This window comes from Balaenoptera acutorostrata, chromosome 3, assembly GCF_949987535.1.
Source record: "Balaenoptera acutorostrata chromosome 3, mBalAcu1.1, whole genome shotgun sequence".
NCBI classification, from domain to species: Eukaryota; Metazoa; Chordata; class Mammalia; order Artiodactyla; family Balaenopteridae; genus Balaenoptera; species Balaenoptera acutorostrata.
In genome coordinates this window covers 104,449,322-104,520,561 of record NC_080066.1, presented here as the reverse complement: position 1 = coordinate 104,520,561, position 71,240 = coordinate 104,449,322, and the positions used below count along the sequence as shown (strand labels likewise).

Sequence of the window (71,240 nt, the reverse complement as noted above, 5' to 3'; positions counted from 1 at the left end):
TTTTTTTTGGTTATGGCTGCACCACACTGCTTGCGGGATGTCAGTTCCCCAGTCAGGGATTGAACAAGTTCCACCACAGTGAAAGCGCTGAATCCTAACCCCTGGATCGCCAGGGAATTCCCAATATTGTTGATTTTATTTATTTAAAAAAAAATTTTTTTTATTGAAGTAGAACTGATTTACAATGTTGTGTTAGTTTCAGGTGTACAGCAAAGTGAATCAGTTATACATATCCACTCTTTTTTAGATTCTTTTCCCATATAGGCCATTACAGAATATTGAGTAGAGTTCCCTGTGTTATACAGTAGGTCCTTATTAGTTATCTATTTTGTATAGAGTAGTGTGTATATGTCATCCCAATCTTCCAATTTATCCGTCCCCCACCTTACTCCCTGATAACCATAAGTTTGTATTCTAAGTCTGTAAGACTGTTACTGTTTTGTAAATAAGTTCTTTTTTTTTTTTGGCTGCATCATGTCTTGTTGTGACATGGGGGATCTTTCGTTGCGCCGCGCGGGCTTCTCTCTAGTTGGGGCGCACAAGCTGCAGAGAGCATGGGCTCTGTAGTTTGCCGCACACAGGCTCTCTAGTTGAGACACGTGGGTGGCCCGAGGGCTTAGTTGCCCCGTGGCATGTGGGATCTTAGTTCCCTGACCAGGGATCAAACCCGTGTTTCCTGCATTGGAAGGCGAATTCTTAACCACTGGACCACCAGGGAAGTCCCTGTACCCTTTTTTAGATTCCACATATAAGCGATATCATACGATATTTGTCTTTTGCTGTCTGACTTATTTCACTCAGTATGACAATCTCTAGGTCCATCCAACAATATTGCTAATTTTAATTTAAGGATGCAATGAGTCCTTTCAGCATTTCCAGAGGATTGTGAGTGGAAAGGACAGCTTTCCTTTGTTTTTTTGAGGGTTTTGTTTTTTTTTTTTGCTGTTGTTATTTGTTTGTTTGCTTTAATTGCCTGCAGTTTTTGAGTAAGAAGTAACGCTATAGAGAGTTCTTTTATAATGGCTACCATAAAGCTTGTGCCTCAATCACTTGATATAAAAGTTGGGATGCCCCAGGTGGAAGACACTAAATCAGCAGCTTTTTAGTGACTGTAAAGGCTGTAGCTCTTTGGCAAAGAAATGCTACAACTCATCCTGAAAGTTGATATACAGTAACTAAAACATATTTAAATTCCATGGAGGTTGGAAGCTAGGTAAGTGTCTAAAGGTATCCAAGAGGTTCTTGAGGCTTTGGTTCATGGCCATGTCCCACCTTTATAATTTTTCCAGAATTGTGTTGTTGACGCATAATAGGTGACCCTGTTAGGGCTCAGGGCAGGCCGGTGCAAAATAGGCGGAAGTGGCATACTGAGTATTTTGAATTAAATTTACTTAAGAAACAGCCAGTGCAAAAAGGACACTCTGATCCTGCCCTTTGTCTCCCTGAAAGCAGTAAATAAATCTCCCTTGTGAAAGGTACCCTCTCTGTACTAGGAGGTAGAAAGAGACACCCTTATCACCAGAGTTAAGGAAATCAGGGCCAAGAAGGCTGTATAAACTAACCTTGTTATTTCTTTACTAATTTACTACCCCAACCCCAAACTCTGTTTAGGTTCTTCACCGATTAAGCACCCAAGACTAAGTTTCTTTGCTCTGACAATTCCTCAGCAATTTATTGTTTCTTTGTCTAAAAAGTATAAAAGCTACCTGCCTTGGACACTTCTTAGGTCCCACTTCTATGAGACCTCTGTATATACAAATTAAATTTGTTTTTCCCCTCCTGTTAAGGATGTCCCCATCCCTGACATCCCTAACAGTTGGCATAGTTAGCATGATGCTGCCTGGACCCCTCTTTCCCCCAAGGCTGCTGCAGCTGAGAGATCCTGGGACATCTGATAGGCTGGCAGAAGGTGAGCTTTCTTAGCACATCAGCCTCCTGGATATCTGCCGGCAGGATTCAGTGGAAGGGAAATTTGTGAGTCCCTTTTCTCTCTTTCTAAATTTAAATTAGAAGGAAAAAGTATTTTCAGAATTAGTTTCCTGGACTTAGTGACTCTGGTATTGCTCCTTTTCCTCTCAGAGATGGTCACTGTATTTCTTTGTCTTTGTCATTTGTCATAAGGAGGAAAACCCATGGGGCAGAACAGAGGCGTAGACCCTATAAGCCTGCTGTTCAAGCTGGCCTCACAGACTGGTGAGTTAATGGTTCTCACCAGAATGGCATCTGTTTGGGCAAACTTTGCCATGGGTCCCCTATGTAAAGACAAGATGAGGTTTTTCCTTTTGTCTTATTCTATATCCTGATAGCTTGGCTTTGTAACCAACGAGAATATTCACTTTGGTCTCCGCTATCCAGAGGGTGCACTTACCCAGGTGCAACTTGGTGGCCAGTCTAATAACCAGCTCTCAGGGTAATTTGTCAGAAGGAGTCTCAGTTCCTAAGGGGCCTTTGTCATCTCAATTTTTGTTGCTTTTTCAGTGTTCAAAAAATTCCATTCCAGTAACACCTACCTGGTGTCACAGATTAGCGGGTCTGTAACTGGAGGCATCCCACGTTCTCCTGGGAAACTGGAGACACCATTTTCACTACACCATTCTTACCGCCTATAACAATGAAGGCTTTTACTTTCTTAGACTAACACTAGGTGTGAACTTTCTGGATCTTGTGAAGGCTGCATACTCTTTTTTGAGATGACTCATGTCTTTGGTAAGCCATGGAAAGACTTATTGGTTTGAGTCGCTATTTGAGATGAATATAAGATCCTATTCACTGATGGCCAGATGATGGATCCTTTGAATTGGCTATATTTAAGAGAAAAAATTTTTAGCAAACTCTTATTCTAAAACCAAATTTAAAAAGTAGATGAAGCAAACAAACAAAAAAATGTATACAGGCATATCTTGAAGATATTATGGCTTTGGTTCCAGATTACTGCAATAAAGTGAACATTGCAATAAACCCAGTCACATGAATTTTTTTTGTTTCCCAGTGCATGTAAGAGTTATGTTTACACTATACTGTAGTCTACTAAGTGTGTGAGGCATTATTTCTAAAAAATTGTATATACATTAATAAAAATACTTTATTGCTAAAAGATGCTAACCATCATTTGAGCCTTTAGCAAGTCATAATCTTCTTGCTGGTGGAGTGCCTTGCCTTGATGTTGATAGCTGATTAGGGTGGTGGTTGCTGAAGTTGGGGTGGCTGTGGCAGTTTGTTAAAATAAGACAACAGTGAAGTCTGCTGCATCAGTTAACTCGTCCTTTTACGAACAGTTTCTCTAGCATGCAATGCTGTTTGATAGCACTTTACCCACAGTAGAACTTCTTTCAAAATTGGAGTCAATCCTCTCAAACTGCTACTTTATCAACTAAGTTTATGTCATAGTCTACATCCTTTGTTGTCATTTCAATAATCTTCACAGTACCTTCACCAGGAGTAGATTCCATCTCAAGAAACCACTTCCTTTGCTCACCCATCAGAAGTAACTCCTCATTTGTTAAAGTTTTCTCATGAGACTGCAACAATTAAATTACATCTTCAGGCTCTACTTCTAATTCTGGTTCTGCTCTCAAGTGGCCTCAGCCGGCAGCAGCAAGATCTCAGTTCCCTCACCAGAGATGGAAGCCAGACCACAGCAGTGAGAGCACTGAATCCTAACCATTAGACCACGAGGGTCAGTGGCTAGTGATGAGGCCCTGGCTTGTCTGCTTTGTAGAAATGAATTTCAACAAAGAGACAGAAAGTAGTGAAACAAGTAAAGTGTTTATTAGAAGGGGAAAAAGAAATTACTAGTGAATAGACACACAGGGGCGGGCTCAGAGAGAGAGTCGTGCCCTAGTGGTAGCTTGAATCACTTATATGGGGCATTTCTTCCAGGTTCCCTCTGACCAATCATCTAGCTTTGCCTGGCTCTGAGTCTGTATTTGTTATAACTCAGAGTCTCCCCTGTGTGTGCACGCATCTCTTAGCCAAGATGGATTCCAGCGAAGAGGACTGTGGGAAGGTTGACAACACCTATTATGGGGTGGTGCCCCCTTCCTTTTTGGCCCCTGAGGAGCCTTTCTGCACATGCATAGTTGGGAAGGTCTCCTTGACCTCAAGAATGAGAAATATGTGGTCTCTTTATCTCTTATCTGGGCAGGACTCAGCTCCTCCTTGTTCCTGCCATTATCTTTATCTTGGAGTATCTGTCCACAGGGGACAGATTTCAGCTGCTTAGCCTGGGGCCCATCTATCTCCTGCCTTAGTTATTTTGCTATTTCCACCACATCTGCAGTGACTTCCTCCACTGAAGTCTTGATTCCCCTAAAGTCATCCATGAAGATTGGAATCAACTTCCAAACTCCAATTAATTTGATATTTTGACCTCTTTCCATGAATCATAAATGTTCTTAATGGCACCTAGAATGGTGACTCACTTCCAGAAGGTTTTCAATTTACTTTGCCCGGATCCATCAGAGGAATCACTATCTATGGCAGTTATAGCCTTACAAAATGTATTTCTTGAATAATGAGACTTGAAATTAAAAATTACTCCTTGATCCATAGGCTGCAGAATGGATGTTGTGTTAGCAGGCATGAAAACAACATGAGTCTCATTGTACATCTCCATTAGAGCTCTTGGGTGACCAGGTACATTGTCAAAGACCAGTAATATTTTGAAAGGAATCTTCTTTTCTGAGAAGTTGACCTCAACAGTGGACTTAAAATATTTAGTAAACCATGTTGTAAGCCAATGTGCTTACAACAGGGTTTGTTGCTCCATTTATAGAGCACAGGCAGAGTAGATTTAGCATAATTCTTAAAGGCCTTAGGATTTTCAGAATGGGAATGAGCACTGGCTTCAACTTAAAGTCACCAGCTGCATTAACCTCTTAACAAGAGTCAGCCTGTCCTTTGAAGCTTTGAAGCCAGGTATTGACTTCTCCTCTCTAGCTATGAAAGTCACCAAGCAGCTGTCTTGAGAACATCAGGGATTATTTAAGTGAAGAGTACAACCAGAATTTTTTCATTCTTCTTTTTCAAAAATCAGGGGCTAAATTTTGATATTTTATTAGAACCTTGTTGAATCCTTCCAGAGATTTATTCTTTGAGGGTTTAGATAAAATCATGATCTTGGTTAAAGCAGCTTCTTTGGCATAATGATCTGCTAGAGCAATCCTTTACCTTCCATATCATCTCTTTTAATGTGGGCCTCAATCTTTAGAATAACTACTCTCTAGGAAGTAGGAATGCATCTAAAATTTCCTTAACTTGTTGTCCATTTTGGTGCTTGTTTCTAAAGCATCCCCAAATCATATACTACTCCAAAAGCATACCTGCTATCTGTATGTTTAATCGCTGGCCTTTGGCTAGTTGACAAGCTCTATTTTGAAGAGTTTAGGTTAGTGATAGTATATACTGCTTGATAACCTCCAGTTTCAGTTTTGAGGTATGATCCATCAACAAATAAAATTAGGTCAGGGCTCTCAATAGGAGTCTATAATAAATCTGAGTGAGATACAGAAAGTTCCCTACCAACGTAAGATGATCATGAGGCTCCCCTTCTTCTGGTAGCAGCAGGAGAATGGCAGGATTCAGGGTGCTTCCGTGGTGAACAGTACGTGAGACGGAGAGAGTAATAGAATCTTACAAGGAGTCAGTGGACTGGCTGGAAAGTGTTGTGTGTTCTCTGTCAGTAGTAATGTCTTACTGCATGAGGAACCATGAATCAAGCAGGGAGCCTAGAGCTAGTTTAGCAGAAGCATCAACTTTTGCAACTGTAGCTCTTGCCCTAAGGCAAGAAGGCCAAGGGTAAGGCTATAGCAAGGATGGGTTTTTGATTGTTTCCATGAAGTTGAATTAAAACCCCAAGGGTGGGAATTCCCTGGCAGTTCAGTGGTTAGGACTTGACGCTTTCACTGCGGGGAGGCCCAGGTGTGAGCTTGGGGAACTGGGATCCCCCAAGCCACACGGCACAGCCCAAACAAACAAACAAAAACAACTCCATGGGTTTGTCCAGATTGCCATGCACAAACAGGCAAAATGACTTCTTATAGTTTGGGATGCTCTGGGGTAGGCTATTGAGGAAACTTATTTGGGTTACAGAAAACTTATTCATATTTGAACTGTGACTCTGAAATCTTCTTGTTGGACCAACTCCCTGAAATTCTTCTGGCACTGGAAAGGTGCCAAATGAATGACTGTTTTCATGCAGCCATGCCCAACACCTTGGTGGGACTCACCTGATGAATACAAACTATCCTATCAGGTACCTTTAGGGCAGGCCCTGTAACTTAATTTCTGTATTCCCACTGTTGAATGAATAAATGAACAAATTCTAAATTTGTTACTGTGGATACCGTCTCAGATCTGCAGAGTTAATATGAAGGTTGTTTTAAACTGAAGATATTTGAAACCCAGCAGATGCAGAAAGAGGCTTTTTTGGAGCTTCCCTCATCTGAATAAAGGCAGAGTCTTCTGAGAGTAAAGCTGCTATAAATCCCCTTAGGGGAGTTTTACAGCCTGGAAGAAGACACACTACTCACACTTGCAAAGACAAACATTATCACAAATTATTTTATGTCCCATTTATTCCCCCAAAAGCTCATTTATCTTTCCTTTAAAAAAACCCATTTATTTCCTTAAGAGTCCCTATTTGCCCCCCCCCCCCCAATTAAGTTGATGTATAAACCTTTATCCCTTGCTGTTCAGGGAACTACTTCTTTTGTGCTCCTCCATATGCAGATGAATAAACTTGGTCAATTCTTCTGTTAATCTGTCTTTTGTCAGTTAATTCACAGGCCTCCGGAGAAGAACATAAATGGGTAGAGGAAAATTTTTCCTTCTAACACCACTCAAGATGGTATGAGTATGATCCAAAGACTAAGAGGCAAAGAAAACCTGGGTGGTAGGTAAACTACAAAAACATGAAACTAAAAGCTCATGCCTCACCACGTTCTCCTTGACCCCACTTCCACTTCCAAATTTATACACACTAGAAAATAATGCTGACTTTACCAAAAATTTCTTGGATTTCATGTGGCAAAACAACTTTAAAACTTCCCCTTAAAGAATTCTGTTCTTCTCGTCAAGTTCCCGTCAAGTTTCCTCTCCTCTCTCTTCCCCCCTCCCTTTTGCTCCCCAGGGCTTTGAAACTGCCTGCTATTTTCAGCTCTGGATTTTAGCAAAACAAAAGTTTTGCCAGGCAGTTACTTGACTCCGCCTCCTGTGGAAAGCAAATCCGAGATCACCCAGTATTATTTAAACAGACTCCTTGTGGGAGATCTTAACCCCACCCCACGTGAACCATCATTGGCTTTCTAAGCACTGTTCTAAACCCTCTGTATCTTATTTTATTTTGTCTTAATAACAAATATAAAAGGAACATGTTATTATCATCCCCATTTTAGAGATGAGGAAACTTGCCCAGGGCTTAAGGTGCTAAACCAGAATTTGGACTGAGATAGTGTAAACCTAGAGCATGGAGAGATATTTTGATAATTCTCACTCCAAAGGGATTAAAATTGTCCTCCATTTTATCTGGCTGAATCAATTTGCTGTACACCTAAAACTAACACAATACTGCAAATCAACTATACTTTAAAAATAAATAAATAAAAATAAAATTGTCTTCCAGCAAATACACGTCTCTTTCTAGGATGAAATTTTACTGCTAAGAAATATGATGTTCTCTATTTCTTCTCTAAAGGGGATTTTGCATTTTGGCTTATCCCTAGTTCCTCTCCTCCACTCTGGCCTACGGGATGAGAGGTCACTATAGATAGGAATGGCCACACACCCTCCTTCAACAGCCCAGGAGTGTTGATGTGGCCGAAGCTGCTTTCTACTCCTCCGTGTTCAGGTACTCTGCCCCTTCTTCTCCAGATCCGGGAAGCCTTCCAGCTGGGGGCAGCTGGCCACCTCTCCTTGCTCCCCCAGCAGAGGAGCTGGTGGGAGATGTGGAATTCTGGCCAAAGCAGCTCCAGGACACCCAGGGCAAGAGAGGACCTCCCTTTCTCTCCCCTTCCCGTGATCACATGTTATGTGCATTTTGCTAACCTCCAAGGGCTATTTGGTGAAAATAGCTTGCAAAGAGATAACAAGGACTTGGTTGGGGTTCGAGCATCAGTGCTATAGTGGCTTTCTCTGCTGCTTATAGAAAGAAAGGTTCTTATAGACAAAGGTTCACTCTCCCCAGCAACCCCGAAAAAAGGGTGGCCTGGGCAATTCCCCACCCCTTCCTCACATGACTTTGTTTTCCTATGGACCGAGACCAAGATGCTCCTCCCACCCGTCTCCTCCTAGAAGCCAAGCCCCCTTTTAATCTGTATAAGGTCCACTCCCCTGGGATAGAGTGATTGCAGAAACTGCCTTTTCTCTCTCAGAGACCAAGCTAGAGACCCAGGTAAGCAGCCCAAGAGGCACACAGGAGCTGTTTTTGCTTAAGGGTTGGAGAGGGGCGAGCCAGGGTGGGTGAGGCTAGCCTGAGAATCGGGCCAGGCAGACGTGGGCAGGGGGCAGAGCTGAGGTCAGGAATGGAGCACATAGGCTGCAGAGAGCCCATGGGGCTGGAGAAGGAGCAGCCCTCAGGTTGGGGGAGGAGAGCATCTCTCTTTGGAATACAATGGCATCTCTTTATGGTGCCAGTGTAAAACACTGGGGCTGAGTTTCCCTTGTGTTGTAGGACAACAGGGCTCTGTCCGCCGTGATCCTGGATGAATACTTGGTGGTTATCTCAGGGATACAATTTGGCATATTCAAAATTTGGATTATTTATTTAATGGTTTATTCAAAAGCATCTTCTAATGAGCCATGTGAGCGCTGGGTACAGAGGTGTTTTATGTTTCAAAGGTATTTCGTATCAAAAATATTTCTGTATTCAAAGAGAGGGCTGCTAGGATTTTAGGTCATTTCTGGGGTCACCACCCAGAGGGGAGGACGGCCTCTCTGTAGGGAGTGGGAATCAAATGTTTGTGGAGAAGAGTATGTGTGATTGTCTCATTACTTGGAAAAGCTCGCAGGAAGAGGGACATCTTTCTGGTTGACCTAGAGACTGTAAGCCAGGGAGGCTACAGGTGGGAGCTGGGGTTCTCTTTCTAAGGCGATGTTATTCCTCCTCTCCCCCTTTTCTCGGGCAGGCTCCTCCAGGAAAGTGAAACCACCATGGCTCCGAAGTCCCTGGTCCTGCTGCCATGGCTGGTCTTGGTGCTGCTGGTGCTGGGGTGGGTCCAGCCTTCCCTGGGCAGGGAATCGCCGGCCATGAAGTTCCAGCGGCAGCACATGGACTCCGGCAACTCCCCAGGCAACAACCCCAACTACTGCAACCAAATGATGATGCGCCGAAAAATGACCCAGGGACGGTGCAAGCCGGTGAACACCTTTGTGCACGAGTCCCTGGAAGATGTCAAGGCCGTCTGCTCCCAGAAAAACGTCCTCTGCAAGAATGGGCGGACTAACTGCTATGAAAGCAACTCCACCATGCACATCACAGACTGCCGCCAGACGGGCAGCTCCAAGTACCCCAACTGTGCCTACAAGACCAGCCAGAAGGAGAAACACATCATCGTGGCCTGTGAGGGGGACCCGTACGTGCCAGTCCACTTTGACAATTCTGTGTAGGTCTCTACCTGAAGCCAGAGATGCCCCACTTCATCGCCTCTCCCCCTCTTGCTTCCTTGCCCTGCAGGCAAGAACTCAAGTTAGTTAGGGCTCTTACCTTCCCCCCTCCTCCACGCACACACACACACAAGCACATGCTTCCCTGGCTTGAGGGCAGTCACTCAAGTTAATTAGGACTCTTATCCAACACACACACACACACACACACACACACACACACACGTGCGCCCCTGGCCTGAGGCTTGCCCCTGCGTGGCTTGGGGGGTGAGGAGAGGGTTGTGAGATGGGGCCTATGTTAACCACTTCACTGCTTCTTTCAATAAAACACAGTTGCAACCACTTGAATTCCTGATGCTGTCCCCATCCAGGTGCTGTCTGTGTGATCGCTCTCCTGACAGGGGTGAGAACCGTGAATCTGGTTAGCTTTGGTGAGTGGCGAATGGAATCCTTAGATGCCACCTCTTCTGACTTTTGATTTTCACTGACCTGAGATAATTCCTCTCTTTGTAGGTTCCTTGATGCCCAATTAGTTTTAAAGTGTGGGCTATTTTAGATAAAAAGGAGCTACGGTCTGGGACAGTGTCACGCTGGGCGAGCTGACAGAGGGCGAAGCTCAGATACAAAAATCTCTGGCACAGAAGAAAGGACAGCGTGACCCTGGGAAGACCCTCCTCGGCCTCAGGTGGGGAGGAGGAGTGTATGAACTTATGACCCTAAATTTCCATTTTCCTTTTTTTGACGGAGCTATTGCTAAATCAGAAAGCTGGTCCTCTCTTCCTTGCAGAGTTGGAACCCTCCATTCAGGAGCTAGGAAGGACTTCAGCAATCATCAGGTGGGGGGAGGATAAGTAGATTTCAGCTTGTGGACCAACTCTAATTGGAAGTGCCTGCCTAGAACGCTGTAGAAAAATACCTAAAGAGTGAAGTGATGGAATAGTGGCCTCTACCGAAGGCTCGAGAGCGGTGAGGGTGCGTGGGCCACCCACTGGCCACCCCTGAACTAATGTAACCCCCGCCTTTTACAGAGGGGCAACCTGAATCTCAGAAAGGTTAAGTGACCTGCTCACGGCAGCTGCTAGTTGGTGTCCGACTGAGACTAGACCTTGGGTCTCCTGGCTTCCCTGTCGTTGCTCTCTCTGCTATTGGAGTCTCCTCAAGAAGGAAATTCCCCAGTCTCCCTCCTTCACTGAGTGCTGTGAAGTCATGGCTTTCTCTGCCTGAGCTTGCTGGGGGCTCCCACAGGTTCCCAGGGCACTTGGCCTATGAGTCTGCTCACTTCTTGGCAACCCTTTCTTACATCCATTGAAAAGACTAAACTTGGCTTCTGTCATCACTTAATCATTTCATATGACCCCCTGTTTACACCTGCATCAAGCTCTAGACAAGGTCATAGAACTAGAGAAAGGTCCTACTGCCAACCAGTTTGACCAGTTCTGTCATTGTCTTTGTGTACTACATTTATAAATGTTGGAAGTGATGGTGTGTTTTTTAGGTAAAGTGAATGCTTAGCTCTGGGGTCTCTGTAAGAGGAAGAAGGCCTGTGGGTCAGAGGGGTGGCCAGCTATTTTGGTTTTAGTGGGGATCTCACTCCTTACAAACAGTGAGGATGGAGGAAGGAAAAAAGGGAAACTTTAAGTTTCTAGTTCTGTTTTCTTTAGATAGAATTTTTCTTAAGTTCATCTCACTCTTGTTTCCAAACCCAAAGCTCCTCATTTTCCCTCCTGCTAGTGCTAACACTTTAGTAGATCTTTTTTGAACACTCACTTGGAGCTTTGCTGCATCTATTCTGCACAATCACCAGCTCTGGCTACTGGTTCCATGTACCTTCCCGGCCATGGGACCACTGTGAGTCTCCACCCCGGGAATCAAGTGATAGGTGCTAGTGGATGGTCCGGGTGCAGACCTGCACAGCCAGGGAAACGGGGCTGGGGTGGGGCGGAAAGTGCTCTGAATAGGAGGACTCTGGGAGGGGGAAGATCGAGTCTTGTCCTAGAGCCATCAGGCGGAGTCAAAGGGAGAAACACCAGTCATCGGGAGACAAATCAGAGGTGTCTGTTCTGTGGGGCGACTATTGCTATCCCACAGATACAGGAGTATTAACCTCTTCTAGGAGACTGACCCAGGCAGATTAATCTTAAAATTGAGGTGCTAACATGTAAAGATGGATACCTGCTTAAAGACAGAAATGACCATATCCAGTGATTCTTCTAAGAAGGATAATGTTAATTTTCAGAAGAGTCTTCAAACCAAACAAGCTTCAGGAATTCTGCATTCTCAGTGGACAGGTAAATGCATCCCAGCGTCCTCCTTACTCCTGCAATTTTACCTGTACCGACAAAATCATAGTGTCTTCTGCCACTTCTGACATGCTGATTTTCTCCTGTCTCTCTCTCTGGTAAATTCCCCTTCAATTCCAGCAGCCAATAGTCTTCCAGCCTGAAACAGATCGGTCACCCATACCTTCAATGAACAGAGTAAAGGGCCATTGCGTCAGGTTCTTTCTTTCCAAGTGCTGCCTCATCAGTATTTGCACTTTGCGCTTTCTGTCTAACTGGAAAATGAAAGGCTGCTCCCAGTCTCCACTCTTGCCTCCTTAGACTGATTCAGCCCTCACAGAGCAAGTGGGAGCACTAAAGGGCTTTGAATCTACCTGCCCGTGGCAGAAGGCGCCTCAGTATTGGTTTGGGAAATTGATCACGAATGTGGGGCAGCCCTCCATGTGCATGATTCATGATGCATGATTCATGATGCATGATGGAGGTCCTGCATAGAAGTTTCAGAATGAAAGTGTACCTCCTGAAGACTAAACCGTGGCATACCTGGAAGCATCTCAAAACTGTGTCCCAGGAGCCACTTTCTAGGGGACTAATCTCAAACATCTCTGCAAATCATTCAGTAAATTCCCATGTACTTTAGGTTTCTTTGTGGCTTGCAGCAAGTGTAGGTGGGATGGTTTCATCTCAGCTTCCTCCCTCTGCGCTTATCTCCCTTCCCACTCCCTTATTGTCTTCTTACTTAACAATAGAGAAGGAGTTGTTCATCTGAATGGACAGAGTCTCACTAGGCCTGTTTTACTAGCCAGTGTGGTGACTGTACTTTAAAGCTCATCACTACTGTATGTCATCCTCTGGTTTCTTCTTGCCACAAGTCTGAGCAGGGCCTGTATTCAGGGTCAGTTTCCTTCCTTTTCCACCTTCCCTCAGTCTGCAGTTGGGTGGATAATTGGGCCAGGGCACCTAATGTAGTCCTTGCCCTACTATCAGCTCCCTGTGCTGTGCCTCTAAGGCAACTCTGTAGCCCTCTCTGGACCACAGTTGTCTAATCTGTAAAACCCAGGGCTTGGGTTTGGTCATCTCAAAGTCCCCTTACGCTTAGGGCCTTCTACTCCCTATTTTATTTTATTTTATTTTTTTTGGCAGTTAGTTCCCCAACCAGGGATTGAACCCGCACCCCCTGCAGTGGAAGCGGGGAGTCTTAACCACTGGACCACCAGGGAAGCACTTAAGACCTTCTAGATGAACATCCACGTCTAGCAGTGAGTGCTGAGCCCTGGCATGCAGTTTCTGGCTCTTCATGGGTAGGCATCTCTAGAAGAGTCACATCATTGAGATCTGGTTTGGTTCAGAGCTCTTCTCAATGCAAAGCCATGTTCAGAGGTCTAGGTCATCCCAGAGGACTTCAAACATGCTTCTAGGGCAGATTTTCCTCTCAGGCAACTTCAGGCAGCCTCTGAGAGTCAAGGCTGGCAGCTAGCCTCTGCTAGGCCTTGTTAGGCTTCCTGGGACCTGAGAGCCCATGGAGGTTTTTAGCTTGGCTCAGGTCCGCAGATGGGAGAGAGTAATGTGGAGGCGAGAACAAGGCAACAACAAGAGAATGTGGGAGTGGGACCAGGAATTTCCTGAGCTTCTTGGAAACATTCCTCATAGAGGCTGAGAGCTGGCCCTGCTTCAGGCCAACATGTTTGGCAGCTTCTCTTCGCCACCTCCCTCAAGCTCCCCCTTCCTCTCCCATAAATACTGCCAGACAATTATTTAAGGGAAGGGCTCTGGGATAAGGAGAGCTTGGGCTGTTGTAACATACAGACAAAATCTGTTTGCATGGGACCATGAGTGTGTGTGCACATGCCTAATATGAATGTGATCATGTTTGTAGATCTGTGGAATTAAGGAACATCAGGGCAGGGAAGGTCTTTTGTAATCTGGCTCTAAAACTTTCACCTTAAAAACAAAGAGGGACTTCCCTGGTGGTCCAGTGGGTAAGACTCTATGCTTCCAATGCAGGGGGCCGGGGTTTGATCCCTGGTCAGGGAACTAGATCCCACATGCCACAACTAAAAGCCTGCATGCTACAACTAAGACCCGGTGGAGCCAAAATAAATAATAAAATAAATAAATAAATATTTTTTTAAAAAAGAGAGGGGCTTCCCTGGTGGCGCAGTGGTTGAGAATCTGCCTGCTAATGCAGGAGGCACGGGTTCGAGCCCTGGTCTGGGAAGATCCCACATGCCACGGAGCAGCTGGGCCCGTGAGCCACAGCTGCTGAGCCTGCGCGTCTGGAGCCTGTGCCCCGCAACGGGAGGGGCCGCGATAGTGAAAGGCCCGCGCACCGCGATGAAGAGCGGTCCCCGCACCGCGATGAAGAGTGGCCCCCACTTGCCGCGATGAAGAGCGGTCCCCGCACCGCGATGAAGAGTGGCCCCCACTTGCCGCAACTAGAGAAAGCCCTCGCACGAACCGAAGACCCAGCACAGCCAAAAATAAATAAATAAATAAATAATAAATAAAATTAAAAAAAAAAAAAGAGAGGGCTTCCCTGGTGGCGCAGTGGTTGAGAATCTGCCTGCCAATGCAGCGGACACGGGTTCGAGCCCTGGTCTGGGAAGATCCCACATGCCGCCGAGCAACTAGGCCCGTGAGCCACAATTACTGAGCCTGCGCGTCTCCGCAACAAGAGAGGCCACGATAGTGAGAGACCCGTGCACCACGATGAAGAGTGGCCCCCACTTGCCGCAACTAGAGAAAGCCCTCACACAGAAATGAAGACCCAACACAGCCATAAATAAATAAATAAATAAATAAATAAATAAATAAATAATTAAATAAAATTAAAAAAAAAAAAGAGAAACTGAGGCATGAAGCCAAGTATGGAATGATGAAAGCCAGGTCTGCTGACTCCCAGAGTGTGTGCTTTTATGCCTTGCTTCCACATTTTCTTTCTTTTTCTGTTTTTATTTTTTCTTTTTTAAAAAATGATCAGGGGCTTCCCTGGTGGCACAGTGGTTGAGAGTCTGCCTGCCAATGCAGGGCACGCGGGTTCGCGCCCTGGTCTGGGAGGATCCCATATGCCACGGAGCAGCTGGGCCCGTGAGCCACAACTGCTGAGCCTGCGCGTCTGGAGCCTGTGCCCCGCAACAAGAGGGGCCGCGACGGTGAGGGGCCCGCGCACCGCTATGAAGAGTAGCCCCGCTTACCGCAACTGGAGAAAGCCCTCGCACAGAAACGAAGACCCAACACAGCCAAAAATAAATAAATAAATAAAATGCTGGCTTAACTCCTAAAAAAAAAAAAAAAATGATCATATAGGAAACTTGATCTTTTTGGTATACAATTCTATGAATTTTTAACTTGTATAAATGAATTGCACACTATCAGGACACAGAACAGTTCCACCCCCCAAATACCCTTGTGCTATCTCTTTATAGTCATACACTCCCCTCACCCCAACACCTGCCAACCACTGATCTATTCTCTGTCACTATAGTTTTGTCTTTTCAAAATATCATACAGGGCTTCCCTGGTGGTGCAGTGGTTAAGAATCCGCCTGCCAATGCAGGAGACATGGGTTCAAGCCCTGGCCTGGGAAGATCCCACATGCTGCGGAGCAACTAAGCCCATGTGCCACAACTACTGAGCCTGCGCTCTAGAGCCCATGAGCCACAACTGAGCCCACATGCCACAACTACTGAAGCCCGCGCGCCTAGAGCCCGTGCTTTGCAACAAGAGAAGCCACAGCGATAAGCCCACGCACCACAACGAAGAGTAGCCCCAACTTGCCGCAACGAGAGAAAAGCCCGCGTGCAGCAACGAAGACGAAGTGCAGCCAAAAATAAATAAATTTATTTTTAAAAAAATCATACAAATAGGATTGCACAGTATGTAACCTTCCAAGACTGGCTTCTTTTGCTCACTATAATGCCTGTGAAATTTATCCAAGTTGTATGGATCAGTGGTTCGTTCCTTTTTATCGTTGAGTAGCATTTTATTGCGTGGATGGTCCATGGCTTATTTATCCATTCACCTGTTGAAGGACGCTTGCATTGTTTCCATTCTGGGTGATTATGAAGATAGCTGCTTTAAACATCTGTGTACATATTTTTGTGTGACTTGGTGGAAGAATAGACACATAGATCAACGGAGCTGCATAGAGAGCCCAGGGCATACCCACACAAATACTGTCAAATGATTTTTGACAAAAGTGCAAAGCAATTCTAGGAAGAAAGGATAATCTTTTCAACAAATTGTGATTGAACATCCACATGCAAAAACAAACAAACAAACAAACAAAAGCCCCCTAACTTCAAAACCCTAAACCTTCCTCCCTCTGCCCTCTCTTTTCCACAGAGGCAGCTCTGTATTGGTGGAGAGACCTATGATATGCTTCTAAGTCCTGGAACCACCAGCAGGATCTGTTCTCAGTTAGACCCTGGGTAGGTGGGAGCCTTGAGGTTGGGACAGAACAGGCAATGAAGAAGGCACAGGAGATTAGAAGAAGTAAGACAGAGGGATTATAAATACGGTGTCAGGAAGTAAGTATGGATGAGACTTAGAGGTAAAAAGAGATGAGAAAACAAGATCAGAAGGGATGGCATAGTTGGTTCTGTTGACTACCTGGAAGGTTATAGCTAATCAGGTCACTCAGGAGTAGGAGGAAAATCTGTTTTTCTTTTTGTTTTTTTTCTCATAGGAAATGTAGCTCTGCATTTCCAGCATTCCACCTTCTTTTCTTGGGCTTTTGGGAATGGTGTGGGCCCCCTCTATGGCAAGCCTTGCTATTTTACTTAAGCTCAGTAGTGTGATGCCCCGTCCATACTGCTTTTACAGCCTCCATGTACTCTTGCAATTCCTTCAGTCAACCAAGACAATGGGAGATATAAAAAAAAATCAGTTCTTTCCTCAGTACCTTTCTTTACAAGCTGCTGTCTGTGAAATCCCCACAACCACTGGTAGGCACCAAACAACAGTTGTCATAAGAGCAGGGAACAGCTCTTATCCTGATTGTATCCTCTCCTCGGAAAAGTTGCCAAACTACAATTAAAGACCTAAATGTAGGGATGCCTCACACCATCGCTTAGGTCCTTGGGGCTCTTATGAAACTTCTCTTTATAGTCACTGTTACAAGCTGAATTGCGTTCTCCCAAAATTTATATGTTCAAACTTTAACTTCTCAGAAATGTAAGATGTAAATCAGAATGTATTTGAAGCTAAGGCCTTTCAAGAAGTGATTAAGTTAAAATGAGGCCTTAGGTGGGCCCTAATCCAGTCTGACTGGTGTCCTTATAAGAAGAGGAAATTTGAACACAGAGAGACACCAGGGGTGCCATCACTGTCCCAGGGGGAAAGACAGGAAGTTGGGAGCTGGCTAGAAAGGGGGCTATTTGAGGATGTCTTTTTTAGAGAGCTAAAAATACTTTCCTTGAAAGTAATCATCCAAAGGGGAGATGGAACTACTTGTATGAGGTACCAGGAATTTCATTAAGCCCCTTTTATATGTATGTTTAAATCTATATTAGGTCATTCAGGTCTTGAAACCACCCTGAGAACTAACACTAATCACTCTTCGTTAAACATTCCAGTTTTCTTGGTTGTTTTTCCCACTCAGCTGAAAGCTACTAGTGACCGGGTCTTTTTCATTTTTCTGTGGCTGGTGATTTGCAGGGTGCCAGACAAAGTAGAGTTTGGTAGATTCTATAAATGAAAGTGAGTAGGTAAAATATCTTATCTTAGTAAATGAGGCAACTGATTATCTGCAAAGATAGGTAATTTGCACAAGTAGTAAATGACCGTGCTGAAATTTTTTAAAAACTTTTTATTTTGAAATAATTTCAGCTATACAGAACAGTTGCAAAAATGATACAAAGAATTCCTGTATATCATTTGTCTATATTCTCTAAACATTAACATTTTTCCTATTTGCTTTATTAGTCACATATTTATGTACAGATACATAAATTTTTTTCTGAATGTGTGAGAGTAAGTTTTGGACATGTTGCCCCTTTTCCAAAATTCTTCACTATGCATTTCCTAAAAACAAGAACATTCTTTTTACAAGGGTTTAAAATAAGTATACTTATCAAAATCAGGAAATTTGCATTGAAACTATACAGTTATCTAATCCACAGACTGTATTCAACTTTCATCAACTGCCTCACTCTAGAGCCCGCGACCCACAACTACTGAGCCCTTGTGCCACAACTACTGAAGCCCGTGCACCCTAAAGCCCATGCTCTGCAACAAGAGAAGCCACTGCAATGAGAAGCCCACGCACCGCAAAGAAGAGCAGTAGGGGCTCGCCGCAACTAGAGAAAGCTCACACGCAGCAACAAAGACTCAATGCAGCCAAAAATAAATAAATAAATAAATAAATAAATAAATAAAACATTAAAAAAAAGAAAAAGAAACCCACTAGTGTCAGGGACTTCCCCGGTGACACAGTGGTTAAGAATCTGCCTGCCAATGCAGGGGAACCGTGTTCAAGCCCTAGTCTGGTAAGATCCCACATGCTGCAGAGTAACTAAGCCCACAGGCCACAAGTATTGAGCCCGCGTGCCACAACTACTGAAGCCCGCACGCCTAGAAGCTGTGCTCTGCAACAAAAGAAGCCACCACCATGAGAAACCCGCCCACTGCAATGAAGAGTAGCCCCCGCTCGCCACAAGAGAAAACCTGCGTGCAGGAACGAAGACCCAACACAGTCATAAATAAATAAATAAAATAAAATAAAATAAAAAGAAACCCACTGGTGTCAGGCATTGTACTAGGAACCAAGGATCTAAAGATGCAAATAACATCTTTTTTTTTGCCTACATGACAATGTTGTGCTATTTCATACTCATCAGGTTGCCAAAAATGCAGGAGCATGATACTCTCATGTTTTGCCAGAGACAGGACATTGAGATGCAAAAACTCACATACCATAGTTTCTGGTGAAATTATACAATCAATGCTTCAGTTAGTCTATCTGTGTAACAAATTACCCCCAAACTTGGTGGCACAAAACAATAATTTATTATGCTCCCAGTGGGTCAGGAGTTCAGATAGGACACAGTGGGGGCAGCTTGTCTCTGTTCCAATGTCTGAGGCGGCAGCTGGAAGACTCGGAGGTTGGGAGCTGGTATCATCTGAAGGCTCATTCACCCACATGTTGAATGGTTGATGTTGGCCGATACCTTAGCTGGGCCTGTTGGCTGGAATATCTGTACAAGGCCTCTCCACGTGGCACTATCTTCCTCACAGCGTGATGATTGGGTCCAAGTGTGGGTGTCCTACAACAGAGAGGGAAAGCCAGGCAGAAGCTGTATCACCTTTTATGACTTGGCTTTGGAAGTCATACAGTGTGACTTTCACCCCATTCTATTCATTAGAAGGGAGTTTCTAAGACTAACCCATACTCAAGGAAAGGGAACATAGCCCCTTCTGATAGAGAAGAGTCAATATCACACTATAAGAAGAGCATGTAGAATGGGATATGTTGATATGGACATCTCTGAAAAATACAATCTGCTACAATCAGTTTGTGAACAAAGAAGAACAAAGAACATCACTCGTTACCCAGTTATACAAGGGTTAAGTCGCAACCCACTGCAGTCGACCACTGACAGGGCATCCTGCAGGAAACTGAGGATGAAACACAGGATGAGGTACTCTGTGCTTTGGAAAAACAGGTTCCTAGATAGTTAGATGTGTATCTCAGGAATAATTTCAAAGACCCCTGATTCTTGCACCTTCCCAAACATAAGCTCTAGTCCTCAGTAAGACCATGAATACAACTTAAACTCGCAATTCTTATGCTGTGTGTCTTTCTTTAAGTTGACATATTTCTTTGTACAGAGAAATGTACAAAGATATCATTGCAGTGCTGCTTGTGAGGGTGGAAATTTGGGAACATCCCAAATATTCAACAATAGACGACTGGTAAATAAATGACGGTTTATTAATACAAAGGAACAAACAATATACCAGTAAAAATAAAAGAACAACAAAGATACATTTTAATATCGATGAGTCTTAAAAACATTGTTGAGTGAACAAAAAAAGCAAGTTGCAGAATGATTTGTACTATATGATAGTATTTATATAAATTTCTTTTTAAATTGCACATGGAAACCCTATGTTTTGTTTATGAAGATATTATACATGAAGTATAAGTACAAAAATAAGACTGGTAACACTTTAAATGTATAATTTCATTTGAGAAAAGTTAAGAGGAATGGGAATGGAGAGAGGAATAAAATGGACACCAATGTTTTTATGTCTATATATATATTTTAGATAGTAAGTAAATGAAAAACTATTTATTTTGAGTGCTATATATTGGTTTGTATTTATCTACATTGTTTAATTTTTTAAAATATTTATTTATTTATTTATTTATTTGGTTGCACCACGTCTTAGTTGTAGTAGGTGGACTCCTTAGTTGTGGTTCCAGGGCTCCTTAGTTGCAGCTCACCAGCTCCTTACTTGCAGCATGTGGGCTCCTTAGTTGCAGCAAGCTGGCTCCTTAGTTGTGGCATGCAAACTCTTAGTTGAGGCATGCACGTGGGATCTAGTTCCCTGACCAGGGATCGAACCCGGGCCACCTGCATTGGGACAGCAGAGTCCTAGACACTGCGCCACCAGGGAAGTCCCTACATTGTTTAATTTTTGAAAAGTAATTCATCACATTAAAAATGAAATTAGCCCATGAGAGAGGGCAAGGGAAGGACTTTATAAAATCCATCAAGGGACTTCCCTGGCAGTCCAGTGGTTAAGACTCTGTGTTTCCAATGCAGGGGGTAAGTGTTTGATCCCTGGTCAGGGAACTAAGATCCCACATGCTGTGTGGTGCGGCCAAAATAAGTAAATAAATAAAATAAAATCCATCAAGAAGTGTGAAGAGGGACTTCCCTTGTGGTGCAGTGGTTAAGAATCCGGCTGCCAATGCAGGGACATGGGTTCAAGCCCTGGTCCAGGAAGATCCCACATACTGCAGAGCAACTAAGCCAGTGTGCCACAGCTACTGAGCCTGGGCTCTATAGCCTGTGAGCCACAACTACTGAAGCCCACTCACCTAGAGCCCGTGCTCTGCAACAAGAGAAGCCACTGAAATGAGAAGCCAGCGCACTGCAATGAAGAGTAGCCCCCGATCACTGCAACTAAAAAAAAAAAAAAAAAAAAAAAAAGTGTGAAGAGCTCCAGAAGAATTCCCCTCCTCATGAGCCTATGCTTCCCCCTTCCTGTGAGGCTGTTTGGCCTTGCTTTTGCCACCCCATATGTGGGCTTTCCTCTGTAGGCTTGCCTCATATGTGGACATCACGTTTTCTGTTTCTATTAGCCCTGTCTAGATAGTATGGCATTTTCAAACAAAAAAGCCAAACAGAAAAACACAAACGGAAAAGAAAGATAAGAATAATAAAAGAGAGAAAAAAAAAAAAGAAAAACACAAACTGTTATAAATTAAAAAGGTGACTTAAAGAATATTCACAGTATTGAATTTATCAATGAAACAGTTTTTGATTGTATACTATTTTACCCCAATGGAACTAGTTAAAGTATCCATCTAAGGCAGTAAGTAAAGCAGTAAGAGGGGCATAATATTTTACTGGCTCCACATCCTCTAGTCAATATAAATTGTTTTTTTAAAAAATAAATTTATTTATTTATTTATTTATTTATTTTTGACTGTGTTGGGTCTTCGTTTCTGTGTGAGGGTTTTCTCTAGTTGCGGCGAGCAGGGGCCACTTTTCATCGCGGTGCGCGGGCCTCTCACTATCGCGGCCTCTCTTGTTGCGGAGCACAGGCTCCAGACGCGCAGGCTCAGTAGTTGTGGCTCACGGGCCCAGTTGCTCCGCGGCAAGTGGGATCTTCCCAGACCAGGGCTCGAACCCTTGTCCCCTGCATTGGCAGGCGGATTCTCAGCCACTACACCACCAGGGAAGCCCTATAAATTGTTTTAAAAGTACAGTGTCCTCTGACCTGATACTCAAATTCTATTTCCACACGCTGTGAGTAAGAAATATGTATTGAATTGTCTACTTAGCTCATTTTCCCTGGGAACTTTGGCATCTCTAAGCCAGGGCTAATCCTCCTGGCACCAGGCTTGGCCCCAGGATGCCATTATAAACACGGACCCTGAAGCTCCTCAGGGCTTCCTGTGTCTTTTGAGTCTCATATCTTTGTAGGGCTCCCATATGTACATATGTAACTAAAATTGTTTTTTTCCTGTTGATCTATCTTTTTATTACAGGGGGTGTCTCAGCCAAAAACCTAGAAGGGTTTATGAAAAATTATTTTTCCTCCCCTACACATAGGACCTAAATTCTTAATCCCAGTCCTTCGATCTCTGAATCAAATACCTGTTCCAAAGCCCCAATGTTTCCGTGATATTTCACTATTTGAGTAGGGCAAGAATGTTTTTAGTTTCCCAGTGCTTTTTTTTTAACCCCCTTGATCTATGCTTTCTCTTTGTCCATTCCAATAGATAATGGGAGAATTGACTCTAAGGCTACAGTGGATTATTGTCCCTACTACTGTTTATATTTAAAACATTATCTGATTAAATATAGAGGCAAATAGTTAAGATCTAGGATGCCTCAGTTACCAGCGTTAGAATCTGTGAAAATACCATCAACATTGAGTATCAGTGCCACCTCCAAACAACCATAGACAATGGTTTCAAGGGAAATATGTAAAGCCATGAGCAGAGTTTGAAGGGATGGAGAACGTTCTTGCTCCAAAGTCCCAGAGACACAGGGGTGAGGGAAGTGGCAGAGGTCCCAGGTTGCCAAATAACCTCAAAGGTTGCCTAGGGCCAAAATCGTTCTCCTTGGAATGCTGGCAAATGCAGGCCTAGATAGCTCCAGGCTGGCAATGATGTGAAAGGGATCACACTTCCAAACACACTTATACACACACTCATTAGAATGCAGCAGAAAATGGTTTTATTTCTGTGAACACAACACAACAAAAGTTGGCCGAAGTTCTAAGGCTGAAACTATGGAGGCCTGGACCCTTCTTTGCCCTCTTCCCTACTATCTTCCTTCAAAACCTAGAGCTCCAAAGCAGAAAAGAATCCTACATATTTTTTGTCCCAACTCTTGTCTATCCTCATCACTCTAATTTTTCCAATACCCTCCTATTTCCTTCTATGGGAACCAGGAAAATCAACAAAAGGAAAGAAAAATCAGAAGAGATCGTAAGAGAATTCGTGCCAAGTGAGAGGGAAAATGATGGAAACTTTAAACAATCTTGTCTAAGTGTACAGGAACCAAATGATAGGGAGGGTCGCTCTTCTGAGGGGGGTCGCAGGCAACAATGAAGAGCTTGTATTGGGTGTCATCTCGGTAGCGGCAGTCAGGATACTTCCCCGCAGTGAAACTGCACTGAGTCAGGTTAACAGGCTTTGGACTCTGGTGGCAGTTGTGCTGCCCATTCTTACAGACGATGTGGGGCAAATCACAGACAGCAGCCACGTCCTGGAAGGAGTTGTGCAGAAAGGTGTTTTGAGGCTTACAGTGTCGAGTATAATTATTGACGCCGCTCATTGCCTTGTTGCACTGGAGAAGCCTTGGCTGTATATGCTGAATTTCAAACCAGTGAGCCTTGGTGAGATGCTTAGGCAAAGCACAAAGTGGACACACTGACCACCATAGTCCCAGCAGCAATAGGAGGAGAGGAAAGCATCCCAGAAGACCTGGCCCCATATTTTCTGTGTAAGGAGAGAGAAAATAGTGGTAGTAGTAAAAACAATAAGAGCAAAATTATCACTCATAACCATTTAGATTTTTATCCTGCCTTTTAAGATTTCATAGCTCTTTTTTGTTTGTTTGTTTTTAACCATCTTCTTTCTCACTTGAGTTTCACAATTCTAAAGAAACTAAAGCTCAGTGAAGAGGAATTTGAGGTAAAACGATCTTTTCTCTGACTGGTAGATCTCGTTCTTCTCTTTGTCCTGCACTCATGCGTTTGATGGTCCCCATGTCAGAAACCTTGTCTCTTCCCTCCTGAAATATTTACCCTCCATCTATTTGACCTGGATCTCCCAGCCATCTTCACTGGCCACTCTCCCCAGCCCTGGGGGCTTCTGCTCTTACCAGGTCTGCACGCTGGGGCTCCCGCTGAGAACTGCAGCAGTAGTTAGTCCCAGGCTCAGACGCTTTTGTCTGTTGTTCTTCTCCCAGATGTGCGAGGCTGCCTGCGTGTGGCAGGGGAAGGGTACTGAACCCTAGGAAAGAGAAAACTAGGGCTTGGAAGATGAACTTCTTGTTGACAGTGTGGATGAGACTCTTAGACTTTCAAACTTGCTGTTTAATTAGTATCAATAACACTGTAAATGCAGGGAGAGTAAGCTTACTTAAAGAAACAATGAGACTCAAAACACAGTTTTGAGGAACTGATCACTTCCTGATATGAGTTGGTGCTTCCTTCCTGACTTGAAGCTTCAGTTTTTTGAAGTTTTATGGTTTCATTTCCTTAGGAGAAAATATACATGAAAATCTGATATAATAACTGCCATGTACTTGGTATGTGAGCTTCAACCATAGACTTGAATGAATTATTCCTTTATGTGTATGTTTATCGGGCCAGATACTGGGCTACTCTGATTCGGGAGCTTGTGATCTAATGAAAGAGACAGTCAGGTAAATGGACCAATGCACAATATATTAACAAATATCAATAGCACTTACAGCTGTGATCAAGGAAACTACAGGTAACTGTGTGGAGACAGTAGAGAGGAGGTATTTTTGGAGGGCACAACACCGGCACAGAGTTTTGAAGATTAATTAGAAATTAAGTGAAGAAGATGGTAAGGGCAGCCCAAAGAGGAAACTGTGTGAAGAGACCCATACATATGAAGGAGAAGGGCACATTTAGGGTATTTGCCTCTTAAATCTGTTCTTGCCTTTCCATTGGTGCTGCAATATCCTTATTCAGAACCTTATTGTCTCATAGAGGACTCACATAAAAGTTTCCTACATGGACTCCCTGCCTCTAGTCTCTTTTCCTTCCAATCCATTCTACATATTAACACTTCCAGATTAGTATTTCTTGAGCATAAATATAACAGTGAAACACTCTTGCCCAATAGTTTTAATGGCTCCAATAATCTTTAGGATAAAAATTATTTCTGTTTATAGCAAAGTTGCAAGATACAAGGTTAATATACAAAAACTGCTTCCTTATATACCAGCAATGAACAATTGGAATTTGAAATAAAAAAAAAAACAGCTAACATTTATATTAGTACCAAAGAAAAATGAAATATTAGGTATAAATCTAATAAAATATGTACAAGATCAATATGAGGAAAACTATAAAACTCTGATGAAATAAATCAAAAGAAGATCTAAATAAATGGAGAGGTATTCCATGTTCATGCTGAAGGAAATCAGAATATGTAACCCCCAAAAGTGGCTCTTTGACATAAAAATTATTTTGCACTGAAGGCAATTAAGAATCATGAAGTGCAGAAAAAGCTCCCCACTTTCTGTCCAAAGCCAGAAAATAAATTCTCTTTTTACTGGAGATAGACCCTCAACCTCCCAGAGAGGGCACCAGAGGAATCTGCAAAAGAATCTTGAAACTAACGCTTATCTTTCTAGTTACTTCTTCACCATTTACTAACCATAGACCAAACTCCTTTGTCTTGTCAATTCTTTACAAATATCTTGTTTCTTGGGCTAAAAGGTATAAAAGCTTCCTGCTCTTTTCACTTATTTGGATTTTTCATTCTCTTATGAACGCTCCCATGTATATGTAAATATTTAATAAAATTTGTATGCTTTTCTCCTATTGACCTGTCTTTGTCAGTTGAATTTTCAGACCAGCCAGAAACCCTAAGAGTGCTGAGGAAAACTTTCTTCCCATACAATGACATTATGCACTTGTCAAAACGTGTACGACATGAAGAACGAATCCTAGTGTAAATTGTGGACTTTATTAATACTGGTTCATCAAATATAACAAAAGTACCACAGTAAAATAAGATGTTAATAATAAGAAAATTGTGAACAGTGTGGTTAGGAGAGGAGGGAGGGAAGAGAGGCATATGGGAACTCTTTGTACTTTCTACTCAATTTTTCTGTAAATCTAAAATTGCTCTGAACAAATAATTCCATCAATTAAAGAAAAAAAATTTTAAGATGTCTGTTCACAACATTGTAAAGCAACAATACTCCAATAAAAATTAATAAAAAAAGAGTAAAAAAAATAAGTCTGTTTGCCTAGTGCTCATGTGTCTTATTCTACATCCCATGTATTAGAACAGTCCTCCTTCTCCCTGCAGTTCCACAACTTGATTGTACACCAAACCCACTACAGAGGAAAACAATACCGAGTTACCCATGTCCTTAAGTAGGGGTCTCCTAACCCTGGCCTCACATCAGAATTGCCTATGAAAAGTTTTAAAATGCCAAGATCCTAGGCCTACTGAATCAGAATCTTGGGGATGGATGTCTTTGCATATCTATATTTGATTAACTCCACAGTGATTCCGTTACCCATTCTTTGTAGAGAACCATTTTTCTTGACTGACATTGATTTTCACCCAATGTCCAAGTTCTTAAGACTGGTCTTATGCTTGATTCCTGAGATAAAGTCCTCCTGAGTCCTACTTCCTCCTCGAGGGATATACATAACAACATATATTTGAATTCTTCTACAGGAACTAAGGCTCCCACCCAGGTGGAGGATGGTAACTTCAAGCTGAGCACATGTTCTGGAGCATCACCTTGTTACCTCATCACCAACCAATCAGAAGAAAGTCCCACACCCTGCAGCCCTCACCCCAAATTCTGCCTTTAAAAACTCCTCCCTGAAAACCGTCAGAGATTTCAGGTCTTTTGAGCATGAGCCACCCCTTTCTCCTTGCTTGGCCCTGCAATAAACCTTTCTCTGCTCCAAATTTTGATGTTTCAGGTTGTTTGACATCACAGTGTATCAGGCACAACAACTTGGGTTTGACAACATGCTGGGCTAAAGAAAGTGAGTATTTCCTGTAGGATAGGCACCTAGTATGCATGGCAGATCCCCAAATTTGGAAGGCATGATGAGGATCACAAAGGTTGCTGATAGAGTTTATCCTTTAGGTTTATTTTGTTTGCAAGCAACACAAATTTGAGCAAATTTGAGAGGGAAATTTTTTTTTAAATTTTATTTATTTATTTATTTATTTATTTATTTATTTATGGCTGTGTTGGGTCTTCGTTTCTGTGCGAGGGCTTTCTCCAGTTGCGGCAAGCAGGGGCCACTCTTCATCGCGGTGCGCGGGCCTCTCACTGTCGCGGCCTCTCCTGTTGCGGAGCACAGGCTCCAGACGCGCAGGCTCAATAATTGTGGCTCACGGGCTTAGTTGCTCCGCGGCATGTGGGATCTTCCCAGACCAGGGCTCGAACCCGTGTCCCCTGCATTGGCAGGCAGATTCTCAACCACTGCGCCACCAGGGAAGCCCGAAAATTTTTAAGTGGTGGTGAAACTGCACAACCCAGGTTGGGACTTGAACCCACTGCCTTTTTTTTTTTTTTTTTTTTAATATTTATTTATTTAGGCTGCCCTGGGTCTTAGTTGTGGCATGTAGCATCTTTGTCATGTCATGCGGACTCTTAGTTGCAGCATGCATGCGGGATCTAGGTCTCCGACCAGGGATTGAACCCGGGCCCCCTGCATTGGGAACACGGACAGAGTCTTCCCCACTGGACCACGAGGGAAGTCCCATGAACCCACTGTCTTTTAATTGAGATCACACACTTGGTCTCAGGACTTAATGAAGCTCAGGTTCTTTATGACTCAAGGCAGAAAGAATTCAGTGAGAAAAAAAGAGATAGGTAAGAAGTGGATTTATTTAGAGAGATACACATTCCATAGACAGAACGTGGTCTGTCTCAAAAGGTGAGAACAGCCTTGGGAGAAACACACTCCACAGACAGAGTGTGGGCCATCTTGGAAGAGGGCAAGAGGCCCCAAAATATGGGGTGGTTAGTTTTTATGGGCTGGGAAATTTCACAGGCTAATGAGTGGGAGGATTATGCCAACCATTTTGGGGAAGAGGTGGAGATTTCTAGGAACTGGGCCACCACCCACTTTTTGACCTTTTATGGTTAGCCTTGGAACTGTCATGGCACCTGTAGGTGTGTCATTTAGATGTTAATGTATTACAGTGAGTGTATAATGAGGCTCAAGGTCCGCTGGAAGTCAAATCTTCCACTCTCTTGGACCTAGTTGGGTCTAACCAGTTTATGTCATATCCTCAAGGGCTATGTCATTCTTTTAGAGGTTGTGCCCTGTCCGCTTCCCTCCTGTTTCAGTAGTAGTAGGAATAGGGTGGAGATTTATTGGAAGAATCTGGGAGAGATTACAATATGAAAAAATATAGCAGAAGTATCAGTCTTTGGAAATAGCTGTAACCCAAGAAGCTTGGGTGAGCTGCAGAGCAGTGCCAAATAGGCATGAATCCACTTCAAATTTTTAAAAAATCCTTGCATCACTACTTGAGATTTAGACTCTGAAGACAGTGTAGAGAATGAAAAAGATATCTTTTCATTTTTTCCTTCTCAGTTCTCAGCTAGGGCCTCTATAACAAAAGACAGATTAACAAGAGAAAAACAAACAGAAGTTTATTAGCATGAATATACCACATGTACATGGGAGAAGCTCAGGGGTGAGTAACTCAAGGAGGTGGCTAGAACTTGGGTTTACTTTCCATCTTCAGCTAAAACAAAGAAAGAAGAGTGTGGAGGAGGCAAATTATGGGAAGGTGACCAGGAAAAGTACAGTAAACAAGGGTAGGGTTTGTTATACAGATTTAAGTCTGTGGCTTCTCCATTGATGAGAGTTTCTTGTGATTTAGAGTCATCTTTTTCTTCCTGTACAGAGAGGGAAACACCCTTACAAATGGAGATTTCCTTGGTAATTGTAAATTTCCCTTACATAAGGGTAATTTATACTCTGTTTTCAAAGTTTCTCCTTTATCTACTGATTCTCAAAATAATCCTATGTCAAAGAGGTACATTCTGGTCTCCTATAAGAGAGAGTCCAGTTAGCCTACCTTGGGTCTCATTACTATTGTTTGACTCAGTAGAGGAGACTGGGAACCTTAAAGGACAGCCCCACCAATGTGCACACAAAAAGGGGAAAGATAGTTCCTTAAGGGAAATGAATATGCATCTTTCCAAACAGGGGAAGTGGATGTGAGAAAGTCTAAGCAACAACACAAGGCTATTATCCTATGTGGACCTGAAACAAATAGACTGCCAGATATTTCTCCAGCAAAGATAGGTTTATTCAGGATCAGCAGAGAATTGTAATTTGGGGTCTGCAACCATGGCAAGCCATGTGCAAGTCCCTGCACAGCAAGGGAAAGAGACTGCTTTAATAGAGAGGAGAAGGAAGTTGGGAGGGCTATAGTAAACAAAGAGTGCATGGCTTTTCATTGGCTGAGTCCTTGCCAGGAAAGAAGACAACTCTTTCTTCTTCCAGCTGGGCTCAGCTATGGTCACAGGGTGTGAGAGCTCCTCCTTCTGGTCTTCCAACTCTATTTAATTAAGGTTTCTGTTTATTAATTTTTTATAACAAATTGTGCTTAAATTCATTTTCCTCCTATACTGTTTTGAACCATCATCTTATAACCTTTTAATAAAAGCAATTTTTTTTTAATTTTAATTTTAATTTATTTATTTTTGGTTGCATTGGGTCTTTGTTGCTGCGTGCGGCTTTCTCTAGTTGCAGCGAACGGGGGCTACTCTTTGTTGTGGTGCACGGGCTTCTCATTGCCATGGCTTCTCTTGTTGCGGAGCAAGGGCTCCAGGTGCACGGGCTTCAGTAGTTGTGGCACGTGGGCTCAGTAGTTGTGGCATATGGGCTTAGTTGCTCCACGGCATGTGGTATCTTCCCAGAGCAGGGCTCAAACCTGTGTCCCCTGAATTGACAGGCAGATTCTTAACCACTGCACCACCAGGGAAGTCCCTAAAAGCAAATTTTAAAGAGTTTTTAAAATGAGGTATTTGTGAAAACTTACTGTAGGAGGCCTGAAGAGACAATCCTAAAATACTACTCTAGGAGACCAGAATATGCCAGTACATTTTGAAGCAGCATTTATCAAGTGAGAAAAACAATCAGTATTTCCCACATGTAAAATGATCGCTGATGAAGAACTATTACCCAAAAACTGAGTTTGTCTCTTGGTGGATGTCGAGCCAAAAGATACAACCAAGCCAAAGATCAGGAGAAGGAAGGATTTATTATTACTTGCAGCAGGTAAGGAGAACACTGGGAATCTTTCCCAAAGCAGTCTCCCTGGAACAGCAAAACTGGGGAAGTTTTAAGCTAAGGGTATATGCATGTTCATGAAGGGGCTTGAGCAGAGGAGAATTCAGCATAGAACTGGGAAAAGGTTGACAGAGTCCAAGCTTTAGCTGACTGAAGTCAGGAAGGTCAACAGCATCATTCTGTCCTCCACCTGGGTGGGGGCCTTAGTTCCTACAGAACTCAAAGACTTTATCAGATTGTAATGTATGTCCCTTGAGGAGGAACTAATATTCTATTTTATTGCTGAACTGTTGCTTCTTGACTGCTTTTCCTTTGTTCCTGCATTCCCTTACTTCCCTTAAGATCTTGTGGCCAGGCTTAGACCACAAAATGGCTTAGGCTAAAATGGCTTCTCTTATGTCAAGAAAACCCTTCCAGGTTCTCTTTCTCCAGGGACCCCCTACCCTATCTGCTTACAGAACTGCTGTTTAACACTAATCTCTTGTGAGTTTGGTTGATATAGGTCATCATCTCCCAGGTATCTGCTCATTCCCAAATACACTGAAAAAATGGCAAAGCTGAGGAGCTATGCTTGGAGCACAATGACCAATCTAGATTCACTGGCTACTTGTTGAGGCCCGAGTTCCAGGAAGGTGTTGTTGAGGAGGAATTTGTTTCTTTTTTTTCCCTTCTAGGATATTTGGCTCGTCTCATAATTCGATGATATAAGACAAACTGACAGGAGAAAACAAACAAAAGTTTAATACCACGTATAATACATGGCGGAGACCCAGGTAAACTGAGTAACTTGCCAAAATGGCTGAGGCCATCACCTTCAATATCATCTTCGGCTAAAGACAAAAGGAGATGTTGGGGAGGGAAATCTATGGGAGATGACCAGGAAAACACAGGAAACAAGGATAACGTTGTTTTGCAGACTTATCATTGTCTTGTCCACCACTAAGAGTTTCTAGAGAATGAGTCCGCCCCCCCCACCCCCGCCTTCCTGGTACAGCAGGAAGACACCCTTACAAATGGAGATTTCTCTTTTACCTGTAAATGTCTCTTACAAAAGAGAGACTTCTATTTGGTTTTCAGAGCTCCTCTCATATCTGCTGATTCTTAAAAAAATAACCAGGCTAAAATTATCCTTATGCCAAAGAGACATATTTTAGGGTGGAAAATTCTGCTCCCTTATAGTGTGCAGCTTAATTTAAAGTGTCATCTAATTTAAAATGTTTATACCCTGGTCTTTTTTCTAATTGTTTCAAGGCTTGAGTCATTCAGTGATGCAGGAGGCTGAAGAACACAGGGTCTTTTAATGTTCAGTATTTCTCCTTCGCATACCTGCCCCAGGCAAAATTATACTAAGCAAACATTTCTCTTAAAAAAATTATACGAAGCGAACATTATCTCTATCTCTCATTTAGCAAACAGAATTTCTGTGGACCTTACTTACTTGTGTCTCAACATTTCCTTCTCCAATCTACTTCCTCTTTCCTCCAACAAAATGCAAGTCTTAAGCCCCACTCTTTTTTTTTTTTTTTTTTTAATTTTTGGCTGCGTTGGGTCTTCGTTGCTGCGCTCAGGCTTTCTCTAGTTGTGGCGGCGAGCGGGGGCTACTCTTCGTTGCGGTGCGCTGGCTTCTCATTGCGGTGGCTTCTCTTGTTGCAGAGCACGGGCTCTAGGAGCGTAGACTTCAGTAGTTGCAGCTCACGGGCTCAGTAGTTGTGGCATGCAGGCCCTAGAGGGCACGGGCTTCAGTAGTTGTGGCTCATGGGCTTAGTGGCTCCACGGCATATGGCATCTTCCCGGACCAGGAATCGAACCCGTGTGCCCTGCATTGGCAGGCAGATTCTTAACCACTGTGCCCAGGGAAGTCCCTAAGCCCCACTCTTGAAGAGAGTTTCATTTTAAAGTCCTCTAGCCCTACCCTATATCTCTGCCAAGTGAAAATGGTTTTTATTAGATAAACTCATTTGTGCTCATATCTTCTACTTAATGTATTATTCATCAGGAAACATACATACTACCGTAACTCATCTAAAATGCAATAGCCTCCTTACAGACATTCTTAATGAAATCCAGGGAGAGGAGACAATTGATGGGCACTCGTCATGTTTGTTTTGTCAAAGTCAAAATTAAAATACCAAGTCAAAGGATGAGAAAGGAAGAAAATCAGTGTTGACTGAGCACCTGCTATGTGCCAGGGACATGCTACATATTTTATACCTAATCAGCTCTGGCCACACCCACCAATCTGGGTGGGTATGGGAACTCAGCATGTCCCCACAATCAATGCCTAGGTCACAACTTTTCCCCAGCTTAGCACATAAACAGTTATACTTTCATCATACACACAAGTCTATTACACACATTAGACACACACATATAATACACTTTTAACCTACATACAGCACAAATCACATTCAAGCATAAGCTATATAACTCACAGTTATAACACCTGTGCTAATCACATGACACATAAATAAATTTCACACACATTGGAATGATAAAATTTATTTAGGGATGGGAAGATCATTCCACTTGCGAAGTTATAAGGAGAGTCAATATCAGGAAAATTCCTGGGTTAGTCAAAAAGAGATTTCATATGAGCTGAATCTTTTCAAAAATGTAGAAGTAAATCAAGTAAATAAGGACAGAAGGGTATTCCAGGCAGAGAAACAACATAGGCAAAGTTACGATAGTAAGAAACCACGTGAAACATAACTCTCAGTAGTTGGAAAACATTGGCAAATAAATGCAAGGGCTCTTGATGCAGGGAGGGGCCACAACTTGGGAAGCACTGAACACCAAAACCTGTGGGTGTGGGTCAACTTTCTAGTTGCTGATATCCTCTAACAACTGCATGTCCTCTATGCCATCAACAAACCCGTTCATGCCACAATGGAATTCAATGTAGCTGTAGCTCTTGTAATCTTTGTAGTTGTTTTTGCTATTCTCCCGGTAGCACTTGAGTGTTTTGAAGGGATATGGGGCCCATATATATACATTTCTGTAGTGACCTCTCCAGTTCCTGATGTGTATATGCTCAATTTTGTGCCATACGGTATAGACGAAGCTGTGATAGTTCTTGTCTTTTGAAACACCTCTTTCCCTCATCAGATCACTGCATTTGTACTTGCTGAATTCCCAGTTTGTGCTAGGGTGGTGCAGTTTCACGAATTCCCTCCAGGAAATGTTCTGGCTGTGTACAAGGAACCCACATAGAGGGAACGGCAGGGCCAAGAGAGGGCCTAGGACCTTTACAGAGGATGCCATCTCAGTCACCAGGGCCACCTGTGTGTGTACAGGGAAGAGAGAGGAAACACTGCTGAGCTCTACCTTAAAATTCCTTTCTCTGCCAACGTAGGCCCTTCAACTAAATTTTACCATTTGGTTCCCAGGCTAGAAGGTGATAACTCTCATTAGATAATAAAGTTTATAAGAACTGAAGGGCTTCCCTGGTGGCGCAGTGGTTGAGAATCTGCCTGCTAGTGCGGGGGACACGGGTTCGAGCCCTGGTCTGGGAGGATCCCACATGCCGCGGAGCGGCTGGGCCCGTGAGCCACAACTACTGAGCCTGCGCGTCTGGAGCCTGTGCCCCGCAACGGGAGGGGCCGCGATAGTGAAAGGCCCGCGCACCGCGATGAAGAGTGGCCCCCGCTTGCCGTAACCGGAGAAAGCTCTCGCACGAACCGAAGACCCAACACAGCCAAAAATAAATAAATAAATAAATAAAGTAGCTATAAGAACTGGAAATATGCTACAGCCTGAGTGAGATAAGCACAAAGTTGTAAAAAACTGGTGAAGTTTATTTTGAGAATTCCAAGTACCTCCTGTCTGCCCTCTCTTCCACCTGAACTGAGGAACAAATCACCCTCTAGCTAGCTGTTTTGCAGTCCAGATCAATTCTTTTTTTTTTTTTATTTTTTTTAATTTATTTTGGCTGCACCGGGTCTTAGTTGCTGCATGCGGACTTCTTAGTTGCAGCATGCATGTGGGATATATTTCCCTGACCAGGGATCAAACCCGAGCCCCCTGCATTGGGAGCTCGGAGTCCTACCCACTGGACCACCAGGGAGTCCCCAGATCAATTCTCAAAAGAGCATGTGTCCTAAAGAAAATGGTATTTTAAGCTCTATGTCTGTGAAGTGGAAAGTGTTGTTGCCTTTTAAGGGCATACAGAAGATGAATAGAGACTTGGGAAATATTTTTGAAGCAGGAAGGCTTTGGTTCCTTGAAATCTGAGGCTGCAACTACGCTGACTCTGCAAGATGGTGCTTACCAGGATCTTGACTTCGTTATAACACTTCCCCAAAGCCTGTGTGAAACATGTTATCACTTGTGACTACCCACATCCCTTCTCAGAGGCCATTTCCCTAATTATCATCATTATAAACGATCTTGATTTATTGTTAAGAATGTCATCATAAAGGAACCCCAGTTTTGAAATATTGTTCTAATCAATCAAGTACCAAAATTGAAACTGCCCTCACAAGAGCTACTCTGGTCAAAATTAGAGCAGAGATTTGCTTGAAAAAGTCTTCCCTTTAAACTAGCTCTCTGTCGTCACTTACCATGAGGAGTATACCTGGCCCTGTGGAATCTCTAACCTGATTCTCAACTCTCTGAGTGTGATGTCCTTAGATGGGCTTAATAATAACTCCCTCACAAACCTGTAAGAGGCTAATGAGATACGTGTACTGAGAGCATATCTGAGAATGTCAAGTACTCCATCAAACAGAGCACAAGGGGTAGGCACGTTCTCATTTGTGGCACCCTACCCCTGGCTCAAAAGGCCTAAATAGGATGAAGAGAAGACCAGGATTCAAGCTGCTTCAATGTACAGTTGGCCCTCTGTATCTATTTGTCTGCACCCTGGAATTCAACCAACCACACAGTGGATTAAAAATAGCACCCCCCCAAAAAAAATCCAGAAAGTTCTAAAAAGTAAAACTTGAATTTGCTGTGTGCTGGCAACTACTTACATAGCACTTACATTGTATTTACAGCTATTTACATTGTATTAGGTATTATAAGTAATGTAGAGATGATTAAAGTACATAGGAGCATGCGCATATGTTAGATGCAAATACTACGTACGCCATTTTATATAAGGGACTTGAGCAAGCTTGGATTTTGGTATCCTGGGCATGGGGGCGGTCCTGGACCAATGCCCCCCATGGATACCAAGGGACAATGGTATGCTCAGGAAGATTGGGGAGGAAGTGGAGAGGAAGTGGGGAGGGGTGGAAGAATGGAGAGAGGCTCCAAGAACTGTATCAGTGAGATTAACGCTGAGTTGAATCCAGGTCTTTGGTTCTTACAAGTTGGGTCACTGTCTATTCTTAATTCCACCATCTAGAAGTCCAACCAAGCCCCTTCCAGTGTTCCTGGGCCTTTCCCTCTAAGCATCCTCAGCACCAACCCTTCTAAACGTAACTCACCCCATTTAGATCCAACACGCCTGTCACCGGTTGTAGTAGGGATCAGTTTATGGATGTGAAGGGCAGAGAGTCTGTGTCTTTCCCCTTTTCTTAGAGCCAAGAAGTCTGCAGCAGTGAAGGAAGGAAGGAATAGCAGTGGGAGGTACAGTGTTCCAACTGATTGGCAGTGGGGTGGGGGTGAGGGACAGCCTCACTAAGAGAACAAGTTCCTATAGCTTCTCATCTAGAATACTTGGGTTCACTGTGAGAATAGCCTGGAGCAAAGGTGTCAAGCACCAAAGACTGACTTGTGGGCATAAAGGAATTGCAAGGCCTTGGGTAACACCAGAGGGGGGTTATCTAGAGTTATCAGGAGACAACCAGAGATCTGGCTCCTAAACTCATTTCCCAACAAACTTCTAGGGGAAATTCCCTGGATGGCTGTGTTCCATGGGAACTTCAGTGAGGAAAACCACATCAGGAGTTGTAAACTGTGGGACTTTCATTGAGAGGTGAAAAGTATCTAGTCAAAGGCACAATTTGCGGATAAAGTGAGATCCTTGAATGTGTTTTCTATCAACATATTTCTTCAAGGGCTGTTCCTAGCTAAGCCTCCTTGGTTGAATTTCTCACTGGGCCACCTTGTTATCAGAATGCCATAAAGGGTAGCAGAATATGCCACCCCAAAATATGCCTCTGAGGGGAGCAACATTTACCTCCCCAAAATGTGTCACTTTGGCATATGGATTATTTTGAGCTGAAAACAATCATGGCATACAAGACTCAGGAAGAACCATTGACCTCCCCTCTAACTACCTAAAAGAATTATGGACAAAGAATATCACCTGCCATTTCAGGAAACAAAGGATATTGAAGCCATCAAGCCAGCAACCACTGCAGCCACCCGCAACAGTGCCCCCTGAGGGGAACTCAGGATGGAGATAAACAGGATACTGGCCCTAGATAGTCAAGTCAAGGTGCATCTCAAAGGAAAGATTTCAATGAGCCCAGACTCTTGCATCTTCTTATACATAGAAAAGTGCTAAGTTCATTAAACTTAAGATGCCTGGTTTTTCTTTAATTAACAGTAATCTTTTGATGTTCCAACTACCTGTTTGGGGTTTTTTTGAAAAACTCCTATATATCCTGGCTCCTCCCTAACCTCTTCAAAACAGCCCCTCAAATCTATCTGAGAGGCTGTCTCCCAAGCTTAGGTCCTCAGTAAGTCCACCAAATAAAACATAATTCTCACCTTTTAGGTTGTGCATTTTTTTCAGTCGACAGAATGTAGGTAGGGGACTTGTTCCAGGAAGATAGTTACACCATGGAGAATTATAGTATAATATGAACTAGGTGTGTAGACAGGGAGGAACCTAGCAAAGTCTGTTTGTTAAAATTTCTCTCTGTCTTACTGTCTCTGCAAGGCTCAACAAATATTTGTTTACCACCATTTGCTCCTTTCAACTTCTGGTGAATTGCCTTCCTTCCTGTAATACTATCTCCAACATCCTCTTTTGTCTTTAGCTGAAAATGGTATTTGAGGTATCAGCTTGGGCCACTGGCGGGAGTTGTAGTCAGCTTTCTTGGGTGTCTCCCAAGCATACAGGAAATATACATTTTGTTAAGCTTCTGTTTGTTTTTTGTAATAATAATAATAATAATAAATAGAAATCTCAATTAAATAGAGTCAGGAGACCAGAAGGGGGAGCTCTCACGCTCTATGAGGATAGCAGAGCCAACAGGAAGAAGAAAGATTTCCTCTTCTTTATTGGCTCAGACATTAAGAGACTGTCACAACTCAGCCAACAAAAAGCCATGCTCTCTTTGTTTACTATAGCCCTCCCAACTTCCTTTTCCCCTCTATAATATTCTCCTCTCCATTTTTGCTGGAGACTTGCATGCGGCTCACCATGGTTGTAGACCTCAAATTGCAATTCTTTGCTGATCCCAAATAAAACTATTTTTTGCTGGAGAAATAACTGGCAGTCTGTTTGTTTTAGGTCAACATTTTCTCTTGTTAATCTATCTCTTATTACAGGGGGATCTCAGCCAGGTCTCAGAACCTAGAAGGATAGAGGGAAAATTCTTTTTCCTGTCCTATAGTCAGAATGTTTAGTTTATATCCAGAACTTGTCTTCAAAGCATGTTAGTAGCAATGCCATCCTGTTTCTTCTCTTTGAATGGGAAATATGTCATCAGGATTAGACGCGGACGTGTTGGTATTTACAGTAACTCTGGTGCACTTTAAACCCTAGCTCATGTCAAGTATTCCTGGAATAACGGGGAATCATGTGCTGATAGTCTAGACAGGGATTGTCTCAGAGGACGCTGTAAATCCAACTACTCTAGTTCTTTGGGTGAAGAGGGGGGGTAAAAAGGCAGGAATTCTGGGCACCTGGGAATGGAGGACTTGAGAGATGACTCTAAGAAAAGATAAGATGGTCATCATGTGCCCATACATCTCGAGCCCTTCCCAGCAACTTAGTGTTATCTACTGAAGACCTAAATCAAGTAGTGACTCAAGGAATGTAGAGGCAGGAGGGAGACACTCCTAGGGCTCATGTGTGAAGTGGCAAGCTAAGAAAGAGATCCAATTTATGTCTGCTAATAACTCTTTTTCTGGGAAAAATCCCCAGTTCAAATTCTTCTAGGAACTTAAGTGAGGGGCAGTAGTTTCTCTTGAGTTAACAGGGTCTCCACTGCCATTAGCTCAAAATAATCCGCATGCCAAAGTAGCACATCTTGGGGAGGCCTCTTCTGAACCCCTAAGTTTTTTAACAGGTGGCAATATAGTACTGTGTACTGAAAATGTGCTAACAGGGTAAACCCTATGGATTCGCATCGTACACACACACGTAAGGGTAACCATGTGAAATGATAGATATGTTTGTTAGCTTGATTATAGTGATTATCTCAGAATGTATATGTATACCAAATGAAGTTGTACATCTTAAATATAAATAATATATGTCTGCTATAATTCAAATGCTTTCAGTTCAGTCCTTTCTCACACACACACACACACACACACACACACACTTTCCTTCTTTATCAGTTAATGTCTTTATACATCTTTGTCCCCCAATTTGCTCCTAAATATTTAAAGGGAGAAGGAAGGGGTATGAGAATTGTCTTGAGAGGAATCATTCTCTCTGGAGCAAATGAGACAAATTTTTTTGTGTCATGGTCATTGATCTGACGAGCTTTAGTCTTGAGCCAGAGTTTATGAGGATATTAAAGTGTGTGCATGTTTATAAACTAGAGAAGAATTAAAAGAGGATAGGAGGGAGAAAAAAAAATCTCACACACAAGACCATAGTCTTCTCAAATACCTGGAATTGAAGGTATCTTATTTCCTTTATTATAAGGAAAACTTGAAAAATCTTTCAGTCAGGAAGAGTCTTAATGATCTAGTACATTTTAATACTCTGACTTACTAGAGTGACTCAAAAGTTTGGGAAGAGGAAAAGAAAATCCCTTGTATCATTTCTTGATCTTATTAGATCCAAACACAGCAAGGTTGCCACATTATACAGATAGAGCTCTCATGTTGCCAGTGTCTATTTCCAAATTTGTAATGCTTCCCCCAACAGCTGACATTTGGGAATAACAGAAACCAGATATTTTCAAAACATTCCTTGTGATGAAGTGGAAAAAGCCCTGGATTAGTAACCATGTAAACTAGACTTTTGTCTCAGTTTTTCTACTAACCTTTTGGTCTTAGCAAATCTCTTAATTTTGGGCTTTTGTATATTGCAACACTAGCAGCAGCATCCCAAGGGTGCTATGGTAACAGCATCCCAAGGGTGCTATGGTATTAGAATGAGATAACTTAGATGAAAGCACCTTGAAATTCTTGAAGTGCTAAATAATGACTAAATTCCAGAGGATAAGATTAGAGAGAGCAAAGCTGACCAATATTATAGAAGGAAGCTTATTACAGAAAAGCTCAGATTCATTATAAGTTTATGTCTCATCTTTCTCTTTCATGCAATGTATTTAACAGAATTGGTTATATAATGAACAAAAAAAAAAAAAAAGGAAAGAAAGAAGCAGTGGAGACAGAGCCTGGGACAGCTCAAATGCATTACTCATTGTTATTTAAGGAGTAAATTAAAGGCCAGCAGCTGGGCCATAACCCCTGCTGGGTGGCATCTATCTATCAAAGTGCACAGGCACCTCTGGGTTACCTTCACAGGCAATGACAACACGTCTGGTGCTGGCCTTGGCCCGGTATCTGCAGTTGGGAGCCCTGGAACTTCCTGTCTCCCTGCAGTCTGTGACCTTCACTACACCCTCATGGCAGTTCATCTGGCCATTCTTGCACTGAATATTGGCGGTTCTGCAGATACTACGAATGCTCTGAAGGTCTTCATGAATGAAAGTGTTGAAGCGCTTGCACTGATGTGAAGTCATCTTCCGTCTTTGCATCACCAAGTTGCAGTAGCCATCATTGCCTCCTGTCACATCAGGGTCCACGTGTTGCCGCAGGAATCGTTGGTACATGCGATCCTGGCCATAGGAGGGCTGTACCAGCCCCAGCCCCAGCAGGGTCAGCAGCAAGAGCAGAAGTAATGCATGGGTCCTCTGGAGAGCCATCACTACCTTGGAGATGCCTAGAGAGAAACCAAGGGGCAGGCAAAATCATCCCTGATTCAACAGGAAGTGAGCAACCCAAAGCAGCAAGGACAATTTTTGGAGCGTCAGACAGGTCCATTTCTACACAATGCAGTCCAAGGGTTAGCCCCAGCTGAACACCTAGTTTGATATATATGGTTACTACTGTCCTTTGTTTCAAAGAGGCTGCTTCATGATGGTGGATCACACTGTGTGAGTGATTAAACGGCTCACGAGGGACCTGCACTTTATTCCACCTACAGCCTATCCTTAACGATAATGATTAGGATCAAACATAACTATCATTCTTTTAAATGCCAGCTTCTAAGTTCACAACCACCTTTTGCCTGTGCACCGAAAGATACGAAGCTCTATGTCATATTCCTGTGTCTGCTGCCGCAGATATGCTATATGGAGTTGGGAAGTGAGGGAAGTGAAGGAGTTGTGGGAAGCAGGATGGCAGGAAGAAATGATGTTCGATTTACCCCTCAACCCCAGGACCACTGGATACAACTTCTGAAGATACACTTGGCACTTGGGTAAGAGCTTCATCACAACAATGTACTTTGGGTTGCTTTTCCCAAATCCAATTTTGCACAATTCTGTCTACTTTCTCTCATCCTGCTTCTTTGTGACCAACAACATGGTTTAGCAAGATGACTAGCTACAGAGTAGATTAAACTATTCATACAAGAGCAAACCCATGACCTCAGCCACAGTAACCAACTGATTTAACAAGACATGGAAAAATATTATGAACAGAAGTCCAATGTAGACATCAATGGGTGCATCTCAAGGTTCTACCTACAACAGAAAATGAAATGATCCCCAAATCCTCCCAACACATACTTTTTGTTTAGAGCTTGCCCCAAAGGCTTTCTCCACCACACACGTCAAATCTCAGTAAGAACTTCTTTTGATACTGTGATCCCAAAGACCTAGTTCTGCCACACTGACTGTGTGACCTTGGAGAAATTACTTAACCTTTCTCAGTATATTTCCTCACAAGTAGAATAAGCATAATAATAATACCTACTTCTTAGGAATGTTGTGAAGAATAAATGATAAAATCAATGTAAAGTGCTTATCACAATGCCTAGTCTATGGTTAAGTGTTCAGTAAATGTCAGCAATGGCCATTTTTACAATTTCCATTTTTCTTGGTTTCCTTTGTTCCCTCAATCTGATATAATAACAACTAAACTGAATTGCACATATTATTGACACCCTCCCTCTTAGTTTGTAGAGAACCTGTATTCCCAAGAGATTAGAAGGTTGTTTTTAAGCCAAAATATCTCAGCTATTAGCATTTATGCTATGTCCCTAGACAGACGCTTTCTCTCCAAAGTGCATGGAATTTTCTTTCTTTCATGTCACCATTCTTCAAAGGACTTGACATTTGGGGGTTCTTCTTCTCTTTTCCTTGCAAAGTCAACAAAACATAGTGGATTAGGATTTCAATTCTTCAAATGATTGACCTGAGATTAAATGACTTGCCTGTGACTAAACATTTCATTCTAAACAAACTTTGGTTGTGAGAGAACAAGAGATCAAGAGCAAAAACTACTAGGGTTGGCTACTCAGCTGCTAGCTCCATCAGCAGGTCAGGAAAAACCCTATCCCATTGCCACATGATTTCCTGGGAAAGTATCATGTGTCCTAACACCAGGGCAGGGTATGCAATAATAATGCTCTAAGTAGATGTTTGGAGATGTGAGTTTTCACAACTATGATGTGATCAATGTAATAATGGTCCATGCCTTTGACTTTCCCCATCAAGACCGTGAGTGGGCAAGAGTCTGTTTGGAAGCCCCATTACCTAATATTAGGGAGATAGTCCTGGTTGGAGAACCAGAAAAAAAAATCCAAATAGTCTACCAAACACTGGAAATTTCTCGCTTCCTAAGGGTTTTTTGACTTTATAGTAAGATAAATTTTCTTTCTTTCTTTTTTTTTTTTTAACACTATACATTTCCAGAACTTTTTTTTTTTTTTTTCTGTGTTGAGTCTTCGTTGCTGCACGCGGGCTTTCTCTAGTTGCGGTAAGTGGGGGGCTACTCTTCGTTGTGGTGTGTGGGCTTCTTATTGCGGTGGCTTCTCTTGTTGCGGAGCACAGGCTCTAGGTGCACAGGCTTCAGTAGTTGCAGCACGCAGGCTCAGTAGTTGCACCTCGTGGGCTCTAGAGCGCAGGCTCAGTAGTTGTGGCACACGTGCTTCGTTGCTCCGAGGAATGTGGGATCTTCCCAGACCAGGGATTGAATCCGTGTCCCCTGAATTGGCAGGCGCAGTCTTAACCACTGTGCCACCAGGGAAGTCCCAAGACAAATTTTCTAATAAAAGAGGTTTGGAAAACCCTTCTCCCTACTTCAGAAAGAAATGACAATGTTTTCAATTTTGAAATAGATGAATTCAAGGCAGATATATTCATGTGTTGAGTGTGTACCCATAACCTACTTTTTCATCCTTTCCTCCATAAATTGAGTACTTTCAGTGAGGGTGGGCTCTCTGTGGCACCAGGACACTGGCCTATAACCCAGGTATTGAGGAACCAGGGCTTTTGGTCCATTTCAGGGCATGTAGGCAGCAGGGGAGGCCACCATGGGGAATACTGTGACCACTATAGTCATTCATAAGATGGCAAAACTAGTGATACATAATTGTAATTTATTAACTACTTTCTAAATAAAATATCCAGGCATCTGTTGATGAAATTAGGTAACAGGAAGTTAACCACTGAACCTGTGGATTAATTAGCATATTTTACAGAAATTGTTAACCTAAGTTTGTATTTACTTGAAAACATATCAAGTTGAAGAAGAATAAAGGATAATCTTGGAATCTTTCTTTGACCTCCCCAAGACCTCAAAGTTGCCAGACGTCAGTTGATAAAGTAAAAGATTAAAGAGAAAATAATGTAGTAATCAATTTTTTGATCTTTATATAAAATAACCATGAGAATATCCTGGCAGTGTTCCATTCAAAGCAATATCAAATTACTTCCTGCTTAAGGTAAGAGTGGCTACCCTGAATGGATTTTGGTATTCATGCAGGATTACAAATGTGTGTGTGTGTGTGTGTGTGTGTGTGTGTGTATGTGTGTGAAAGAGAGAGAGAGTGTAATTAATCTGTTGGTATTTAGTCCTAAACTCTTCTTCCTAAGGCTTAACATTTGTAAAAGTAATACTGGCTTATTAAAGGTGACAGCAAAACAATTTGCTTCTCCTAAAACTTCTGCTTAGTGGCCTTGAGCCCTGGAATTTTCCCAGCAATCTCTGTAAGATGAATTTAACATCCTTACCTTCACAGAAAGGTAAAGTCCACCTCCTTAATGCCTGATAAGGAACTGACTGATAAGGAAAAAGGCATTTCTATCCCATCCAACCCTCTCAGGGGACAGCTGAATAGAGAAAATGGGGAAAGATCAATAGACCAAGAATCAGTGAGAAGACTTTGATTCTTACTGATTTCAGAGACGTTTTTATTTATTAAGCATATTGTAAAACAGAAAACAAAAGATCAGCAGCTCATTTTCTGGATTCCTAGCAATGAATGTTGCTACAGTATGAGGGGGAAATGCAAGGAAAAAAGGGCAGAGCCAGCTCTAGGCTACTGCCTTGGACGGATAAAGGACTCCTCAAAGTGGGTGGGCAAGTCATTTTCACAGCCAATAACAATGACTCTGTACCCACTTGTGGCTCTGTACTTGCATGGGGGCCGGGGGGACCCTCCTTTATGCTTGCAAGTGGTGGAAGGGAGAGTTGCTTATTCTGAGATTGCCTCTGTAAGGTTTTCCATTCTCATCTTCACAGATGGCCTTGATGTCATTCTTGTTGCCATGAATAAAGGTGTTGACATCTTTGCAGGGGTTGATCGGGTTTCGGCTCCTCATCATGCTTTCACAGTATCTGTCATCCCGGCCCTTTGGTTTGGGATCAGAGTGCTGGGATAGGAAGTGTCTGTATTTGTAGTCATCCTGAGCCAGGGTCAGTGGGGTCAGACCCAGACCCAGCATGAAGACGAAAAACAGGGGGCTCAGGACCATCACCATCTCTTCCAACAAAGGCTCCTGACAAGAGCAAAAGGAGATGCAGTAGGGGTACAGAAGCATTGCCAAATTAGGCTAAAAGGACAGGGACCTTTCCCTCTGACAGGGAGTCATGAATCAGGTATCCTCCATCACCTAAGCATATCTTTTTCTTTTCCTTTCCTCATTAGTCTCATATGTCTTGTCAATCGATTCCTTTGGAAAGTCTATTTAAAAGTTTCCTGGACACACCTTCCAGCCCCAACCTCTCTTTCCTATCCCTGAAAATTTACGTTTCTATCAGTTGTAGCATTACAAAATCCATTCACACTCTTTAATTCATATTAACCGATTTAATAACAAACACTACATAAGCCCCTACTGGGTACCAGTCACCGTGCTAGGTCCTGGAACACAAAGACCATTAAGACACACCAAGTCTTGGACTCCCCAGGTGGCGCAGTGGTTAAGAATCCACCTGCCATAGAGGGAACTTTCCTCAACATAATAAAGGCCATATATGACAAACCCACAGCCAACATTGTCCTCAATGGTGAAAAACTGAAACCATTTCCACTAAGATCAGGAACAAGACAAGGTTGCCCACTCTCACCACTATTATTCAACATAGTTTTGGAAGTGTTAGTCACAGCAATCAGAGAAGACAAAGAAATAAAAGGAATCCAAATCGGAAAAGAAGAAGTAAAGCTGTCACTATTTGCAGATGACATGATATTATACATAGAGAATCCTAAAGATGCTACCAGAAAACTCCTAGAGCTAATCAATGAATTTGGTAAAGTAGCAGGATACAAAATTAATGCACAGAAATCTCTTGCATTTCTATACACTAATGACGAAAAATCTGAAAGTGAAATTAAGAAAACACTCCCATTTACCATTGCAACAAAAAGAATAAAATATCTAGGAATAAACCTACCTAAGGAGACAAAAGACCTGTATGCAGAAAATTATAAGACACTGATGAAAGAAATTAAAGATGATACAAATAGATGGAGAGATATACCATGTTCCTGGATTGGAAGAATCAACATTGTGAAAATGACTCTACTACCCAAAGCAATCTACAGATTCAATGCAATCCCTATCAAACTACCACTGGCATTTTTCACAGAACTAGAACAAAAAATTTCACAATTTGTATGGAAACACAAAAGACCCCGAATAGCCAAAGCAATCTTGAGAACGAAAAATGGAGCTGGGGGAATCAGGCTCCCTGACTTCAGACTATATTACAAAGCTTCAGTAATCAAGACAGTTTGGTACTGGCACAAAAACAGAAATATAGATCAATGGAACAGGATAGAAAGCCCAGAGATAAACCCACACACATATGGTCAACTTATCTTTGATAAAGGAGGCAAGCATATACAGTGGAGAAAAGACAGCCTTTTCAATAAGTGGTGCTGGGAAAATTGGACAGGAACATGTAAAAGTATGAAATTAGAACACTCCCTGACACCATGCACAAAAATAAACTCAAAATGGATTAAAGACCTAAGTGTAAGGGCAGACACTATCAAACTCTTAGAGGAAAACATAGGCAGAACACTCTATGACATACATCACAGCAAGATTCTTTTTGACCCAGCTCCCAGAGAAATGGAAATAAGAACACAAATAAACAAATGGGACCTAATGAAACTTAAAAGCTTTTGCACAGCAAAGGAAACCATAAACAAGACCAAAAGACAACCCTCAGAATGGGAGAAAATATTTGCAAATGAAGCAACTGACAAAGGATTAATCTCCAAGATTTACAAGCAGCTCATGCAGCTCAATAACAAAAAAACGAACAACCCAATCCAAAAATGGGCAGAAGATCTAAATAGACGTTTCTCCAAAGAAGATATACAGATGGCCTACAGACACATGAAAGAATGCTCAACATCATTAATCATTAGAGAAATGCAAATCAAAACTACAATGAGATATCATCTCACACCGGTCAGAATGGCCATCATCAAAAAATCTAGAAACAATAAATGCTGGAGAGGGTGTGGAGGAAAGGGAACACTCTTGCACTGTTGGTGGGAATGTAAATTGATACAGCCACTATGGAGAACAGTATGGAGGTTCCTTAAAAAACTACAAATAGAACTACCATACGACCCAGCAATCCCACTACTGGGCATATACCCTGAGAAAACCATAGGTCAAAAAGAGTCATGTACCAAAATGTTCATTGCAGCTCTATTTACAATAGCCAGGACATGGAAGCAACCTAAATGTCCATCGACAGATGAATGGATAAAGAAGATGTGGCACATATATACAATGGAATATTACTCAGCCATAAAAAGAAATGAAATGGAGGTATTTGTAATGAGGTAGATGGAGTTAGAGTCTGTCATACAGAGTGAAGTAAGTCAGAAAGAGAAAAACAAATACAGTATGCTAACACATATATATGGAATCTAAGGGGAAAAAAAAAAAAAGGCCATGAAGAACCTAGTGGCAAGACGGGAATAAAGACACAGACCTACTAGAGAATGGACTTGAGGATATGGGGAGGGGGTGGGGTGAGATGTGACAGGGTAAGAGAGTGTCATGGACATATATACACTACCAAATGTAAAATAGATAACTAGTGGGAAGCAGCCGCATAGCACAGGGAGATCAGCTCGGTGCTTTGTGACCACCTAGAGGGGTGGGATGGGGAGGGTGGGAGGGAGGGAGATGCAAGAGGGAAGAGAAATGGGAACATATTGTATATGTATAACTGATTCACTTTGTTATAAAGCAGAAGCTAACACACTATTGTAAGGCAATTATACTTCAATAAAGATGTTTAAAAAAAAAAAAAAAGAATCCACCTGCCAGCACAGGGAACACGGGTTAGATCCCACATGCCACGGAGCAACTAAGCCCGTACGCCACAACTACTGAGCCTGTGCTCTAGAGCCCGCGAGCCACAACTACTGAGCCCACGTGCCACACCTACTGAAGCCTGTGTGCCTAGAGCCCGTGCTCCACAACAAGAGAAGCCACCGCCATGAGAAGCCCGTGTACCACAACGAAGAGTAGCCTCCACTCGCCGCAACTAGAGAAAAGCCTGTGCGCAGCAACAAAGACCCAACGCAGCCAAAAATAAATAAATAAATAAATTTATTTATTTATTTAAAAAATAATAATTGGTATAGTGTCATGGATATTAAATTAATTATTAATTTTTATATTGTGCTTTTCTTGTGTGTAAGTCAATAAACATATTTTCGTATTAAATATTTTTGTAGCCCTTAAAGAGGCCACAGGTTGTAGCACTGAGCCTGTAGTGTTGCTAACCAGCCCTGGGAGTACAACTGTGACTCTAGAAACACAAGAGGATCGGGGTTCTGCTGGTTACATGTGAAGGCATGTGACAGGGTGAGCGAAATGACCTCTCTTTCTTCCGTTTTTTTTTTTTTTTTTTTTTTTTTTTAGTGAAGCAAGTAAAGTGTTTATTAGGAGGAAAAAGAGTACAGTACATGTGGATAGACACATGGAGGGGCTCAGAGAGAGAGAGAGTCATGCCCTCGTGGTAGTTTGAATCAATTTTATGGGGCATTTCTCTACCTTGTCTGTTTTATCATAGCTGTAGACAAATTTGGTATACTGCCAAAGAATTACCAAATTATACACTAAGAAATTCTTTGGTCATTCCTCAATTCTGAAATAAAGAAATAGTCACTGAAAAGGTTTCCATTAAGCACATAAGAGTATGATCTGTAATAGCAGCAGCCAAAGTGTGTTCTTGGGAGGTTAGCAAGAAAGTGGTACATGATTGGAAGAGTCACAAATAAAAGAATAACAAGTAGTCCTATATGGCCGCTGCTCCAACACAGCTGCTGGGCTGCCATGCTCCCCATGCGCCAAGCTCTTTACATTTACATTGTGCTTTTCAGTCTCCTGGGTGTGTTTTCTCTTTCTAGTTTTTTGGAAGACAAAGTTTTCTTGAATTGTAATCAGTTAAGTCTCTTGGTCTGCGATGGACAAATATTGCCTTCTAATGTCACAGGCAATTGTAGAATGGCAGGCTGTCAAGGTTGGAAGGGTCCTTAAAGGTCACACAGGGAGCAGAGGCCGGAATCCCAGAGTCCAAAAATCTGGGAGTAGAACCTGAGCTGGTAGTACCCAAAAGAGTCATTAGGTGGCAGTGGTGGATAGGAACGCTGTCTCCCACGCTGTAGAGAAAACAGTGGGTCCTTGTAGGAGGTGCCAGTATTGTACAGGGGATATTGCTGTTCACCGAAGAGGGTGTGAGCTGGCAGGTCTGTCTACAGTTTCTGTCCAACCACTCTACGCTTTAGATATTAAGCCCAAGGACAGCTCACCAGTGTCAAAGCAAAAGTCGCAAAGCTCAGGATATGCCCACAAAATAAAGATTTACCTCTTGTCAGGTTTCATGGGTGCCATTCCCAAACCATTATTCATGGGATCTTGAGCGAACAATTACCTGTTTACTTCTCAGTGTTTCCTACTCGTGCATAATCTACAGGAGGGCAGGACTCATATTATTCGCCTTGTATCATACTGCCTGCCTCACAGTAGACCCTCAATAATATTTTTTTTTAATGACTGACTTCATTTTCTTCTCCAGGCCTGAATTTGTTCATCTATAAAATGAGAGCTGCTAGCTCTAAAAGTTTGAAATTCCCTGGTTCTCATTAAGCATAAGAGAGCCTTTCTAGTTTCACTAGCAGAAGTCCAGTGACCATGGAATTGTAAAGATAAGTTTGTGTAAGTTTAGTTGGCGGCACAAGGCACCAGCTGGAAGAAAGAGATGATAGGATGGTCTGCAGCCCAATCTCACCGGTATGCATCATCCCTGAAGGCTCGGTGTGTAAGTCCAGCCCATACCGCTTCTAGTTAAGGCACTGGGCTGACCCTACCTCAGGGCTTGTCACCCTAAAAAGCCACTTGTTTGTTGGGAGTTTGAAGGCCCTCATGTCCCAATCTGCAGAGGTAAAGGAATATCTTTGTTTCTGACTTACAAAATTTACACATTCGTTCTATAACAACTCAGCTAAAGTTTGCTCAGGCTTATTGTAATCTTGACTCCCTGAGACATCCAGAAACCAAATCCCAGCAAATACACACCACTGGTGATAGTGGCCACCACTATATAACATCTGCTCCCCCCACTCACACCTTCCACAAGCATATATGCAATTCTAAATTTCCCAAAAAGAGAGGTAAAAGGGAATTGGAAGAAAACAAATAAGAGATTATTTGTGGTACAGAAGTGAATCTGCCTAGGCCAACGGTGCAGAGCCTCACATTTGGTCAAGGGTGGTCAGACTCATTTACACATATCCTTCTAGACCTAAGCACATAAGTGTCAGTGGAATTTGTTCCAAATGTTCTTTAGACTAACTTTATCCTCTCTCTCAAACCAATCCCTTGGTCTTTTTAAAAATTAACATTCTCTTCCTCTCCCCACAGGCAGTATTTTGTATTCAAGGGATCCACCAAACTTTATGCACCAGGGAATTACCTTGGCCTTTAATGACGAGTAACTATGGTTAGTGTACCTTCTTTTGATCTTGGGATGTGTCCCACTTTGCTTTCAAAGAGCACCCAAAACTTTCTTTCTTTTTTTTGATCCCACTGCACGGCCTGTGGGATCTTAGTTCCCTGACCAGGGATTGAACCCACGCCCTCCGCAGTAAAAGCACAGAGTCCTAACCACTGGACCACTAGGGAATTCCCCCAAAACTTTCTTAAGGAAAGAAATTATCAGGGAAGGTTATAAGAAAACAGAGCTGGGACTTCACTGGTGGTCCAGTGGCTGACTCCGTGCTCCCAGAGCAGGGAACCTAGGTTCCATCCCTGGTCAGGGAACTAGATTAGATCCCACATGCCAACTAAGTTCGAAGGCCGCAACTGAAAGATCCTACATGCTGCAACAATGATCGAAGATCTCATGTGCCGTAACTAAGACCCGGCGCAGCCAAATAAATAAATATCGAAAAAGAAAAGAAAACAGAGCTTAAAATGTACTTTCTGTTTCTTTTCTTGTTAAGCCACATACAATGCCTATATGGGGGGGGGGGGTTCCGGATGCCCTTCAGCAAACAGCTTTACCAAATCTTTGGGGAGTTTATCACAATTTAGGAGTCTCTCCTAAACCTCCGCTTGCTCCTAGTCGCACTAATTTCCCTTTATCTACATATAGGACAGTGGTCCCCAACCTTTTTGGCACCAGGGACCGGTTTTGAGAAAGACAATTTTTCCACGGACGGGGGCGGGGCAATGGTTCAGGCAGTAATGAGGGCGGTGGGGAGCGGCAGACGGAGCTTTGCCCGCCCGCCGCTCACCTCCTGCTGTGCGGCCCGGTTCCTAGCAGGCCGCAGACCGCTACCCGCCCACAGCCCAGGGGTTGGGGACCCCTGATATAGGATATCCCCCAAAGAAATCTGTTTTCATTTTAAACTTTGGAATCTAATTCATTTTCTTCTTAATTCATGAGCTTGGGCCCAGAGGCTTTAAAAGGGGGGAAATAGTTTCACTGAAATGGATGGACAGCTAAAAATAGTATATAAACAAACAAACAAGTAAATAAATAAAACAACAGATTACCCAGATGGAAGAATCTTACAAAAACCTGGAAGTTTCCCTCCAACTGAAGAGAGGTTCCAGCTGTTTGTTCCTGGAGATGGGTTCCAGCTGTGTGAACCTGGAGGCCCCTGTTGGTTCTGATTATATAATGATCAGATGAACAGGGTGGGGAGACTAGATCTAAAAATCCCCAGTTCTGCAGAGACAGGCAAACCAAGGACACTGCTCTTGGACAAACAATGAGAGTCATTCACCTCTTCCCTGGGCATGACCGGGCCAACTATTAATCCACCTGAACAGATTAGAGACGTGTTCCAGAGGCAAAGTTTGATAAACATGGCCTCTTGTCCCAAAGTTGCTTTTCCTGACATCGTGGTTCTTACTTTTGCCCAGGACAGGACCGAGGTTTCATTGTTCCCATGCAATGATCTGGATCCAGAAGATGTCGCTTCTTGGGCCAGCTCTAAGAACTGCCTCAGAAGAAGCCTGCAGAGTAAGATGGGGTCTCTCAGCAGGATGTTGCTCCACTGTGCTTTCTGTTTACCCACATAATTTGGTTTCATGAAAGGGTGCTAAGTAGGTTTCACAGAACCAGGAAAGCACTTCCAGAGAAGGTTATGTGGCAGCTGTTAGCACCCTGCCTTTGACCTCAGCCTCCCAGCTACTAACCCTTACTAACCCTCAGAAATATCCTTATCATATGTCCTGGGCTTCTCTTTCCTTTCTTCTTTACCTGTCCACAAATGACTAACTGTGAGCACTCAATCTTCTGTTCCTTGTAACACAGTTGTACAATTGATTATCTCCACCATCAACACAACACTGACATTGCATCCACTCGCAAAGTGGATTCGTTGCCTGCATAGAAAGTGGACTGAAGGTCACCAGGATCACTTATAGATCCTATGGTTTCAAATATCAGGTAGCAGCAGGAGGCCAACTATTTCACAAGCCCTCAGCACCCACCTTCACTGATGTTGGATCTAGGACACTGTTATCTTCTTAAAAATCCTTAACCTTCTATTGTCATCCAGCCACCTCCAAGTTTTCAGTCTCCCTGTATTTTAGGTGTCAACTGAAGACAGGCTGCCTACCAGTAAAACAAATGCACTTGAAATCATCATAATAATTATAATAATCAGTGTTACCTTTCACCCTATGAAGCGCTCATATACATGACTACATTTAACCGTCACCAAGACTGTGTGAGGTGGGTATTATGTAAGCCAGTTTTTCTTATGAGGAAACTCTGAAATCAAACAGCAGGGGCCCTTGACTGAAACAACCCTTTTTTTTCTTTTGCTAATAACTTTCTTGCCTCATCCAGCTTCTGAGTGTAAAAGCCTTCCATTGTGGGGGATTCCCTGGTGGCGCAGTGGTTGAGAATCTGCCTGCCAATGCAGGGGACAGGGGTTCGAGCCCTGGTCTGTGGAAGATCCCACATGCCGCGGAGCAACTAGGCAAATAGGCCCATGAGCCACAACTACTGAGCCTACGCGTCTGGAGCCTGTGCTCCGCAACAAGAGAGGCCGCGATAATAAGAGGCCCGCGCACCGCGATGAAGAGTGGCCCCCGCTTGCCGCAACTACAGAAAGCCCTCGCACAGAAACGAAGACCCAACACAGCCAAAAATAAATAAATAAATAAAGGAGTTCCTTTATTAAAAAAAAAAAAAAAAAAAAGCCTTCCATTGAAGAGCTCCTCGGAGCACCTCTTATCTACTAGATGAGATGCTGCCCCATTCGTGAATCGTTCAAAAAAGTCAATTAGGTCTTCAAATTTACTCGGTTGAATTTTGGTTTTTAACAGAGCAAAGAGCAGTTGCAGGATGTGGGGCTCTACGGGGTCTAACGACGTGCCCAAACACTCACTTTCCTTTTATGGGCAAACACACTGCTTGAGAGGGGCACCTACTGTAAATTAATCACACATCACTTTTTAAACATAAACTGAAGAACTGAGTTTTAAAAAGTTATCAACCGTTACAAACCACACAGCTGGGTTTTGCTTTGTGATTCAATCTGAAGATCTTTTTCTTTTAGTAGTGAGTTCAGATTTATTAATACAAATAATACCATTTAAAAAAAAGTTATCAGGACTTCCCTGACAGTCCAGTGGTTAAGATTCCTCTTTCCAATGCAGGGGGCAAGGGTTCCATCCCTGGTTAGGGAAATAAGATTTTACAATGATGCTTCATGAGGCCAAAAAAAAAAAAAAAAAAAAAGAGTTATCAACAAGTTATCATTTGTTGCAGAGAAGGCTGCCAGACCCATTGCTGACACCCTGATTGCCTCAGCAGTCCTGGACCAGGAAGCAGCCAACTCCCACAGTCTGTGGGGATCAAGATGACTTGATCAACATAACCCCACCCTAGTCTGATAAATCGCCTAAAAGCAGAGATTAGATACTCCACTCCAAAATCGTGCACATACAGTCCCATGGCCTGAAACACCAGTGCAAGCACCAGCTCACACAAACAGATCAGCCTCTGATTTTAGAGTTATGCAGTAGTGCTGGGGGGCAGCCTTCAGCCTCTGAACACAGCCGAGTCCTTTCTCTTCCTCTGGGGTTTCACCCGACAACCTTTGGAGATTTCACAACCTGTCCATAGAGCTGACAATGCCAAAAGCCAGCTGGTGAATGGTGAATGATTGCTTTCATTCTAATTGTTTTTCTTTTCACCTTGGCACAATGAGGTTATGATGAAACAGAATATAAGATTTTGAAAAACATTAAAAAAGAAAGTTTTACTATTTCATTAAAATGCATCTAAGTGCTTACTCAAAATACTTATAATGAGGAACTACAGTCAACCCTCCACATCCACAGGTTCCCCATCCTTGGATTCAACCAACTATGGATCGGAAATATTTGAAAAAAATTCTAGAAACTTCCAAAAAGCAAAATTTTTAAGTTGCTGTGCCCCAGCAACTAGTTACATAGCATTTACATTGTATTAGGTATTATAAGTAATCTAAAGATGATTTAAAGTATAGGGAGGATGTGCATAGATTATATACAAATACTATGCCATTTTATCTAAGGGACCTGAGCATTGGATTTTGGTACCCTTGGCGAGTCCTGGAATTAATCCCCCTTGGATACTGAGGGACTACCTATAATCTATGATTAATGAATGTTATATCTTTTTGTCAGTAACTTTAATAGATGTGAAGCAATTGCCAATTGAAAAAAAAGCTCATATGTTCTGACAGCTTGAACTTAAAGCCATACCCCGTTTCCTGAAATGTTTTTCTCTCTCTCCTTAAAGCCAATAGCTTTCCTGCACATGGACACAGGAAGCATGGGTTCTCCTTCTAAGGCCTTAGTGCTGGTGTACTTTTCCCTTTATGCAGAGTACATATGTTTAATTCTGTCCTTTAGGCTAATTATAAAAGTAGATGATGGAGGGAAGGGATTAATCTCTAAATTCCTTCATAACTCAAAATTTTTTAGGTCTATAAGCATGAAACTTATTTAGTAACAGAAGTAATGGTTAAAAGAGGATGAAGCCCACATGGAAATAAAGGTCACACCTCTACCTCCAGGAAGTAAAGGACACTATTGATTGAGGGAGGATGGGGACAAAGTCCCGCTGACCCACCTATATTTCCAAACAAAGACAAACATTAAACATTCCATTTTCAACAAACTCTTGTTCTGTGCCCATTCACTCTCTCCCAGGTATTTCAATGTGTTCGGAGAATAGCTGTTTACAGAGATTGTTCTTTGCTCAAATAAAGATTAAATAAAAACTAAAGAGGGGTTTCACTGGCCTGCTGTGGTCCACTTTCTTGGCCATCTACTTTAATTTATGAATCACACTGGCAAATGCTTACAACAGTAACTCGGCAAACCCCTTAGTTTTGACTGCTTATAAGCTCACATCTGCTCTTTCAACAATAGCCAGAGCCATTCCTCTTTTCCTAGAATGATTTTCCCCAGCCTCTCTGCCAAACTATAGTTCTTCTCTATATTACTGGAGTACCTTCTTTCATATAAGAGTCATGTTACCAACATCCTACAGTCGGAATTAGAAGAGGGACCTCAGAGACTATCTATCAACCCCTCATTTTACAGATGAGGAACCAGGAACGAAAAAAGAATATGTGTCGCCCAGTGAATATATGCAGTTCCAGGGACTAGACGCTTCCCACTGCACCACACTAGTGATTTCTAGGAAATCAAAGATAATTTTAAAGGTGCCAATGAAAAGTTGCTGTTTAAGAGAAAACTACTTTGGTTATTTCCATATATTCCCAAAATATTTTACTCCCCCATTATCTGTTAAAAAGTTGCTTGAAATAAAGTGTCTTATCCTTCTGCACTAACTAGTTAGTAGCTGTGTAGTTAAGTGGCTCTTTGAATACCTCTGGCTGCTTCTGGGAAGTTAGCCATGTGCTATTCAGATAATTATGTCACTTGGGTCTCTAGTGATTACATTTATGACTTGATTGTGAGGTTCCCAATGACACAGGAAAGGTTTTGGCTCTGTTGGGGAAGAGGACATTTTCTTCCACCCTTCCAGGTTCTTCTGGCTGGTCTAAGAATCAAATTGACATGAGACAGATTGACAGGAGAAAATCAAACAGATGTTTAAAATCATGGACACATTAGAGAGACCCAGGAAAACTGAGTAACTCGCCAAAATGGCAGAAGCTCTCTCTTTAAATACCATCCTCCCTTCAAGGCAAAAAAGGATGTTGACGGTGGGGAGAGTCAGTTATGTTAGGGTACCAGGAAAAGCGCAGTAAACAAAAGTAGGGTTGTGATGCAAACTTAAGTCTTGGCTTTCTCCAGCAGGCAAGAGTTTGCAGATATTTGGTCATCCTCTTCTTCCAGGGACAGCGAGGGAGACACTCTTACAAATGGAGATTTCCCTTATAAATGTAAATGTTTCTTATTACAAAAAGTTAACTCCTACTAGGCTTTCAGGATTTTCCCCTTGCCTGCTGTTTCTTAGGAAATAACCAGGTTAAAATAATATGCTACAGAGACGTTTTGGGGTGGCATATTCTGCTCCCCTACAGCTCACTTGAGATTTCCCCAGGCCCCAGAATGCTGCTGAAACTGTTTTTACCATCCTGCCTAAATAAGCCCTGTGTTGTTACCATTTGATGTGCTGTCACAGAGTAAGAAAGCTGAGGATCCCAAGGTTCCACTAAGAAAGCTTAGAGAAGAGGTTGTTGGCAATGTCTCAAAGAACTCAACTCTGGCTGAAGGTGGGTTAAGGGTGAGGAGACAGAGGAGCAAACGGAAAACGAAAACACGAGTTCCCACATGTCAGTTATGGTTGCAAAAACTGGACAAGACCCGTTTCATAAATCTGGCGATCATCCTGGGTACCAAGCAGAAGAATCCTTAGTTTTGAGGAAGTGTAGGCCTCCCCGGATTTCCTTCGGTTCACCAATTCTGGGGTCCCCCTTAGAGCCTATGTTCCAGGCAACAGGCATTTCACGCTGGCATCTCCACTCAGCTGCGGAAAATAAGCATCGGAGTAGGAACGGGGAATCTCTAACTCTACAAGAACTGGACTTTTACCTTCCTTCCCATTCCTCAGCTCCTCCAGTCCGGTGCCGCAAACGCCTCCCCACCGAGCCCCACACTGCCTCTGCTAAGAGGCGACTCCCCCGACCCAAACGCCCCTGATGAAACTACTAAAAAGGAGGGGGGTGGGGAGATGGAGGAAGAGGAGCTGGAGGAGGAGGAGTGTGAACCCACCTCGGCCTCAGAACAAGTCTGCAGAAACAGGTAGAACGGTGGAAAGAGAAGTGTTTGCTTCTCACCCGCTTCTTCCTCCCTGTAAGGACGATGCGGAGCCGGTAGAAACGCAAAGACACAAAGAGGAGAGGAACGTCGGGGTGCGAGCCTTTTTGTAGTTGAGGCCCCGCCCGGTTTCTCCGAGAAGGCGCTTTCCTCCAGGACCCGCCTCCGACGCAGGCATCAGAGCAGCCCCCGCCCCAGGCGGAGGGGGTGGGTCCCCACCTGGGCTGGGAGCGAGCCTGGAGATCCGAGCCCGACGCTCAGGGGCCGTGAGGACACGGCCTGCGGGGGCTGCAGACGGCGGGACCCTGGCCCCTGCTCCCGGGAGCGAGGCTGCCCCTCCCAGGCGTCCGCTGGCGAGAGTCCAAGAAGCCAGGCAGTTTGGCTCCGCACAATCTTTTTGTAGAACAGCTTGGAACGCTGGAAAGTTTGTACAGAACTGAGCTTTTTTCAGCGGTTAGCAAAGGTAGAGGGAAAAAAGTGTTAACGGTGTGGACTCGTCCGGGATTTGAACTCGGAACCTCTATACACCCAAAGCGAGACTCATACCCCTAGCCCGACGAGCCACAGTAACTAATGCTTATGTACTTTTTCTTTGAATCTTACTTCTCCGTCAGCAATTGGCTGCCAGGCTGCTCTGGAGTTTGATCTTCTGTTGCGACATTTACCTTTCTCTTTGCTTAGCTCTTCCGTCTTCAAGAAGTCTCACGTCTGACTCCAGCCTCGCTAATTCTCCTCGATCCTTGTCCTGGACGCCTCCAGACGCCGGATGGGGTGAGAAGAGGCAACTTTTCAGACGTCAGGCCACCTGTCTGTGCTCCCGCAAGCCCCGCCGGGAGGAGTCTAGCCTTGAGCTCCAGCCTGGAGGGAGCCTGGAGAGAACCGAGTTGGAGCCTGAGGGCCCGAGCTGGGGTCGATTGCAACACTGTAGGGTCCTGAGCCCCAGGACAGACGCACAGGATGTGTATCTGCCGGGCTGCTACTGCTTCACGCGAGTTAAAAATCCTAGAGGCAGGACTGATGGGCATCAACATACGGGGAGCCAGTATTTTGATCTGTTGGAGGTGAACCAGTCTGGGGCGTGTTCGTAAAGTCCAGACCCCTGCAGTTTCCCAGAATGAGAATCAAATGTTCCATCTCTCTGCCTCTGCTTAAATTGTTTCCTCAGTCTGGAATTCTCTCTCCCAGTCTCATCCCAATTCACGTCAAATCCTGTTCCTCCTTCCTGCTCCAGCTCAAAATGTTTTTTGTGGAACTATAAAAATCCATAAACAGCTGAATAAATTAAAAGGGCCTCCCCCTGAGTGGATGTATGTGTATAGAGTGAATGAAGGTCTCAGGGGTTTGTCCCGCAAATTAGAGTCCCAAGGGCCGCAGGATATATATATATATATATATTCTGTACCAACGAGCGGTCTTGGATCTCCAAACTTTGGACCTCAGGCAGCAACCTAAGCTCAGCTAGAACATCAAACCCAGAACTTCCTTAGTTGGTTGGAAGAGTTAGTGCACACTCCCTTTTTTACTGAGAACCGTGCCCAACAAGTCCAACTTTTCAAGAGGTGATTCTCGAAGTTCATACAACCAGGCTGAGTTTATCTTTGGGACGGGGTAAGGTCTGGAGAAAATGACTCTAGAAGAGGGAAAACGACGTAAGAAACAGGAAAGCAACGACTCGCTCGCTGGGTGGTTGCAACCCTCAAAATTCCAACCCTTCCTTCGAGCCGGAATCGAACCAGCGACCTAAGGATGACTATACCGTTGTATACTACAGTCCTCCGCTCTACCAGCTGAGCTATCGAAGGAAGCACGGAAAAAGTATGCCTACTCTTCTATATTGAGGACATTAATAAGCAGAGGTTCGTGCATAATGGCCCACTAGTTGCCGGTGCATGGACACCACGTAGCAGCCAGCTTAGGAGAAAGTCCTACATCCGCGGTTCTGCGGACAGCCCCTCTAGAGCTGGATTCTCTTGCTTCAGGTACGGGCTTCCAAGCAGGACCAACCAGTGGGCTCTTCACCGGCGCACCTAGAGCCTGTGCATCCCGAGGCCGCCCCGGCCCGTGGCGATCTGCTCGCCCCCGGGCTGTTCTCTTCACGTAGTGCGCTGCCCGGGACCTCCCTGGCATGATGTGTGTCTAAAGTGGGAGCGGACACCTGGGCATCGGAGAACTAAGGGCTGAGGTGGTGGAACATACAATTCTGATCGCGTAACTGCGAGCCAGGGAGAAGGGCGGGCCTCGGAGCTCTGGCCTGGGCCTTTCTTTTCCACACTTCCTGCGCTCGCCTCCAAATCCAGGAGCGTTTGCACATGCGAGCTGCTTCTCTCTTCCGCTTACACGTCCACAGAGTAGGGGAGGGATAGGCTGTGGTATATAATACATATGGCTAAACCCAATGTTGCTATGAGAATTGACTTGGAGAAACTATTTTAAGGTTTTTCAAAGAGGAAGCCACAGTTTCTTTGAGTCAATAACAAATTTAGTGACCCAAGTCCCGACGCTAATTTTCCCGCTGAGATACTTAAATGTTCGAAAATCCACTGAAACATGTAAACTTGTCGGACCCCCAAATCTGGACAGCTGACGCCGGCTCTTCCCCTGTGGGGAGGGGACCTTGCTCTGGGCTCTAAATCTGCCCAGAGCGGGTGCTGAGGGCTCGATCCCATCTCTTTCCCCACCGCCCTTAAGCCCCGCTCCGGCTCCGGCCGCCCTCAGGGCTCTTGCTGCGGGTCCGCACAGCCAAGGCGTCCGCGGAGGCTGGCAGCCCTCCCCGCAGTTTGTAATGGACTCAGCCACAATCTAGGCAGCGAAGCAGCACTTGCGCACTAGTACTGGAAACTGAGAGGAAGCGGTTCCGCTTGGGTGTTTATTTGGCACCTCTGGACGCTGGCGAGAAGATACGAGCGGAATTTTCGCAGGGGTTAAAGTTACGAGAGAGAGGTGGGTGGCTGGTGAGGAAGATTTGAAAATAATAAGTACAGACGAGGCCCCAGCGAGATTTGAACTCGCGACCCCTGGTTTACAAGACCAGTGCTCTAACCCCTGAGCTATAGGGCCTTCATGTGCAAGGGCTTTCTCTCCCTGCTGGGCCTTTATTAGAGTGTCTGTAGGTACCGGGCGACCAAAACCTGAACGTCGTTTCGACCTATTTCCCAACTACTGGAACTCAGTGGGTAGACTCTTGCTGGGGACAGAGCAATATGCGGGGCGGTGACAGGAACTACCACTATTTTAAATTGCAGAAATCTGCCCAACCCAACACAGTCTGATGTAGTGAAAGCTTCCTTCCCCTCTGCCCTCTGCAGATTGTGAAAATTAAGATCTCTCACATGAAACCCAGACATCCGCACTTGGTTTTCTCCTTGATTTGGATATCCACCGACCGGCAACCGCCTGCCTCAAGTTCGTTAGACTAGGGACCTCTTTACAGCTCGAGTCTCAGCGCCAGAGCAGGCATTCGTTAATTCTCTGTTTAATTCTTCCCTTCATTCAATAAACACTGAGCTCCAATTCTGTGCTAGGCTCTGCACTTAGGAACGAGGCATCCAGATATGGTCTTTACTTTGAAGTCACTGGCACAGTCTTGTGGTATTAAAGAAAGTTAGTTTTCATGAAAGAGAACAATGAAAAGTAGCTGTGCTGGGTGTGAGGGGCGGTGGACAGGGTCAAGGTTCACAAACCTGCAGAGTGAGCCATCACAGAGGCAGGCCTGCAGGAGGGGATGGGACTTGAGCTGCGCTTTGAAGAAAGGTTAAGACAAACAAGTTTGGGGGCGGAGTGATCCCTGGTAGAGAAAAATTTATGAGCAAAGTTGGAGAGAAAGACCTAGGCATTTAAAGGGCCAAGGCAGACGCTGGGGCAGATGCCGGCCCTGGTGGAAGTGAGGGAATGTAAGACAAGTTAGCAGGAGGCTGTGAAATTTCTGGAATGAAGTTACACCTTTTAAAAAATTGAACATGGAAACTCACAAGGCTTGGAGATGCAGAATGAATTGAAGGAAAGAGAAATCAGAGTCAAGGGGACACCAGAGATTGGCCATGGTGCAGATCCTCAAACATAAAATGCAGGAGAGTAATAGTTATGGGACTGGAAAGGAAGGAATGAATGAGAGAGACACAGGCAAGGGAGATTCTGCTGAAGTTAGATATGAATGAAGAAGAAATGAGACAACAAAGAGGAAAGAGTCAGGGAGGATTCTCAAATATCATACCTTGAAGAAACAAGACGATACTGAAAAAGAATCTAAGGGAGAGATGGGTATCTCGAGAAGGCAGAGGGGTGAGAAGTGCTCAGATTTAGGTAGGCTGAATCTGAGGTGTGGTTGGAGGATATAGGAGTTTATGATAGCCAGAATACTCTTCTATCTAGAGTTCTGTAGATTGATAGGTCAAGGTTAGATCAAATTACATAAGTCATTTATTGAGTCAGAGCCTCTAAGAATTATGTGTTCTTGAAAGAAGAGAGTACAGAGAGAAAACAGCAGACATCTGAACATGAGCTTTCTGAATAGCCCTGTTGCAGGTGTTTGTCATACTAGTGAGTGTCCGACATTTTTTAAACATTTTCCTTACTTTTTGTAATTTCACATTATAAGTAAGTCTGTCCTAGAAAACTTGCTTTCCCACCTGGCAGCTGAGAGCGAGCATGTGACCTAGGTCTACCAATCAGATGCATCCAGGGAAGATTTCAGTTTAGAAGTGTAAACCAGGAGTAAATAATCCCACAGGGAAATCCCATACTTTTCCAATGGTGAAGGTGTCAGATTCTTGGGTAGAGAGACACATACTAACACTATAGATTTCTTAAATCTATAGATTGCTGTCTTTCTTCTGTTCTGGAAAATTCTCAGCCATTATCTTTTTAAACGTTGTTTTTCTCTGTTTTTCTTTCTCCATTCATGAAACTGGAATTAAACATATATTAGACCTTCACACCCTGTCCTCCATTTCTTTTAATCTCTCTTCTGTATTTTCTGTCTTTCTTTCTCTCCAAGTTGCATTATGGATTACATGTTCTTACTCATAATCCACTAATTTTCTCTACAGCTGTGTTTAATCAGCTGTTAAAGCTACCCACTGAGTAAACTGTAATTATAAATTGTAATTTTCAATTCTAGAAGTTCTATTTGCTTCTTTTTTAAAACTACTAAGCCAAATTTTGTAATTTCCCATTCCTCGCAGATATCTGCCACTTCAAAAAAAAATCTCTTTAAACGTAGTAATTATAATTTTTAATATCTATAACTGATAATTCTGTATTATGCTATCTGTTGCTTTAGTTGATTCGTACTCATGTCACATTGTTTCCGTGTGTAACTGGTTATCTTTGAATGTGTACTGCTCAATATCTTTGCAAAATTATATGCAGTGAATTTTTGAGGTCAAGTTGAAGCTGTCTTCCTGGAAAAAATATATATATGGCTTTTGTTTCTCACATGTACCTGGACCATTATCAGCCCAAGAGGACCCTGAAAAAAGTTCATGGCCAGACATTCCCTGGGCCTCCAAGATGATGTGGGCCTCCAAGATGATGTAAGCCCAAATCAGACCTGTGATCACCAGGAAAAGACCAGGAAAAGCTGATAGCTCATCCTTTCTGTTTTCTCTTGCTAAGCTTAGCTGATTTCTGCTGAGCTCCACAACAATTAACTGGAAGTGGAAGGTTAACATCTTGTTCATCCTTATCTTGTGAGAATATCTCTTTGGGGTCCCAACCTAATATTTGGGAGAGTGACTTACTAGAATTTCTACTTTTGGTGGGTGCTGGATCTTGACATCTGTCCCTCTTTTTTCTCCCACCCAAAGATGCTGCCAAAACTATAGCCCAATTTTGCAGTAATTAACAAATGTCTTAAGAGCTACAAAGGTTAATGCTCTCAGGTTCCATCTTTCCTTTAGATTCTGACCTATTAGTTGCTTGTTATCATATCAGTATTTTGATGCTTTTACGAAGATTTGGTAAAATCTTATTCAATATTTTTATCATTTTTCCTCAAGGAGGTTGGTACAAATTAATTAGCCCACAATTACTAGAAAGGAAATTAGAGTGGTAGGAGTTATAACATCAATCATATTCTACCACATGAACTGAGAAGCAGAGAAAGCATTACTACAGAAAGAGCATAAGGGAGAGAATGCCAAAGAACAAAAAAGAGATCAGTGATAGTGAGAAAGGAAGCCTGGATACCTTCTAGGTCCCTAGCTATGGCCCACTCCAGAGGTCTCGCTGTATTCCCACTTGGAATCGATGAGACTTCCCTGAATTCTTACAGAAATCCTCCCTTTTTGTTTTAGCAAAAATTATTTTCAACTTAAAAGACTCCTAACTAACACTGAAGGTGTTAGTATGTGTCTCTCTACCTTACTGCTTTTATCTTCCAATATTCGGATCAACATTTATCAAATGGCAGTTATATATTGGCAACAGGTTGCCCTGTACAGATCTTTGCTCCAGTCAACTCGGTCCACTTATAATTCCCCAGATATAACTCACACCTTTTCCAGTTGTGATCATTTGCTTATTATTTCTTCAACTAGAATGATTTCCCATTTCTCCATACCTATCAAACACTACTTATCCTGGAAAGACCATCTCAATGTTCTAATTCACAATGCTTTTGCTTTTTACCAAATAGATTTCATCTCTTTTCCCCTCTGAAACCCATGAACCATTTTTTGTCCTTGCTATTCCTTCCTCTACACTCCCTCTCTCGAGATTTTGAATAGGACACATGTAATGGAAGTGCCCCCCAGCACCCAGAAGTAAGCATCCAGACTGACATTACCCATTCAACTACACTCAGTCAATCATGAAATTATCATGATTCTGTCTTCTTTCCCATATTTCTTCATCTTATATGAAATATTGTCAAAAGGATGCACATTTTAATTTTTTTAATCTTCCAGAATTACTTCTGAGTTGTGGTTTTCTGTCTATTTCTATGTCCATCTTTTGGAAAATGCTACAAAAGATACAAAGAAAGAACTGAATGGGATGGAAAAGAAAAAGAGAAGGAGACTCTACTGCACTTTGGCTTTAGATGGCTTTGTTTTGTTTTTAGAATTGTGTGTATTAGTACACCACCCACAGTTTATATATTATACAGCTCCTTGAGGGGGAAGGTTGTATGGATTATACTTCTGGGTCTCCAAAATACCTAGCAAAGTGACCATCACATATCAGGGCATTAATAAATACTAGAAATGGAGAGCAAACAAATACACAGATATGTGCAGAGAGTGAAGGAAATTATTACCCTCAGAAATCTGGAATACAATAGACTCTTTTAGTTTCCTCTTCCTGAAATTCTTGGTAAAACAAGCACTGAAAATCTCTGAGGTACTTCTAGCTGTCACCCAATTTAAGCATAAATTCCAGGAAACTAGTCTGAATTCAGGTGCCAATTCTCATATTTATGTGGTCACTGAATGGTGTACCTGACACCAGCACAGAGATGAATGTCTCACCCACCCAACACACACAGAGTATCCTTACAGAAAAAGGAGAAGCTACTTAAGAATAAACATATGGTTACCTACTGAGACTGAGAATCTCTAAGATAATGTTCATAACAAAACACTGGGTAGAAACAGTTTAACATGGCATGTGCATTTAGCCCTGCTGGGGCAGATTTCCTCTGAAAAATCTCTGACCTCCTTTTTCAGGCCAATTCATGATTTCAGACCCTCAGGCATACACACTTTCTAGTGAAAGAAGCCCCACTTAAGAAACTTGCCTGCATAACAGGACAACCTTTGTTTTCTAAACATCTGTTCAGTGGAAAGTGTTCTGTGTTCACGGATTGGAAGAATTAATAGCGTTAAAATATCCAAACTACCCAAAGTGATCTACAGATTCAGTGCAATCTTTATCAAAATCCCAATTACATTCCCTACAAAAATAGAAAAAAATCGTAAAATTCAATGGGACCACAAAAGTCCCTGATTAGCCAAAGCAATCCTTTTTTTTTGTTTTTTTTTAGTAAATATCAGTGTTTATTTACAGCTCTTACAAGGACTGGATTTATTCTCTTTGATCTCTTTGTCTTCTTTGAACCCTTGACTAGCCAAAGCAATCTTAAGCAAGAAGAACAAAGCTGGAGACATACTTTCTGATTTCAAAATGTATTACAAAGCTACAGTAATCAAAATAGTGACATACTACCATAAAATAGACATAGATCAATGGAACATAATAGAGAGCCCAGAAATAAATTTTCATATGTATATTCAACTGATCTTTGACAAGGGTGCCAAGAACACACAATAGGGAAAGGATAGCTTCTTTAAGAAATGGTGTTGGGAAAATTGGATATCCACAAGCAAAAGAATAAAATTGGACCATTGTCTCATATCTTATACAAAAATCAACTCAAAATGAATAAAGACTTAAGTGTTAGACCTAAAACTATAAAACTACTAGAAGAAAACATAGGGGAAAAACTTCTCGACATTGGTTTAAGCAATGATTTTCTGTATATGACACCAAAAGCACAGGCAGCAAAAGCAAAAATAGACAAGGGGGATGGCATCAGACTAAAAATTTCTGTTCATCAAAGGAAACAATCAATAGAGTGAATATTTTCTACCAAATGGGGGAAAACATTAGCAAACCATATATCTGATAAGGAATTAATACCTAAAATATATTTTTTTAAAAATCATATAACTCAATAGCCAAACACCAAATGACCAATTAAAAAATGGGTAAAGGACCTGAGTAGACATTTCTTAAAACAAGACATACAAATGTCCAACAGATAAAGGAAAAGGTACTAACATCACTAATCATCAGGGTAATGCAAATCAAAACCACAATGAGATATCACCTCACACCTGCTATAATGGATTTTATCAAGAAGACAAAAGATAGCAACTGTTGGTGAGGATGTGGACAAAAGAAAACCATTGTGCACTTTGGTTGGAATGTTAATTGGTAGAGCTATTATGGAAAGAGTATGGAGGATACTGAAAAAAATCAAAAATATAACTACCTTATGATCCTGCAATTCCACTTCTGGATTTATATCCCAAGGAAATGAGATCAGTATCTCAAACAGACATCTGAACTCCTATGTTTATTGCAGAATTATTCACAGTAGCCAAGATATGGAAACAACCTAAATGTTGATGGATGAATGGATAGAGAAAATATGGTATACATATATACAATGAAGTATTATTCAACCTTTAAAAAGGAGGAAATTCTGCCATCTGCAATACGTTTCTTGCATTGTACGTTTTCTGCATTGTCTGGGATAAGATTAAAATGTTAATTTCAGGTAGACTAATAAAAATGATGCATTTAGTAAATTTAAGGTTAAGAACTTAAAGAATGATAACTAAAAGTAAAACAAAATGGAGGAGATAAATGGAATGATAAAAGTACTTGTTTAATACAAAGAAAGTCAGAAAAGGACAATGATGATATATTTAAGATTATTTTAAAAATCACAATGGAGTAACTATGTTTCAGGCATCCAAAATGGAGCCAGGTACCCATTGTGGATGTGGTTTCAGAAACGTTCCCAAATCACTGAGAGCTTGAACTTTCTGAACTGTATCAAACTCAAGGACATTACCTGTCATTTTCAAAACAATATCTGGTACGATATTTGTTTTTCCCTTTCTGACTTACTTCACTCTGTATGACAGACTCTAGGTTCATCCACATCTCTACAAATGACCCAGTTTTGTTCCTTTTTATGGCTGAGTAATATTCCATTATATGTATATGTATATATTTATATATACCACATCTTCTTTATCCATTCATCTGTCGATTTAACTCATATATGTGGAATCTAGAAAAATGGTACAGATGAACATATTTGCAGGGCAGGAATAGAGATGCAGACCTAGAGAATGGATGTGTGAACACGGAGGGGAAGGGGAGAGTGGAATGAATTGGGAGATTAGGTTTGACATAAATACACTACCATGTGTAAAATAGATAGCTAGTGGGAACCTGCTGTATAGCACAAGGAGCTCAGCTGGGTGCTCTGTGATGACCTAGATGAGTGGGATGGGGGGGAGGTCCAAGCAGGAGGGGGTATATGTATACATATAGCTGATTCACTTCATTGTACAGCAGAAACTAACACAACATTGTAAAGCAATTATACTCCAATAAATATATATATATATATATATATATATCTGCTAGCGGCTGCTAGCTACAACCTTGTAGTTTCAAAATGTCCCCCACCCATGTCACAACTATGTTATCATTTCAAACCCCATTCAATCCTTGCTTAATAAGCACACTTACTTCTTCTAATTCATGACAAACAATTTATGTAACCCCACAGTTTTTTGCCATTGTAAGCTTCCCTCATTTTGTAATCCAATAGAACACAATTTAAGTGCTTCCTTGAATTTGTGCTTCCTGGGCTGCAGTCCTAACAAACCCCAAATAAAAGCATTTATTCTCTGTCTCAACCAGGTCTCTGTTCCTGGAATTCTTGGTTAACAAGGAATAAAGAAACAAAGAACAGATAAAGAGGGATCTTACTGTGATGACACAAATGTTTTAAACCTTGATTATTGTGATGGTGGTACAACTTAGTAAATTTACTAAAATAATCATTGAATTGTATACTTACAAAGATGAATTTAAGGTATGTAAATCATACCTCAATAGAGTTATTTTTTTAAAGTATTGATGGGAATAATAGAAAGCAAATAACAATTGGTAGACTCAATCTCCTCTGTATCAGAAATTACATTTAATGTAAATGTTACAAATATTGTAGTTAAAAGCAAAAATTGTTAGATTGAGTAAAAATGAGATCTAACTCTATGCTGTTTATAGAAAACACATTTTAAATGTAAAGACAAGTGTTGACAGAAATAATCAATAAACAATGAACAATAGAAAGAGAAAAGAGTTTTATTTGTTCCAAACTGAGGACTGTATCCTAGGAGACACAGATTCAAGAAGCAATTGAACTGTGTTCCACCAACCTATAAAATGGAGGCTTACATAGGCAAAAACTGCAAAGTTATGTAAGTTGCTTGTCAAGATTTAGGTTTGGAGCTGGCAAGAAGTAAGGGTGTTTGTTAAGCAAGGATTGGCTGGGGTCCAAAATGGTTGCATAGTTACAAGAGGAGACCTAAAAAACAGTTATTCCATTTTGATTTTACAGTACATTATTTTCTTTAATGGTTAAAGCAGATGTACAATGCATGCTTGACAGGTCATAAGACAGGCTGTTCTAGTTAGTGTAAAGTTCAAGCCAAACTGTGTAAGCCAGAATGACTTGTGATGATGCAAATGTTTTAAACATTTATATATGGAAATTTATGAAAAGTTTGAATTTATGAATTCAAATATATGAAAATTTCTTCCATCATACAGATAAGCTGGAAGTAAAAAAATGGAAAAGACATACCATTGAAAACTCTTTAAAGGAAAAGGATGATGTAGCTATATCAATATCAGACAACAGATTCTTTAAGGTGAGAAGTACTATATGAGATATTGAGGAATATTTTATTATAAAAGGGTCAATTATATACAAAAGCACAATATTCCTTGTGGTACATCCATACAATGGACTATTATTCAGCACTAAGACCTATAGCATGAGCTATCAAGCCATGAAAAGACATGTAAGAACTGTTATGGACTGAATGCCTTTGTTTCCCCCAGATTCATATGTTGAAGCCCTAACCCGTAATGTGATGGTATTTGGAGATGGGGCTTTTGGGGGTAAGTAGGGTTAGATGGGGCCATGAGGATGGGGCCCTCAAGCTGGGAGCAGTGTCCTTATAAGAAGAGACATCAGAGGGCTTGCTTTCTCTTTCTCTCTCCTTCTCTGCCATGTGAGGACAGAGTGCTTGCCTGCAAGCCAGAAGATAGCTTGCATCAGAATCCGACCATCCTAGCACCCCGATCCTGGACTTCCAGCCTCCAGAACTGTAAGTAAATAGATTTCTGTTGTTCAAGTCACCCAGTCTATGGTATTTTGTATGGCAGCCTGAGCTGACTAAGACAAAAAACTCAAATGCATATTACTAAATGAAAGAAGCCCTTCTGAAATGCTACATATTGTATGATTCCAACTATATGATGTTCTGAAAGAGGCAAAACTATGAACAAAACAAAAAGATCACTGGTTGCCAGGGGTTGGGGTGAGGGAGGGATGAATAGTCAGAGCGCAGAGGATTTTTAGGGCAGTGAAACTATTCTATTTGATACAGTAGATACATGTCATACATTTGTTAGAATCCATAGAATTTGTAACACCAAGAGTGATCCCTAATGTAAACTATGGTTTGGGGTGATAATGATGTATCAGTGTGATTCATTGATTGTAACATATGTACCATTCTGTACCACCCTAGTGTGGGATGCTGAAGATGGAGGAGTCTGTGCATGTGTGTGGGAACTCTATGCACTTTCTACTCAATTTTGCTGTGAACTTAAAACTGCCCTGAAAAGAAATTCTATTTAAACAAACCCTCCACAATATCCTTGAATTTTTATGTATCTAATAACATGTCTTCAAAGGTAAGAAACAAAAGTTGACAGAACTGAGAGAAGAAATAGAAAAATACACAATCATCATTGGATATTTGAACAATCCTCTCTCAGTAAGTATTAAACAAGAAGACAAAATATTCAGTGAGGACTTCGAAGGTTTTATGAACACAGTAACCAATATCTGGTACTGGGAGGCAACTGGATAGATTCCTAAAAAAAAGAAAATCTGAATAAAGTTTACTATGCATATGCCAACTACAAATTGGCATTTGCCATCTGCCTCTACAAGGATTAAGTCACTAGCCACTGCAGTCCCTGACCTTCAACACACCCTGAAAGGAGTTCAGGGTGGAGATCAGGAATGAGGCAATCTGTGCTCTGGGAAAAACTGGCAAAACAGGCCTTCAGATAGTTAGATATTTTCAGGAGGAGATTTTGCGAGCCCAAATTCTTGCATCTTCTTACATTTAGAAAAGCACTAAAATAATTAACAGAGACATCTGCTCCTTGTGACTAGCAGCAAGCCTTGCCAAAAATGTGTGCTTGACTGCATGTACCCCCTTCACTAAAATCATATACAATACTGAGTTCCTCCCTACCTCTTCAGAGCTGTTCCTCAGAGCTATCTGAGATGCTGTCTCCCAGGCTATAGTCCTCATTTTGCCCCAAATAAAACTAACTCACAACTCTCACATTGTACATGTTTTTTCAGTCGACACATACGTCAATCACTCATTTGATAGAATGAAGGACTGTAGGATGCATATCCTGGTAGACATCCTTAGGTCTCTAAGTTTCAAAGGAGAATGCAAGTATTTTGCACACTACTAACAAGGGTGTGAACTCTACCTTGTCTAAGTCCGTAAAATGGACATGATAAAAAATACACTTGGACATAGAAGATCAAGGGTAGATGAGATTCCCTGTTCTTGGGCCAAGATCTTGCAGGTGCATTGTTCATGGATCTCAGACTTCCTAGGTTTCAAGTCTCTAAAGTTCTTTCACAGATGAGAAAGATCTCTGGTATCAAGTTTCCAGGGTGACCTCAGTTGATTAATTTGGACATGTGCAAAGCTTTCCATGTGGCCTAGGAGAGGGTAAGGGTGCAAGCATTTCTCCTAGTTTCTCCTGCACACTCATCTGTCTTTATGCCATGCCCAGTAAGACAAATACATGTGACCAGAGACTTCAGAAGATAGCACCATTGGATTCCATTTTTGCGTAGTTCATCTGAGACCTCTAGTGTTTCTAGTCCTGGGCATCCTTGGGTCCACATTCTATTCATGTCTTAAGGGTCATAAAGTGACTGGTACTGTTCACCAGTATTGGAAAGACCTTTTCCTTGTCCTTAACAGTAGTCTTTACTATTTTGCCAGGCTTTTCCCTCTCATTTGTATCCAAGGCCTCTCATTTTTTCCCCACTGCCACCATATTGAGCACACATCTCTTCCCTGCACACTGCTTTCAAGAAGTCTGCACATCTTTGACTCCTTCCGTTTGCCTTCCTCATTTCTGTTACAATTCCAAAATACAAAACTGATCCCTGCTGCAGTGGTTTTCAGAGCATGGTCCCTGAATTAGTAGCATCAGCATCACCTAACAACCTATTAGAAATATAAATTCTTAGGCCCTTGGTCTTCTAAATCAGAAATTCCAAGAGTTGAGTCTAGCAATCTGTCTTTTTAATAATCCCTCCAGGTGATTGTGATGCATGCTAACATTTGAGGGCCACCGCTCTACCACTGGTGAGATGCCCCTCTCCAGTGATCTCTTTCCACACCAGCAGGGAGCTCCAGCCCCCATATGTCTACCTCTATTACCCTTGAAAATACACTGAGGTTCTTTTACAGAGATCCCACAGAGAATCTGAGTTAGCAGTCTTCCTGCAATCCCTGTTCCCTTCACTTTTATGTTGAAACTTACGGGACTTCAGGAAGAGATCTCTATCTCTATGCCCAAATTTCCCCCTTTTTATAAGGACACCAGTCATATTGGATTAGAGCCCACACTAATGACCTCATTTTAATTTGATTACTTCTGTAAATACCTTATTTCCAAATAAGGTCACATATTGGGGCACTGGGAATTAGGACTTCTATATATCCTTCTGGAGGGACACAATTCCACCCAAAACAAAGACCATAGAATTTTACTGGAGGCTCTGGGAAAATCCCCTTTATGTGTCGTGGGAACCTCCAACACCACCATGGGATTAATTTTCCCTTCTCTTGGGGGAATTAAGAGACAATGACAATTGTCT

General features: G+C 42.5%; 5 protein-coding genes and 2 non-coding genes across 8 annotated transcripts; 1 reads left to right on the top strand and 6 right to left on the bottom strand.

The window, feature by feature from the left end:
* Nucleotides 1-8,301: 8,301 nt before the first annotated feature.
* Nucleotides 8,302-9,943, top strand: RNASE1 (ribonuclease A family member 1, pancreatic). The gene is made up of 2 exons (XM_007180493.2): nt 8,302-8,389; nt 9,123-9,943. Exon 2 carries the CDS (start codon nt 9,148-9,150, stop codon nt 9,601-9,603), a length of 456 nt encoding a protein of 151 aa, XP_007180555.1. The 5' UTR covers nt 8,302-8,389; nt 9,123-9,147; the 3' UTR covers nt 9,604-9,943.
* Nucleotides 9,944-22,781: 12,838 nt separating this feature from the next.
* Nucleotides 22,782-24,178, bottom strand: RNASE6 (ribonuclease A family member k6). Its single transcript, XM_007180492.2, has 2 exons — nt 23,951-24,178; nt 22,782-23,565 (listed from the first exon to the last, which is right to left on the bottom strand). Exon 2 carries the CDS (start codon nt 23,558-23,560, stop codon nt 23,096-23,098), a length of 465 nt encoding a protein of 154 aa, XP_007180554.1. The 5' UTR covers nt 23,561-23,565; nt 23,951-24,178; the 3' UTR covers nt 22,782-23,095.
* Nucleotides 24,179-32,939: 8,761 nt separating this feature from the next.
* Nucleotides 32,940-33,380, bottom strand: EDDM3B (epididymal protein 3B). Its single transcript, XM_007198499.2, has one exon. It carries the CDS (start codon nt 33,378-33,380, stop codon nt 32,940-32,942), a length of 441 nt encoding a protein of 146 aa, XP_007198561.2.
* Nucleotides 33,381-38,846: 5,466 nt separating this feature from the next.
* On the bottom strand, nt 38,847-56,588 carry RNASE4 (ribonuclease A family member 4). 2 transcript variants are annotated; one of them, XM_007180489.3, is made up of 2 exons: nt 56,450-56,588; nt 38,847-40,143 (listed from the first exon to the last, which is right to left on the bottom strand). In XM_007180489.3, exon 2 carries the CDS (start codon nt 40,124-40,126, stop codon nt 39,683-39,685), a length of 444 nt encoding a protein of 147 aa, XP_007180551.2. In that variant the 5' UTR covers nt 40,127-40,143; nt 56,450-56,588; the 3' UTR covers nt 38,847-39,682. The 2 variants fall into 2 exon arrangements, with proteins under 2 accessions (XP_007180551.2, XP_007180552.2); XM_007180490.3 differs by lacking the exon at nt 56,450-56,588 and adding an exon at nt 50,750-50,855.
* On the bottom strand, nt 43,604-56,582 carry ANG (angiogenin). The gene is given in 3 exon segments (XM_028166128.2): nt 43,604-43,891; nt 43,893-44,209; nt 56,450-56,582. Coding segments are annotated over 2 exon segments (441 nt in total). The 5' UTR covers nt 44,192-44,209; nt 56,450-56,582; the 3' UTR covers nt 43,604-43,749.
* A 1,618-nt stretch (nt 56,589-58,206) lies between the features above and the next one.
* TRNAY-GUA (transfer RNA tyrosine (anticodon GUA)) lies at nt 58,207-58,296 on the bottom strand. Its single transcript is given in 2 exon segments — nt 58,207-58,242; nt 58,260-58,296. It is a non-coding gene; the product is annotated as a tRNA-Tyr (tRNA).
* Nucleotides 58,297-59,478: 1,182 nt separating this feature from the next.
* Nucleotides 59,479-59,551, bottom strand: TRNAT-UGU (transfer RNA threonine (anticodon UGU)). Its single transcript has one exon. It is a non-coding gene; the product is annotated as a tRNA-Thr (tRNA).
* Nucleotides 59,552-71,240: the final 11,689 nt, after the last annotated feature.

Bases quoted from the DNA above. Each gene is read 5' to 3' on its own strand.
- RNASE1 (XM_007180493.2), top strand. From the start codon at position 9,148: ATGGCTCCGAAGTCCCTGGTCCTGCTGCCATGGCTGGTCTTGGTGCTG.
- RNASE6 (XM_007180492.2), bottom strand. From the start codon at position 23,560: ATGGGGCCAGGTCTTCTGGGATGCTTTCCTCTCCTCCTATTGCTGCTG.
- EDDM3B (XM_007198499.2), bottom strand. From the start codon at position 33,380: ATGGCATCCTCTGTAAAGGTCCTAGGCCCTCTCTTGGCCCTGCCGTTC.
- RNASE4 (XM_007180489.3), bottom strand. From the start codon at position 40,126: ATGGCTCTCCAGAGGACCCATGCATTACTTCTGCTCTTGCTGCTGACC.